This window comes from Chenopodium album, chromosome 24, assembly GCF_948465745.1.
Source record: "Chenopodium album chromosome 24, dcCheAlbu1.1, whole genome shotgun sequence".
Classification (NCBI taxonomy): Eukaryota; Viridiplantae; Streptophyta; class Magnoliopsida; order Caryophyllales; family Amaranthaceae; genus Chenopodium; species Chenopodium album.
In genome coordinates, this window is record NC_137857.1 from 21,060,374 (window position 1) to 21,132,462 (window position 72,089).

The following is a 72,089-nucleotide window of genomic DNA, read 5'->3' on the forward strand; positions in this document are numbered from 1 at the left end:
CAAACAAAGCTTTTTAAATCAAATGAATGTCAAATGCATTCAACAAAGCTAATTGAGTCAAACGAAAGACATTTACTTTCAAACAAAGCTTTTTGAATCAAATGAAAGTCATATGCATTCAACAAAGATTTTTGACTCAAATGAAAGTCAAAAACATTTAAACATAGCTTTTTGAATCAAATGAAAGTCTAATACATTCAATAAAGATAATTGAGTCAAATGAAAGTCAAACACATTCATGCAAAGCTTTTTGAATCAAATGAAAGTCAAATGCGTTCAACAAAGATAATTGAGTCAAAAGAAAGTCAAACACATTCAAATAAAACTTTGTGAATCAAATGAAAGTCAAATGCATTCAACAAAGCTAATTGAGTCAAATGAAAGTCAAACAAATTCAAACAAAACTTTTTAAATTAAACGAAATTCAAATGCATTCAACAATGCTTTATCACTCAAATGAAAGTCAAACATTCAAACAAAGCTTTTTGAATCAAATGAATGTCAAATGCATTCAACAAAGCTAATTGAGTCAAATGAAAGTCAAACACATTCAACAAAGCTTTTTGAATCAAATGAAAGTCAAATGCATTCAACAAAGCTAATTGAGTAACATGAAAGACAAACACATTCAAACAAAGCTTTTTGAATCAAATGAAACACAAACACATTCAAACAAAGCGTTTTGAATTAAATGAAAGTGAAATGCAATTAAAAAGCTAATTGAGTCAAATGAAAGTCTAACACATTCATATAAAGCTAATTGAGTCAAATGACAGTCAAACATATTCGAACAAAGCTTTTTAAATTAAACGAAATTCAAATGCATTCAAAAATGTTTTATGACTCAAATGACAGTAATAAACATTCAAACAAAGCTTTTTGAATCAAATGAATGCAAATGCATTCAAAAAAGCTAATTGAATCAAATAAAAGTCAAACACATTCAAACAAAGCTTTATGAATCAAATGATAGTCAAACACATTCAAACAAAGCTTTTTGAATTAAATGTAAGTGAAATGCAAATAACAAAGCTAATTGAGTCAATTGAAAGTCAAACACATTCATATAAATCTAATTGAGTCAAATGAAAGTAAACACATTCAAACAATGCTTTTTCAATCAAATGAAAGTCAAATGCATTCAACAAAGATAATTGAGTCAAATGAAAGTCAAACACATTCAAACAAAGCGTTTTCAATCAAATGAAAGTAAAATGCATTTAACAAAGCTAATTGAGTCAAACGAAAGTCAAACACATTCAAACAGTGCTTTTTGAGTCAAATGAAAGTCAAATGCATTCAACAAAGATATTTGAGTCAAATGACAGTCAAATACATTCATACAAACTTTTTGAATCAAATGAATGTCAAACACATTCAACAAAGCTTTTTAAATCAAATGAAAGTGAAATGCAATTCACAAAGCTAATTGAGTCAAATGAAAGTAAAACACATTCATAAAAAGCTAATTGAGTCAAATGAAAGTCAAATGCATTCTAAAAAGCTAATTGAGTCAAATAAAAGTCAAACACATTCAAACAAAGATTTTTGAGTCAAATGAAAGTCAAATGCATTCAACAATGCTAATTGAATAATATGAAAGTTAAACACATTCAAACAAAGCATTTTGAATCAATTGAATGTCAAATGACTTCAACTAAGATAATTGAGTCAAATGAAAGTCAAACACATTCAAACAAAGCTTTTTGAATCAATTGAAAGCCCAATGCATTCAACAAATCTTTTAGAGTCAAATGAAAGTCAAACACATTCTTACAAAGCTTTTTGAATCAAATGAAAGTCAAATGCATTCAATAAAGCTAATTGAGTCAAATGAAAGTCAAACACATTCAAATAAACATTTTTGAATCAAATCAAAGGCAAATGCATTTATCATAGTTAATTGAGTCAAATGAAAGTCAAACACATTCAAACAATTCTTTTTTAATCAAATAAAAGTCAAATGCATTCAACAAAGCTAATTGAGTAAAATGAAACTCAGACTCATTCAAACAAAGCTTATTAAATTAAAACAAAGTGTAATGCAATTAACAAAGCTAATTGAGTCAAATGAAAGTCAAACACATTCAAACAAAGGTTTTTGAATCAAATGAAAGTCAAATGCATTCAACAAAGCTAATTGAGTAACAAGAAAGACAAACACATTCAAACAAAGCTTTTTGAATCAAATGAAAGTCAAACACATTCAAACAAAGCTTTTTGAAATAAATGAAAGTGAACTGCAATTTAAAAGCTTATTGAGTCAAATGAAAGTCAAACACATTTATATAAAGCTAATTGAGTCAAATGAAAGTTAAACACCTTCAAACAAAGCTTTTTAAATTAAACGAAATTCAAATGCATTTAAAAATGTTTTATGACTCAAATGACGGTCAAACACATTCAAACAAAGCTTTTTAAATCAAATGAAAGTCTTACACATTCAAACAAACCTTTATGAATCAAATGAAAGTCAAACACATTCAAACAAAGCTTTTTGAATTAAATGAAAGTGAAATGCAATTAACAAAGCTAATTGAGTCAAATGAAAGTCAAACACATTCATATAAAGCTAATTGAGTCAAATGAAAGTCAATTGCATTCTATAAAGCTAATTGAGTCAAATGAAAGTTAAACACATTCAAACAATGCTTCTTGAATCAAATGAAAGTCAAATGCATTCAACAAAGACAATTGAGTCAAAAGAAACTCAAACACATTCAAACAAAGCGTTTTGAATCAAATGAAAGTAAAATGCATTCAACAAAGCTAATTAAGTCAAATGAAAGTCAAACTCATTCAAACAATGCTTTTTGAATCAAATGAAAGTCAAATGCATTCAACAAAGATATTTGAGTCAAATGAAAGTCAAATACATTCATACAAACTTTTTGAATCAAATGAATGTCAAACACATTCAGCAAAGCTTTTTAAATTAAATGAAAGTGAAATGCAATTCATAAAGCTAATTAAGTCAAATGGAAGTCAAACACATTCACAAAAAGCTAATTGAGTCAAATGAAAGTCAAATGCTGCTAATTGAGTCAAATGAAAGTCAAACACATTCAAACAAAGATTTTGAGTCAAATGAAAGTGAAATGCATTCAACAATGCTAATTGAGTCAAATAAAAGTTAAACTCATTCAAACAAAGCATTTTGAATCAATTGAAAGTCAAATGACTTCTAATAAGATAATTGAGTCAAATGAAAGTCAAACACATTTAAACAAAGCTTTTTGAATCAATTGAAAGTTAAATGCATTCAACAAATCTTTTTGACTCAAATGAAAGTCAAACACATTCAAACAAAGCTTTTTGAATCAAATGAAAGTCAAATGCATTCAACAAAGCTAACTGAGTCAAATGAAAGTCAAACACATTCAAAGAAAGCTTTTTAAATTAAAAGAAAGTAAAGTGCATTCAACAATGGTTTATAACTCAAATGAAAGTCAAACACATTCGAACAAAGCGTTTTGAATCAAATGAAAGTAAAATGCATTCAACAAAGCCAATTGAGTCAAATGAAAGTCAAACACATTCAAACAAAACTTTTTGAATCAAATGAAAGTCAAATGCATTCAACAAAGATATTTGAGTTAAATGACAGTCAAATACATTCATACAAACTTTTTGAATCAAATGAATGTCAAACACATTCAACAAAGCTTTTTAAATTAATTGAAAGTGAAATGCAATTCACAAAGCTAATTCAGTCAAATGAAAGTCAAACACATTTATAAAAAGCTAATTGAGTCAAATGAAAGTCAAATGCATTCTACAAATGTACTTGAGTTAAATGAAAGCCAAACACATTCAAACAAAGCTTTTTGAGTCAAGTAAAAGTCAAATGCATTCAACAAAGCTAATTGAGTGAAATGAAAGTCAAACACATTCAAACAAAGCATTTTGAATCAATTAAAAGTCAAATGCATTCAACAAAGATAATTGAGTCAAATGAAAGTCAAACACATTCAAACATAGCTTTTTGAATCAATTGAAAGTCTAATGCATTCAACAAAGCTTTTTGACTCTAATAAAAGTCAAACACATTCAAACAAAGCTTTTAGAATCAAATGAAAGTCAAATGCATTCAACAAAGTTAATAGAGTCAAATGAAAGTCAAAAACATTCAAATAAAGCTTTTTGAATCAAATGAAAGTCAAATGCATTCAATAAAGATAATCTTGTCAAATGAAAGTCAAACACATTCATACAAAGCTTTTTGAATCAAATGAAAGTAAAATAAATTCAACAAAGCTAATTGAGTCAAATGAAAGTCAAACACATTCAAATAATGCCTTTTGAATTAAAACATTGTGTAATGCAATTAACAAAGCTAATTGAGTCAGATGAAAGTCAAACACATTCGTAGAAAGCTAATTGAGTCAAATAACAGTCAAATGCATTCTACAAAGCTAATTGAGTCAAATGAAAGTCAAACATATTCAAACAAAGCTTTTTGAATCAATTGAAAGTCAAATGCATTCAACAAAGATTTTTGACTCAATTCAAAGTCAAACACATTCAAACAAAGCTTTCTGAATTAAATGAAAGTGAAATGCATTCAATAAAGCTAATTGAATTAAATGAAAGTCAAACACATACATACAAAGCTTTTTGAATCAAATGAAAGTCAAATGCGTTAAACAAAGATAATTGAGTCAAATGAAATTCAAACACATTCAAACAAAGATTTTTGAATCAAATGAAAGTAAAATGCATTCTACAAAGCTAATTGAGTCAAATGAATGTCAAACACACTCAAATAAAGGTTTTTAAATTAAACGAAAGTCAAGTGCATCTAACAAGTCTTTATGACTCAAATGAAAGTCAAACACATTCAAACAAAGCTTTTTGAATCAAATGAAAGTTAAATGCATTCAACAAAGCTAATTGAGTCAAATGAAAGTTAAACACATTCAAAAAAAGCTTTTTAAATTAAACGAAATTCAAAAGCATTCAACAAAGCTAATTGAGTCAAATGAAAGTCAAACACATTAAACAAAGCTTTTTGAATCAAATGAAACTCAAACACATTTAAACAAAGCTTTTTGAATTAAATGAAAGTGAAATGCAATTAACAAAGATAATTGAGTCAAATGAAAGTCAAACACATTCATACAAAGCTAATTGAGTTATATGAAAGTCAAATGCATTCTACAAAGCTAATTGAGTCCAATGAAAGTCAAAACTTATACAAACAATGCTCTTTGAATCTAATTAAAGTCAAATGCATTCAACAAAGCTAACTCAGTCAAATGAAAGACAAACACATTCAAACAAAGCTTTTTGTATCAAATGAAAGTTAAATGCATTCAACAAAGCTAATTGAGTCAAATGAAAGTCAAACACATTCAAACAATGCTTTTTGAATCAAATAAAAGTCAATTACATTCAACAAAGATAGTTGAGTCAAATGAAAGTACAACACAGTCATACAAAGCATTTTGAATCAAATGAATGTCAAACAAAGCATGTTTTAAGGTTTTAAGGTCTTGTAGAACCAAAATCAAGCAAATTCGGCCCAAAAGGGAAGAAGCGTTCCTATTTTCTACATGCTCTTTCTAATGAACTTATAAAGGCTTGAATCATGTCAAATATATGTATTTGTAACTGCCTAGGCGTAGAAATCACTAAGAATAAGCAATTTTTAAGGTTTTAAGGTCTGGTAGAACCGAAATCAAGTAAATTTGGGCAAAATGAGAAGAAGCGTTTCCATTTTCTACATGCTCTTTCTAATGATTTTTTCAAGGCTTGATCATGTCAAATATATGTATTTATAACTTTATAAGAAAATAAATCACAAAAATAAAGCATATCATAAGGTTTTAAGGTCTTATAGAGCCAAAATCAAGGAAATCCGGCCAAAATGGGAAGAAGAATTCCCATTTTCTACATGCTCTTTCTAATGAACTTGAAAAGGCTTGAGTCATGTCAAATATATGTATTCATAACTGCCTCACAAAATAAATCACAAAAACAAAGCAATTAATAAGGTTTTAAGGTCTTGTAGAACCAAAATCAAGCAAAATCGGGCAAAATAGTAAGAAGCATTCCCATTTTCTACATGCCCTTTCTAATGAAATTATAAATTCTTGAATTATGTCAAATATACATATTTATAACTGCCTAAGCAAATAAATAACAAAGTAAAAGCAAGTTATAAGGTTTTAAGGTCTTGTAGAACCAAAATCAAGCAAATTCGGGCAAAATGGGAAGAAACGTTCCCATTTTTTACATGCTCTTTCTAATGACCTTATAAATGCTTGGATCATATCAAATATATGTATTTATAACTCCATAAGAAAATATATCACAAAAACAAAGCAAGTTATGAGGTTTTAAGGTCTTGTAGAACGAAAATCAAGCAAATTCGGGCAAAATAGTAAGAAGCATTCCCAAATTCTACATGCTCTTTCTAATGAACTTATAATTGTTTGAATAATGTGAAATATATGTATATTTAAATGCATAAGCATAGAATTCAAAAAATAAAGCAAGCTATAAGGTTTTAAGGTCTTGTAGAACTGAAATCAAGCAAATTCGTGCAAAATAGTAAGAAGCATTCCCATTTTCTACATGCTCTTTTTAATAAACTTGAAAAGGCTTGATTCATGTCAAATATATGTATTTATAACTTCCTAATAAAATAAATCACAAAAACAAAGCAATTTATAAGGTTTTGTAGAACAAAAATCAAGCAAATTCGGGCAAAATAGTAAGAAGCCTTTCCATTTTCTACATGCTTTTTCTAATGAACATACAAATTATTGAATCATATCAAATATATGTATTTATAATTTTCTAAGCATATAAATCACAAAAACAAAGCAAGTTATAAGGTTTTGAGGTGTTATAGAACCAAAATCAAGCAAATTCAGGCAAAATGGGAAAAAGCGTACCCATTTTCAACATGCTCTTTCTAATGAACTTGAAAAGGATTGATTCACGTCAAATATATGTATATATAACTTCCGAACAAAAGAAATCACAAAAAGAAAGCAAGTTATAAGGTTTTAAGGTCTTGTAGGACCAAAATCAAGCATATTCGAGCAAAATAGTAAGAAGCATTCACATTTTCAACATGCTCTTTCTAATGAACTAAAAAAACTTGAATAAAGTTAAATATATGTATTTATAATTCCTAATCATAGAAATAACAAAAATAAAGTAAGTAATAAGTTTTTAAGGACTGGTAACACCGAAATTAAGCAAATTCGAGCAAAATAGGAAGAAGCACCCATTTTTTTCATGCTCTTTCTAATGAACTTGAAAAGGCTTGATTCATGTTAAATATATGTATTTATAACTTCCTAACAAAAGAAATCACAAAAAAAGGATGTTATAAGGTTTTAAGGTCATGTAGAACCTTAATAAACAAAATTCGGCCAAAATGGTAAAAAGCGTTCCCATTTTCTACATGCTCTTTCTAATGAACTTATAAAGGCTTGAATCATTTCAAATATATATATTAGTAACTGCCTAAGCATAGTAATCACTAAGACAAAGCAAGTTCTAAGGTTTTAAGGTCTTGTAGAACCGAAATCAAGCAAATTCGGGCAAAATGGGAAGAAGCATTCCCATTTTCTACATGCTCTTTCTAATGAACTTGACAAGGCTTGATTCATGTCAAATATATGTATTTATAACTTCCTAAGAAAATAAATCACAAAAACAAAGCATGTTATAAGGTTTTAAGGTCTTGTAGAAACAAAATCAAGCAAATTCGGCCCAAATGGGAAGAAGCGTTCCCATTTTCTACATGCTCTTTACAATGAACTTATAAAGGCTTGAATCATGTGAAATATATGCATTTGTAACTGCCTAAGCATAGAAATCACTAATACAAAGCAAGTTATAAGGTTTTAAGGTCTGGTAGAACCGAAATCAAGCAAATTCGGGCAAAATGAGAAGAAGCGTTACCATTTTCTACATGCTCTTTCTAATGAACTTGAAAAGGCTTGATTCATGTCAAATATATGTATTTATAACTTCCTAAGAAAATAAACCACAAAAATAAAGCATGTCATAAGGTTTTAAGGTCTTGTAGAGCCAAAATCAAGCAAATTCGGCCAAAATGGGAAGAAGCATTCCCATTTTCTACACACTCTTTCTAATGAGCTTAAAAAGACTTGATTCATGTCAAATATATGTATTCATAACTGTCTCAAAAAAGAAATCACAAAAACAAAGCAATTCATAAGGTTTTAAAGTCTTGTAGAACAAAAATCAAGCAAATTCACGCAAAATAGTAAGAAACATTCCCATTTTCTACATTCTGTTTCTAATGAAATTATAAATTCTTGAATCATGTCAAATATACATATTTATAACTGCCTAAGCAAATAAATAACAAAGAAAAAGAAAGTTATAAGGTTTTAAGGTCTTGTAGAGCCAAAATCAAGAAAATTCGGGCAAAATGGGAAGAAACGTTCCTATTTTCTACATGCTCTTTCTAATGAACTTATAAATACTTGGATCATGTCAAATATATGTATTTATAACTCCATAAGAAAATAAATAACAAAAACAAAGCAAGTTAAGAGGTTTTAAGATCTTGTAGAACCAAAATCAAGCAAATTCGGGCAAAATCGGAAAAAGCATTCCCAAATTCTACATGCTCTTTCTAATGAACTTATAATTGTTTGAATCATGTGAAATATATGTATTTATAAATGCATAAGCATAGAAATCACAAAAATAAAGCAAGTTATAAGGTTTTAAGGTGTTGTAGAACCAAAATCAAGCAAATTCGGGCAAAATCGGAAAAAGCGTACCCATTTTAAACATGCTCTTTCTAATGAACTCGAAAAGGCTTGATTCATGTCAAATATATGTCAGAAATCAAAAAAAACAATGCAAGTTATAAGGTTGTAAGGTCTTGTAGGACTAAAATCAAGTAAATTCGGGCAAAATGGTAAGAAGCATTCCCATTTTCTACATGCTCTTTCTAATGAACTTGAAAAGGCTTGATTCATGTAAAATATATGTGTTTATAACTTCCTAAGAAAATAAACCACAAAAATAAAGCATGTCATAAGGTTTTTAGGTCTTGTAGAGCCAAAATCAAGCAAATTCGGCCAAAATGGGAAGAAGCATTCCCATTTTCTACACACTCTTTGTAATGAGCTTGAAAAGGATTGATTCATGTCAAATATATGTATTCATAACTCTCTAAAAAAAGAAATCACAAAAACAAAGCAATTCATAAGGTTTTAAGGTCTTGTAGAACCAAAATGAAGCAAATTCAGGCAAAATAGTAAGAAGCAATCCCATTTTCTACATTCGCTTTCTAATGAAATTATAAATTCTTGAACCATGGCAATATACATATTTATAACTGCCTAAGCAAATATATAACAAAGCAAAAGAAAGTTATAAGGTTTTAAGGTCTTGTAGAACCAAAATCAAGAAAATTCGGGCAAAATGGGAAGAAACGTTCCCATTTTCTAGATGCTTTTTCTAATGAGCTTATAAATACTTGGATCATGTCAAATATATGTATTTATAACTCCATAAGAAAATAAATCACAAAAACAAAGCAAGTTATGAGGTTTTAAGATCTTGTAGAGCCTAAATCAAGCAAATTCGGGCAAAATAGTAAGAAGCATTCCCAAATTCTACATGCTCTTTCTAATGAACTTATAATTGTATGAATCATGTGAAATATATGGATTTATAAATGCATAAGCATAGAAATCACAAAAATAAAGCAAGTTATTAGGTTTTAAGGTCTTGTAGGACTAAAATCAAGCAAATTCGGGCAAAATGGTAAGAAGCATTCCCATTTTCTACATGCTCTTTCTAATGAACTAAAAAAAAAATTGAATAATGTTAAATGTATGTATTTATAATTCCTAATCATAGAAATAACAAAAACAAAGCAAGTTATAAGGTTTTAAGGACTGGTAGAACCGAAATCAAGCAAATTCGATCAAAATAGGAAGAAGCACCCATTTTTTACATGCTCTTTCTATTGAACTTGAAAAGGCTTTATTCATGTCAAATATATGTATTTGTAACTTCTTAACAACAGAAATCACAAAAACAAAGGATGTTATAAGGTTGAATAATGGGAAAAAGCGTTCCCATTTTCTACATGCTCTTTCTAATGAACTTATAAAGGTTGAATAATGTCAAATATATGTATTTGTAACTTCCTATGCATAGAAATCAATAAGACAAAGCAATTTATAAGGTTTTAAGGACTGGTAGAACCGAAATCAAGCAAATTCGGGCAAAATGAGAAGAATCGTTCCCATTTTCTACATGCTCTTTCTAATGAACTTGAAAAGCTTGATTCATGTCAAATATATGTATCAATAACTTCCTAAGAAAATAAATCACAAAAATAAAGCATGTCATAAGGTTTTAAGGTCTTGTAGTGCCAAAATCAAGCAAATTCGGCCAAAATGGGAAGAAGTATTCCCATTTTCTACATGCTCTTTCTAATGAACTTGAAAAGGCTTGATTCATGTCAAATATATGTATATATAACTTCCTAACAAAATAAATCACAAAAAAAAAGCATGTTATAAGGTTTTAAGGTCTTGTAGGACTAAAATCAAGCAAATTCGGGCAAAATGGTAAGAAGCATTTCCATTTTCTACATGCTCTTTCTAATGAACTAAAAACAACTTGAATAATGTTAAATGTATGTATTTATAATTCCTAATCATAGAAATGACAAAAACAAAGCAAGTTATAAGGTTTTAAGGACTGGTAGAACTGAAATTAAGCAAATTCGAGCAAAATAGGAAGAAGGACACATTTTTTACATGCTCTTTCTAATGAACTTGAAAAGGCTTGATTCATGTTAAATATATGTATTTATAACTTCCTAACAAAAGAAATCACAAAAAAAAGGATGTTATAAGGTTTTAAGGTCATGTAGAACCTAAATAAACCAAATTCGGCCCAAATTGTAAAAAGCGTTCCCATTTTCTACATGCTCTTTCTAATGAACTTATAAAGGGTTGAATCATTTCAAATATATTTATTAGTAACTGCCTAAGCATAGAAATCACTAAGACAAAGCAAGTTATAAGGATTTAAGTTCTAGTAGAACCGAAATCAAGCAAATTCAGGCAAAATCGGAAGAAGCGTTCACATTTTCTACATGCTCTTTCTAATGAACTTGAAAAGGCTTGATTCATGTCAAATATATTTATTTATAACTTCCCAAGAAAAGAAATCACAAAAACAAGGCATGTTATAAGGTTTTAAGGTCTTGTAGAAACAAAATTAAGCAAATTCGGCCCAAATGGGAAGATGCGTTCCCATTTTCTACATGCTCTTTATAATGAACTTATAAAGGCTTGAATCATGTGAAATATATGTATTTGTAACTGCCTAAGCATATAAATCACTATGACAAAGCAAGTTATAAGGTTTTAAGGTCTGGTAGAACCGAAATCAAGCAAATTCGGGCAAAATGAGAAGAAGCGTTACCATTTTCTACATGCTCTTTCTAATGAACTTGAAAAGGCTTGATTCATGTCAAATATAAGTATTTATAACTTGCTAAGAAAATAAATCACAAAAATAAAGCATGTCATAAGGTTTTAAGGTGTTGTAGAGCCAAAATCAAGCAAATTCGGCCAAAATGGGAAGAATCATTCCCATTTTCTACATACTCTTTCTAATGAGCTTGAAAAGGCTTGATTCATGTCAAATATATGTATTCACAACTGTCTCAAAAAAGAAATCACAAAAACAAAGCATTTCATAAGGTTTTAAGTTCTTGTAGAACCAAAATCAAGCAAATTCGGGCAAAATAGTAAGAAGCATTCCCATTTTCTACATTCGCTTTATAATGAAATTATAAATTATTGAATCATGTAAAATATACATATTTATAACTGCCTAAGCAAATAAATAACAAAGCACATATTTATAACTGCCTAAGCAAATAAATAACAAAGCAAAAGAAAGTTAAAAGGTTTTAAGGTCTTGTAGAATCAAAAATCAAGAAAACTCGGGCAAAATGGGAAGAAACGTTCCGATTTTCTACATGCTCTTTTTAATGAACTTATAAATTCTTGGATCATGTAAAATATATGTATTTATAACTCCATAAGAAAATAAATCACATAAACAAAGCAAGTTATGAGGTTTTAAGATCTTGTAGAACCTAAATCAAGCAAATTCGGGCAAAATAGTAAGAAGCATTCCCAAATTCTACATGCTCTTTCTAATGAACTTATAATTGTTTGAATCATGTGAAAGATATGTATTTATGAATACTTAAGCATAGAAATCACAAAAATAAAGCAAGTTATAAGGTTTTAAGGTCTTGTAGAACTAAAATCAAGCAAATTCGGGCAAAATAGTAAGAAGCATTCCCGTTTTCTACATGCTCTTTTTAATAAAATTAAAAAGGCTTGATTCATGTCAAATATATGTATTTTTAACTTCCTAACAAAACAAATCACAAAAAAAAAGCAAGTTATAAAGTTTTAAGGTCTTGTAAAAGCAAAATCAAGCAAATTCGGGCAAAATAATAAGAAGCCTTTCCATTTTCTACATGCTCTTTGGAATGAACTTATAAATTCTTGAATCATATCAAATATATGTATTTATTATTTTCTAAGCTTATAAATCACAAAAACAAAGCAAGTTATAAGGTTTTAAGGTGTTATAGAACCAAAATCAACTAAATTCGGGCAAAATCGGAAAAAGCGTACCCATTTTCAACATGCTCTTTCTAATGAACTCGAAAAGGCTTGATTTATGTCAAATATATGTGAGAAATCAAAAAAACAAAGCATGTTATAAGGTTTTAAGGTCTTGTAGGACTAAAATCAAGCAAATTCGGGCAAAGTGGTAAGAAGCATTCCCATTTTCTACATGTTCTTTCTAATGAACTAAAAAAAAACTTGAATAATGTTAAATGCATGTATTTATAATTACTAATCATAGTAATAATAAAAACAAAGCAAGTCATAATGTTTTAAGGACTGGTAGAACCCAAATCAAGCAAATTCGAGCAAAATAGGAAGAAGCACCCATTTTTTACATGCTCTTTCTAATGAACTTGAAAAGGCTTTATTCATGTCAAATATATGTATTTGTAACTTCTTAACAAAAGAAATCACAACAACAAAGGATGTTATAAGGTTTTCAGGTCTTGTAGAACCAAAATCGACCAAATTCGGCCCAAATGGGAAAAAACGTTCCCATTTTCTACATGCTCTTTCTAATGAACTTATAAAGGTTTAATAATGTCAAATATATGTATTTGTAACTTCTTATGCATAGAAATCACTAAGACAAAGCAAGTTATAAGATTTTAAGGACTGGTAGAACCGAAATCAAGCAAATTCGGGCAAAATGAGAAGAAGCGTTCCCATTTTCTACATGCTCTTTTTAATGAACTTGAAAAGCTTGATTCATGTAAAATATATGTATTAGTAACTTCCTAAGAAAATAAATCACAAAAATAAAGCATGTAATAAGGTTTTAAGGTCTTGTAGAGCCAAAATCAAGCAAATTCGGCCAAAATAGGAAGAAGTATTTCCCATTTTCTACATGCTCTTTCTAATGAACTTGAAAAGGTTTGATTCATGTCAAATATATGTATTTATAACTGCCTTAAAAAATAAATCTCAAAAACAAAGCAAGTTATAAGGTTTTAATGTCTTGTAGAAACAAAAACAAGCAAATTCAGGCAAAATAGTTTGAAGCATTCCCATTTTCTACATGTTGTTTCTAATGAACTAAAAAAAACTTGAATAATGTTAAATATATGTATTTATAATTCCTAATCCTAGAAATAACAAAAACAAAGCAAATTATAAGGTTTTAAGGATTGGTAGAACCAAAATCAAGCAAATTCGAGCAAAATAGGAAGAAGCACCCATTTTTCACATGCTCTTTCTAATGAACTTGAAAAGGCTTGGTTCATGTCAAATATATGTATTTATAACTTCCTAACAAAATAAATCACAAAAACAAAGGATGTTATGAGGCTTTAATGTCTTGTAGAACCAAAATCAACCAAATTCGGCCCAAATGGTAAAAAGTATATTTTCTACATGCTCTTTCTAATGAACTTGAAAAGGCTTGATTCATGTCAAATATATGTATATATAACTTCCTAACAAAATAAATCACAAAAACAAAGCAAGTTATAAGGTTTTAAGGTCTTGTAGGACTAAAATCAAGCAAATTCGGGCAAAATGGTAAGAAGCATTTCCATTTTCTACATGCTCTTTCTAATGAACTAAAAAAAACTTGAATAATGTTAAATGTATGTATTTATAATTCCTAATCATAGAAATGACAAAAACAAAGCAAGTTATAAGGTTTTAAGGTCTAGTAGAACCGAAATCAAGCAAATTCGGGCAAAATGGGATGAAGCCTTCCCATTTTCTTCATGCTCTTTCTAATGAACTTGAAAAGGCTTGATTCATGTCAAATATATTTATTTATAACTTCCTAAGAAAAGAAATCACAAAAACAAATCATGTTATAAGATTTAAAGCTCTGGTAGAACCAAAATCAAGCAAATTCGGGGAAAATGAGAAGAAGCGTTCCCATTTTCTACATGCTCTTTCTAATGAATTTGAAAAGGCTTGATTCATGTCAAATATATGTATTTATAAATTCCTAAGAAAATAAATCACAAAAACAAAGCATGTCATAAGGTTTTAAGGTCTTGTAAAGCCAAAATCAAGCAAATTCGATCATAATGGGAAGAAGCATTCCCATTTTCTACATGCTCTTTCTAATGAACTTGAAAAGGCTCGAGTCATGTGAAATATATGTATTCATAACTTCATCACAAAAGAAATCACAAAAACAAAGCAATTCATAAGGTTTTAAGGTCTTGTAGAACCAACATCAAGCAAATTCGGGCAAAATAGTAAGAAGTATTCCCATTTTTTACAACGCTTTTTGAACCAAATGAAAGTCAAATGCATTCAACAAAGATTATTAAGTCAAATGAAAGTCAAACTCATTCAAACAAAGCTTTTTAAATCAAACAAATTCAAATGCATTAAACAAAGATTTTTAACTCAAAAAAAAGTCAAACACATTCAAACAAAGCTTTTTAAATCAAATGAAAGTCAAATGCATTCAGCAAGGATAATTGAGTCAAATGAAAGTCAAACACAATCAAACAATGCTTTTTTAATCAAATGAAAGTAAAACACATTCAAGCAATGCTTTTTGAATCAAATGAAAGTCAAATGCATTCAATAAAGCTAATTGAGTCAAATGAAAGTCAAACACATTCAAACAAAGATTTTTGAATCAAATCAAAGTCAAATGCATTTATCATAGTTAATTGAGTCAAATGAAAGTCAAACACATTCAAACAATGCTTTTTTAATCAAATGAAAGTCAAATGCATTTAACAAAGCTAATTAAGTAAAATGAAAGTCACACTCATTCAACAAAGCTTTTTGAAACAAATGAAAGTCAAACGCATTCAAACAAAGCTTTAAAAACCAAGTGAAAGACAAACACATTCAAACAAAGCTGTTTGAATCAAATGAAAGTCAAATGCATTCAACAAAGCGAATTGAGTCAAATGAAAGTCTAAAACATTCTAACAATGCTTTTTGAATTAAATGAAAGTTAAATGCATTCAACAAAGATAATTGACTCAAATGAAAATCAAACACATTCATACAAAGCTTTTTGAATCAAATGAATGTCAAACACATTCAAACAAAGCTTTTTGAATCAAATGAAAGTTAAATTCATTTAACAAAGCTAATTGAGTCAAATGAAAGTCAAACACATTCAAACAAAGCTTTTTGAATCAAATGAAAGTCAAATGCATTCAACAAAGCCAATTGAGTTAATTGAAAGTCAAACACATTCAAACAAAGCTTTTTGCATCAAATAAAAGTAAAATGCATTCAACAAAGCTTATTGAGTCAAAAGAAAGTTAAACACATTCAAACAAAGCTTTTTGAATTAAATGAAAGTGAAATGCAATTAACAAAGCTTATTAAGTCAAATGAAAGTCAAACACATTCATTCAAATCTAATTGAGTCAAATGAAAGTCAAATGCATTCTACAAAGGTAATTGAGTCAAATGAAAGTCAAACACATTCAAAAAAACCTTTTTGAATCAAATGAAAGTCAAATGCATTCAACAAAACTAATTGAGTCAAATTAAAGTCAAACACATTTAAACAAAGCTTTTTAAATCAAATGAAAATCAAACGCATTCATCAAAGCTAATTGAATCAAATGAAAGTCAAACATTCAAATAAAGCTTTTTGAATCAAATGAAAGTCAAATGCATTCAGCAAAGTTAATTGAGTCAAATGAAAGTCAAACACATTCAAACAATACTTTTTTAATCAAATGAAAGTCAAATGCATTCAACAAAGCTAATTGAGTAAAATGAAAGTCAAACTCATTCAACAAAGCTTTTTGAACCAAATGAAAGTCAAACACATTCAAACATAGCTTTTGAAATCAAATGAAAGTCAAATGCATTTAACAAATCTAATTGAGTAAAATGAAAGTCAAACTCATTCAACAAAGCTTTTTGAACCAAATGAAAGTCAAACACATTCAAACAAAGCTTTTAAAATCAAATGAAATTCAAATGCATTCAACGAAGCTAATTGAGTCAAATGAAAGTCAAACACATTCATAAAAAGCTTTTTGAATCAATTGAAAGTCCAATGCATTCAACAAAGCTAATTGAGTCAAGTGAAATTCAAACTCATTCAACAAAGCTTTTTTTAATCAAATGAACGTCAAACAAATTAAAACAAAGCTTTTTGAATCAAATGAAAGTTAAATTCATTCAAAAAATTTAATTGAGTCAAATGAAAGTCAAACACATTCGAATAAAGCTTTTTGAAACAAATGAAAGTCAAATGCATTCAACAAAGCTAATTGAGTCAAATGGAAGTCAGACGCATTCAAATAATGCTTTTTGAATTAAATGAAAGTAATATGCATTCAACAAAGCTAGTTGAGTCAAAATAAAGTCAAACACATTCAAACTAAGCTTTTTGAATTAAATGAAAGTGAAATGCAATTAACAAAACTATTTGAGTCAAATGAGAGTCAAACACATTCATACGAAGCTTATTGAGTCAAATGAAAGTCAAACACATTCAAACAATGCTTTTTGAATCAAATGAAAGGCAAATGCATTTAACAAAGCTAATTGAGTCAAATGAAAGTCCAACACATTCAAATAAAGCTTTTTAAATAAAAGGAAAGTCAAATGGATTCAACAAAGCTAATTGAGTCAAATGAAAGTCAAACACATTCAAACAATGCTTTTTGAATAAAATGAAAGTAAAATGCATTCAACAAACCTAATTGAGTCAAATGAAAGTCAAACACATTCAAACGAAGCTTTTTGAATTGAATGAAAGTGAAATGCAATTAACAAAGCTAATTGAGTCAAATGAAAGTCAAACACATTCATACAAAGCCTTTTGAATCAAATGAAAGTCAAATGCATTCTACAAAGATAGTTGAGTCAAATGAAAGTCATACACATTCAAACAAAGCTTTTTGAATCAAATAAGAGCCAAATGCATTCAACAAACCTTTTTGACTCAAATGAAAGTCAAACACATTCAAACAAAGATTTTCGAATCAAATGAGAGTCAAATGCATTCAATAAAGATAATTAAGTAAAATTAAAGTCAAACTGATGGGAAGGAGAACGGTAGGTCGTTGGGCTACCACCCCACCCAATCAAACAAAATTTGTAACTTAACAAACCCCTATTTAGCGTAGTGGTAAGTCAAGGTCGAACCCAAAGGAATGGAGGTCGAATGCACAATGCCTAAGTCAAGCTATTTCGAAGTCAAGTAAAAGGGGTTTATGAAGGAAACTAGAGCTAGAGCTAAATGATGCAAGAACTTTTATGAAATCAATCTAAAGACACTAGGGCAATGGATCCACATGTAATTGTAATGGAAAATGGTAATTTGGGAGGTCAAACCGACTAAGTCAAGTGATATGAAGGAAGATCAACATGTATCCAAAAGAGCATACTAAGATAGTTCACCTAGAGGTCTAACTAGCGTCAACTACGCTAAACACTACCTAGGGAACGTCACAAAGCACCTCAATCGTGAAATTGCAAGTTACTAATCAATGGTCCGTATCATAGCAAGCTCACAATGCAATCTAGTGCAATAATCAAAGATGGCCAAACCTCAATTAATCACACACATGCACATGATTTATCAACCAAATTTAATCATATCATCAACTCCATCAATTATCCCCAAATTACTCTAATCCATTATTCAAACATGCTTCACCATTTCCCTAGCCAGGAAACTACTCACTAGCCATAGGAATCAAGATCAAAACTACAACAATCATCAATTTCATCATCAACATAATTGAAATCAAAGATTAAACCAACAATCAATCAAAATCAATCAAAATTCAATTAAACTACAATCAATCATCAATAACATGGAAAACAAATGAAATCAACTAGAATCAAACTTGTATTGAAATCAAGAAGAAGATCCTTACAAAACTTTGATCTAAAGATCAAATACAATGAGGAATTCTTGAGCAATCACCAAAAATCATGAGTTTCTCTCTCTAAAGTTCTTGAGTTTCTCTCTCTAAAATTCTCCCAAAACTAACTATCCAAAATCAATCTAAAAACTTCTTTCTAAAAATAGGTAGAAATAACTATATATACAAAGAGGAGGTCGGTATTGACGCCCAAAAATAGACCCTCGTAGGTGCGGGCGCATGGAGGAGAGAGAGTGGCGCGCACGGGAAACACTCCCAAATTGGTGCGCCCGCACGCACCAGGTGTGCGGCCGCACCCGACCAATGTGCGGCCGCACACTCCCTTGGTGCGCCCGCACCTGGCTGGGTCTTTCCCCCTTCTTCTCTTCGTCCTAGCTCAAGCGGTGCACACATCCTAGATGATGATGATGGAGGACAAAGTAGGCAGAAACTTTCTTGAATTTCTTGAAAAGTATAAGCCATAAGAAGGCATATACAAAGCCTTGAAGCTTGCCTCTTGGATCCACCCTTGACTTGAAGCTTCTTGCACCATCTCTAGGCATGAAAACAATGAAAGCTCATAAAGAGGAAACTCGGGAATTCTTGGACAATCAATTACCACCTACAAATAAATGATAAAAAGCAAGTAAAAGAGAAAAATAACAAGTAAACTAGAAAAGGCATGAAATAGAGAAACTAACTACAAAAAGCATAAAATGAAGAAAACAAGAATAAAACTAAGGAAAACTAAAGAAAAGAGAGATAAAATGAAATAGAAATCATCCAAAAAGGAACCAAATGAGTGCCATAAATGTCACTCATCACAAACACATTAAAAAAAGCTTTTTGTATCAAATGAAAGACAAATGCATTCAACAAAGATAATTGAGTCAAATGAAAGTCAAATGCATTTAACAAAGCTTTTGGACTCAAATGAAAGTCAAACACATTCAAACAAAGCTTTTTGAATCAAATGAAAGTCAATTGCATTTAACAAAGATAATTGAGTCAAATGAAAGCCAAACACATTCAAACAAAGCTTTTTGAATCAAATGAAAGTCAAATGCATTCAACAAAGATAATTGAGTCAAATGAAAGTCTAACACATTCAAACAAAGCTTTTTGAATCAAATGAAAGTCAAATGCATTCAACAAAGCTTTTTGACTCAAATGAAAGTCAAACACATTCAAACAAAGCTTTTTCAATCAAATGAGAGTCAAATGCATTCATAAAGATAATTGAGTCAAAAGAAAGTCAAACACATTCATACAAAGCTTTTTGAATCAAATGAAATTCAAATGCATTCAACAAAGATAATTAAGCCAAATGAAAGTCAAACACATTCAAACAATTTTTTTGAATCAAATGAAAGGCAAATGCATTCAACAAAGCTAATTAAGTTAAATGAAAGTCAAACATATTCAAACAAAGCTTTTCGAATCAAATGAAAGAAAAATGCATTCAACAAAGCTAATTGAGTCAAATAAAAATCAAACACATTCAAACAAAGCTTTTTTAATTAAATGAAAGTGAAATGCAATGAACAAAGCTAATTGAGTCAAAAGAAAGTCAAACACATCAAAACAAAGTTTTTTGAGTCAAATGAAAGTCAAATGCATTCAACAAAAGCTTTTTGACTCAAACGAAAGTCAAACATATTCAAGAAAAGCTTTTTCAATCAAATGAAAATCAAATGCATTCAATAAAGATGATTGGGTCAAATGAAAGTTAAACACATTCATACAAACATTTTTGAATAAAATGAAAGTCAAACGCATTCAACAAAGATAAATGAGTCAAATGAATGTCAAACACATTTAAACAAAGCTTTTTGAATCAAATGAAAGTCAAATGCATTCAACAAAGCTAATTGTATCAAATGAAAGTCAAACACATGCAAACAAAGCTTTTAGAATAAAATGAAAGTCAAATGCATTCAGCAAAGATAATTGAGTCAAATGAAAGTCAAACACATTCAAACAAAGGTTTTTGAATCAAATGAAAGTCAAATGCATTAAAAAAAGCTTTTTGACTCAAATGAAAGGCAAACATATTCAAACAAAGCGTTTTGAATCAAATGAAAGTTAAATGCATTCAATAAAGATAATTGAGTCAAATGAAAGTCAAACACATTCAAAAAAAGATTTTAGAATAAAATGAAAGTCAAATGCATTCAACAAAGATAATTGAGTCAAATGAAAGTCTAACACATTCAAACAAAGCTTTTTGAATCAAATGAAAGTCAAATGCATTCAAAAAAGTATTTTGACTCAAATGACAGTCAAACACATTCAAAAAATTCTTTTTGAATCAAATGAAAGTCAAATGCATTCAACAAAGATAATTGAGTCAAAAGAAAGTCAAACACATTCATACAAAGCTAATTGAGTCAAATGAAAATCAAATGCATTATACAAAGCTAATTGAGTCCAATGAAAGTCAAACACATTCAAACAATGCTTTTTGAATCAAATTAAAGTCAAATGCATTCAACAAAGCTAACTGAGTCAAATGAAAGTCAAACACATTCAAACAAAGCTTTTTGTATCAAATGAAAGTGAAATGCATTCAACAACGCTAATTGAGTCAAATGAAAGTCAAACACATTTAAACAATGCTTTTTGAATCAAATGAAAGTAGAACACATTCATACAAAGCTTTTTGAATCAAGTGAATGTCAAACAAAGCATGTTTTAAGGTCTTGTAGAACCAAAATCAAGCAATTTCAGCCCAAATGGGAAGAAGCGTTCCCATTTTCTACATGCTCTTTCTAATGAACTTATAAAGGCTTGTATCATGTCAAATATATGAATTTGTAGCTGCCTAAGCATAGAAATCACTAAGACAAAGCAAGTTATAAGGTTTTAAGGTCTGGTAGAACCGAAATCAAGCAAATTCGGGCAAAATGAGAAGAAGCGTTCCTATTTTCTACATGCTCTTTCTAATGAACTTGAAAATGCTTGATTCATGTCAAACATATGTATTTATAACTTCCTAAGAAAGTAAATCACAAAAAAAAAGCATGTTATAACGTTTTAAGGTCTTGTAGAGCCAAAATCAAGCAAATTTGGCCAAAATAGGAAGAACCATTCCCATTTTCTACATGCTCTTTCTAATGAGCTTGAAAAAGCTTGAGTCATGTCAAATATATAAAATCATAACTTCCTCAAAAAATAAATCACAAAAACAAAGCAATTCATAAGTTTTAAGGTCTTGTAGAACCAAAATCAAGCAAATTCGGGCAAAATAATAATAAGCATTCCCATCTTCTACATGCTCTTTCTAATGAAATTATAAATTCTTGAATCATGTCAAATATACATATTTATAATTGCCTAAGAAAATAAATTACAAAGCAAGAGCAAGTTATAAGGTCTTAAGGTCTTGTAGAACCAAAATCAAGCAAAGTTGGGCAAAATAGGAAAAAACGTTCCCATTTTCCACATGCTCTTTCTAATGAACTTATAAATTCTTGGATCATGTCAAATATATGTATTTATAAATCTATAAGAAAATAAATCACAAAAACAAAGCAAGTTATGAGGTTTTAAGGTCTTGTAGAACCAAAATCAAGCAAATTCGGGCAAAATAGTAATAAGCATTCCCAAATTCTACACGCTCTTTCTAATGAACTTATAATTGTTTGAATAATGTGAAATATATGTATTTATAAATGCATAAGCATAGAAATCACAAAAACAAAGCTAGTTATAAGGTTTTAAGATCTTGTAAAACTGAAATCAAGCAAATTCGGGTAAAATAGTAAGAAGCATTTCCTCTTTCTACATGCTCTTTTTAATAAACTTGAACAGGCTTGATTCATGTCAAATATATGTATTTATAACTTTCTAACAAAATAAATCACAAAAAAAAAGCAAGTTATAAGGTTTTAAGGTCTTGTAGAACAAAAATCAAGCAAATTCGGGCAAAATAGTAAGAAGCCTTTCCATTTTCTACATGCTCTTTCTAATGAACTTATAAATTCTTGAATCATATCAAATATATGGATTGATAATTTTATAAGCATATAAATCACAAAAACAAAGCAATTTATAAGGTTTTAAGGTGTTGTAGAACCAAAATCAAGCAAATTCGGGCAAAATGGGAAAAAGCGTACCCATTTTCAACAGGTTCTTTCTAATTAACTTGAAAAGACTTGATTTATGTCAAATATATGTGTTTATAACTGTCTAACAAAAGAAATCACAAAAACAAAGCAAGTTATAAAGTTTTAAGGTCTTGTAGAACCAAAATCTAGCAAATTCGGGCAAAATAGTAAGAAGCATTCCCATTTTCTACATGCTCTTTCTAATGAACTAAAAAAAACTTGAGTAATGTTAAATATATATGTATTTATAATTCCTAATCATAGAAATAACAAAAACAAAGCAAGTTTAAAGGTTTTAAGGACTGGTAGAACCGAAATCAAACAAATTCGAGCAAAATAGGAAGAAGCACCCATTTTTTACATGCTCTTTCTAATGAACTTGAAAAGGCTTGATTCATGTTAAATATATGTAATTATAACTTTCAAACAAAAGAAATCACAAAAACAAAGGATGTTATAACGTTTTAAGGTCTTGTAGAACCAAAATCAACCAAATTCAGCCCAAATGGTAAAAAGCGTTCCCATTTTCTACGTGCTCTTTCTAATGAACTTATAAAGGCTTGAATCATGTCAATTATATGTATTAGTAACTGCCTAAACATAGAAATCACTAAGACAAAGCAAGTAATAAGGTTTTAATGTCTAGTAGAACCGAAATCAAGCAAATTCGGGCAAAATGAGAAGAAGCATTCCCAATTTCTACATGCTCTTTCTAATGAACTTGAAAAGGCTTGATTCATGTCAAATATATGTATTTGTAACCTTCTAAGAAAGGAAATCACAAAAACAAAGCATGTTATAATGTTTTAAGGTCTTGTAGAACCAAAATCAAACAAATTCGGCCCAAATGGGAAGAAACGTTCCCATTTTCTACATGCTCTTTCTAATGAACTTATAAAGGCTTGAATCATGTCAAATATATGTATTTAGAGTTGCCTAACCATAGAAATCACTACGAAAAAGTAAGTTATAAGGTTTTAAGGTCTGGTAGAACCGAAATCAAGCAAAATTCGGGCAAAATGAGAAGAAGCGTTCCCATTCTACATGCTCTTTCTAATGAACTTGAAAAGGCTTGATTCATGTCAAACATATGTATTTATAACTTCCTAAGAAAATAAATCACAAAAAAAAAGTATGTCATAACGTTTTAAGGTCTTGTAGAGCCAAAATCAAGCAAATTTGGCCAAAATAGGAAGAACCATTCCCATTTTCTACATGCTCTTTCTAATGAGCTTGAAAAAGCTTGAGTCATGTCAAATATATAAATTCATAACTTCCTCACAAAATAAATCACAAAAACAAATCAATTCATAAGTTTTAAGGTCTTGTAGAACCAAAATCAAGCAAATTCGGGCAAAATAGTAATAAGCATTCCCATCTTCTACATGCTCTTTCTAATGAAATTATAAATTCTTGAATCATGTCAAATATACATATTTATAATTGCCTAAGCAAATAAATTACAAAGCAAGAGCAAGTTATAAGGTCATAAGGTCTTGTAGAACCAAAATCAAGCAAAGTTGGGCTAAATGGGAAAAAACGTTCCCATTTTCCACATGCTCTTTCTAATGAACTTATAAATGCTTGGATCATGTAAAATATATGTATTTATAAATATATAAGAAAATAAATCACAAAAACAAAGCAAGTTATGAGGTTTTAAGGTCTTGTAGAACCAAAATCAAGCAAATTCGGGCAAAATAGTAATAAGCATTCCCAAATTCTACATGCTCTTTCTAATAAACTTATAATTGTTTGAATCATGTGAAATATATGTATTTATAAATTCATAAGCATAGAAATCACAAAAACAAAGCAAGTTATAAGGTTTTAAAATCTTGTAAAACTGAAATCAAGCAAATTCGGGTAAAATAGTAAGAAGCATTTCCTCTTTCTACATGCTCTTTTTAATAAACTTGAAAAGGCTTGATTCATGTCAAATATATGTATTTATAACTTTCTAACAAAATAAATCACAAAAAAAAGCAAGTTATAAGGTTTTAAGGTCTTGTAGAACAAAAATCAAGCAAATTCGGGCAAAATAGTAAGAAGCCTTTCCATTTTCTACATTCTCTTTCTAATGAACTTATAAATTCTTGAATCATATCAAATATATGTATTTATAATTTTATAAGCATATAAATCACAAAAACAAAGCAAGTTATAAGGTTTTAAGGTGTTGTAGAACCAAAATCAAGCAAATTCGGGCAAAATGGGAAAATGCGTACCCATTTTCAACATGCTCTTTCTAATTAACTTGAAAAGACTTGATTTATGTCAAATATATGTGTTTATAACTGTCTAACAAAAGAAATCACAAAAACAAAGCAAGTTATAAAGTTTTAAGGTCTTGTAGAACCAAAATCAAGCAAATTCGGGCAAAATAGTAAGAAGCATTCCCATTTTCTACATGCTCTTTCTAATGAACTAAAAAAAACTTGAATAATGTTAAATATATGTATTTATAATTCCTAATCATAGAAATAACAAAAACAAAGCATGTTTTAAGGTTTTAAGGACTGGTAGAACCGAAATCAAACAAATTCGAGTAAAATAGGAAGAAGCACCCATTTTTTACATGCTCTTTCTAAGAACTTGAAAAGGCTTGATTCATGTCAAATATATGTATTTATAACTTTCAAACAAAAGAAATCACAAAAACAAAGGATGTTATAAGGTATTAAGGTCTTGTAGAACCAAAATCAACCAAATTCGGCACAAATGGTAAAAAGCGTTCCCATTTTCTACGTGCTCTTTCTAATGAACTTATAAAGGCTTGAATCATGTCAATTATATGTATTAGTAACTACCTAAACATAGAAATAACTAAGAAAAAGCAAGTTATAAGGTTTTAAGGTCTAGTAGAACCGAAATCAAGCAAATTCGGGCAAAATGAGAAGAAGCGTTCCCAATTTCTACATGCTCTTTCTAATGAACTTGAAAAGGCTTGATTCATGTCAAATATATGTATTTGTAACTTTCTAAGAAAATAAATCACAAAAACAAAGCATGTTATAATGTTTTAAGATCTTGTAGAACCAAAATCAAACAAATTTGGCCCAAATGGGAAGAAGCGTTCCCATTTTCTACATGCTCTTTCTAATGAACTTATAAATGCTTGAATCATGTCAAATATATGAATTTGTAGTTGCCTAACCATAGAAATCACTACGAAAAAGTAAGTTATAAGGTTTTAAGGTCTGGTAGAACCGAAATCAAGCAAATTCGGGCAAAATGAGAAGAAGTGTTCCCATTTTCTACATGATCTTTCTAATGAACTTGTAAAGGCTTGATTCATGTCAAATATATGTATTTATAGCTTCCTAAGAAAATAAATCACAAAAATAAAGCATGTTATAAGGTTTTAAGGTCTTGTAGAGCCAAAATCAAGCAAAGTCGACCAAAATGGGAAGAAGCATTCCCATTTTCTACATGCTCTTTCTAATGTACTTGAAAAGATTTGAGTCATGTCAAATATATGTATTCATAACTGTCTCACAAAAGAAATCACAAAAACAAAGCAATTCATAAGGTTTTAAGTTCTTGTAGAACCAAAATCAAGCAAATTCGGGCAAAATAGTAAGAAGCATTCCCATTTTCTACATGCTTTTTCAAATGAACTTGTAAAATAATATATATTATTTTATCGCCTTCATTTTATTGCTAAAAGTGATTGAACGATTATTAATTCCTTCTAATATTTCTTTTTGTGTAGAACAAGATGACTTGTTTTCGTTTTATTTATAACAACATATTATGTAAATTACTTGAATGACTCTTAATAAATTAGCAACAATTTATAACACAACTTATTTCTAATGGCAACAAATTAAAATGTGATGTCATTTTAGCAACAAATAGTAAAACAAGTGTCCCGAATAGCAACAACTAGAAATTTTGTTGCCAAAAATTTTGTAAAATGGCATTGCTAAATGACAACAAATATAAAATTTGTTGTCATCTTGCAACAATAATGACATGGCTAAAATCTAATAGGAACAATTCAAAAATTTTTGCCTCAATTTTTTCTAAATCGCTACAAATAAAAAATTAGTTGTCAGAATTTGTTGATATACGGAAACAAGACAAAATTTGATGAAATCGAGCAACAACTAAATGAAAGTCAAATGCATTCAACAAATATAATTGGGTCAAATAAAAGTCAAACACATTCAAACAAAGCCTTTTGAATCAAATGAAAGTTAAATGCATTCAACAAAGATAATTAAGTCAAATTAATGTCATACACATTCAAACAAAGCTTTTTGAATAAAATGAAAGTCAAATGCATTCAACAAACCTTTTTGACTCAAATGAAAGTGAAACCCATTCAAACAAAGCTTATTGAGTCAAATGAGAGTCAAATGCATTCAATAAAGATAATTGAGTAAAATGAAAGTCAAACACATTCAAAAAACGCTTTTTGAATAAAATGAAAGTCAAATGTATTAAACAAAGATAATTGAGTCAAAAGAAAGTCAAACACATTCAAACAAACCTTTTTGAATCAAATGAAAGTCAAATGCATTTAACAAAGCTTTTTGACTCAAATGAAAGTCAAACACATTCAAACAAAGCTTTTTGAATCAAATGAAAGTCAAATGCATTCAACAAAGATAATTGAGTCAAATGAAAGTCAAACACATTCAAACAAAGCTTTTTGAATCAAATGAATGTAAAATGCAACAACTAGTGAGACGGCTAATTTCTAATAAGAACAATTCAAAAATTTGTTGCCTCAATTTGTTTCTAAATCGCTACCAAAAAAAAATTAGTTGTCAAAATTTGTTGATATATGGAAACAAGACAAAATTTGATGAAATCTAGCAACAACTAGTAAGACAACTTGTTTTCAATAACAACAAAAAAGAGATATATTGAATTAAATGAAAGTAAAATACATTCAACAAAGGTAATTGGGTCAAATGAAAGTCAAACACATTCATACAAAGCTTTTTGAATCAAATAAAACTCAAATGCATTCAACAAAGTTAATTGAGTCAAATGAAAGTCAAGCACATTCAACAATGCTTTTTTGAACCAAATGAAAGTCAAGTGCATTCAACAAAGATTATTGAGTCAAATGAAAGTCAAACTCATTCAAACAAAGCTTTTTGAATCAAATAAAGTCAAATGCATTAAACAAAGATTTTTTTACACAAATAAAAGTCAAACACATTCAAACAAAGCTTTTTAAATCAAATGAAAGTCAAATGCATTCAACAAGGATAATTGAGTCAAATGAAAATCAAACACATTCATACAAAGCTTTTTGAATCAAATGAAAGTCAAATGCATTCAATAAAGGTAATTGAGTCAAATGAAAGTCAAACACATTCAAACAAAGCTTTTTGAATCAAATCAAAGTCAAATGCATTCATCATAGTTAATTGAGTCAAATGAAAGTCAAACACATTCAAACAATGCTTTTTTACTCAAATGAAAGTCAAATGCATTCAACAAAGCTAATTGAGTATAATGAAAGTCAAACTCATTCAACAAAGCTTTTTGAACCAAATGAAAGTCTAACACATTCAAATAAAGCTTTATCAAGTGAAAGTCAAATGCAATCAACGAAAATAATTGAGTCAAATGAAAGTCAAACACATTCATACAAAGCTTTTTGAATCAAATGAAAGTAAAATGCATTCAACAAAGGTAATTGAATCAAATGAAATTCAAACTCATTCAACAAAGCTTTTTTTAATCAAAAGAAATTCAAACACATTAAAACAAAGCTTTTTGAATCAAATAAAAGTTAAATTCATTTAACAAAGATAATTGAGTCAAATGAAAGTCAAACATTCAAATAAAGCGTTTTGAATCAAAGTAAAATGCTTTCAACAAAGTTAATTGAGTCAAATGAAAGTCAAACACATTCAAGCAATGCTTTTTTAATCAAATGAAAGTCAAATGCATTCAACAAAGCTAATTGAGTAAAATGAAAGTCAAACTCATTCAACAAAGCTTTTTTAACCAAATGAAAGTCAAACACATTCAAGCAGAGCTTTTAAAATCAAATGAAAGTCAAATGCAGTCAACAAAGCTAATTGAGTAAAATGAAAGTCAAACACATTAGAACAAAGCTTTTTGAATCAAATGAAAGTTAAATTCATTCAACAAAGCTAATTGAGTCAAATGAAAGTTAAACATTTCCCCGGCGCCGATTTAGGAGGCAGATGAACTTGTCACTCTGGCACCGACACTGGTCAATCCATCTTGTGGGTATATTCCCCGGAGTGATGCTGAAACTATTGCACTCTTTGCTGAGGCCATTTCTAGACCAGCTTCTTCGACTTCCAATAGAACAGTACCTAGGGTTTCTGGGTTTACTGCTCCATTGGATGCTGGGGTTGCTGATCAACGATCTGAACCAACTGAAACTGACTCTTATTCTATACCTCCCCCGGAACAAAACCCACAGAAAGATGGTGAAGATCGACCTAGTTCATTCTCTGGGAAGTTGACTGCTAAGGGAGCGCCCCTGTCTTATGTTGCCCCGATGGTTCAAGATGGGAAATAGGTGGCTCAACTGTAGGATTCTGAACTTATGCAAGGTAATAAGAAATGGTCTAATGCTTTAGTTTTCTATGTTGTTGGCTATTATCCTACTATTGCTGCCGTCCATTGTTTTATAGCACAACAATGGATTGATGTGAAAAAACCAGACATATTTTCGCATGATGATGGGTACTTTATTATTAATTGTTTCTCAGTTAGTGATAAGGATACTATTCTTTGCTCTGGTCCACATATGTTCATGGGAAAACCAGCAATCATTAAACCTTGGAGCTCTAAATTTGATTTTGGAGCTGAGATTTTGAGAACTGTTCCATTATGGGTTAAGTTCCCAAACTTACCTTTGAATTGCTGGGGTCCTGAAACTCTTAGTCGTATTGGAAGTTTGCTTGGTATTCCAATTTGTGCTGATGAGTGTACTACAAGACAACTAAGAGTCTCTTTTGCCAGAGTTCTGATAGAAATTGATGTTACCAAGCCCTTGCCTAAGTCTGTATTTGTGGAAAGCCCTTTGAAGGAAACTCTGGAACTTAAGGTAGTCTATGAATGGACCCCACCCTTCTGCTCTAAATGCAATAAAGTGGGCCATGACTGTTCTGTCACAATTCCAGCAGCTTCTAAGCAGTCAAAGACTGCAGCACCCAAGCAACCACTGACTGCAGCTCCTAAGCAGCCAGTGACTAAGCAGCAAGCCTGGGTTGCTAAAACTGTTGTTCCTGCTACTGTTCCTAATGCTGATTGCACAGTCCATGTGCAGTCTGTCATCACTCCAAGTGTCTCTACTACCTTAAATGAATCAGATGCAGGTTGGAGATTAGTTGGTAGAAAGACAAAGAGTCAGCATATTAGAGTTAATCAACCATCTGTTTCAAATGCTTTTGTGGCTTTAATTGAAGATGAATCAGAAGGTGCTGGTGGTTTTACTATCAATCCAATCGGGGGTGAGGTTAATCCCTCTTTGGCTACATGATTTTCTCTATATGGAATGTTAGGGGCCTGAATGACCCTAGCAAAGTTGCCTCTGTAAAGAGGCTTCTTTACTCTCATTCAGGTGTTGTTCTTGGAATTCTAGAAACAAAAGTAAAATTTAAGAATAGTAGTGGAGTTCAGAAGAAATTTGGCCCTTCCTGGACTTGGGTTTGTAACTATTGCTGCTCTCCTAAGGGCAGGATTTGGGTTGGCTGGAATGCTGACAAAGTTACAGTTAACATTGTGCAAATCCATGAGCAATTTATTCATTTTATTGTCTGCAATAAAGACTTATCTTCTCAGATTCAGCTCACCTTTGTCTATGGTTTGCACTCTATTCATGATAGACTTCCTCTTTGGGAAGGCATTAAACATATCTCTTTGCAGCAGATTCCTTGGTTATGTGTTGGTGATTTTAACTCTATTTTGCACTCTCAGGATAGACTTCATGGTAATATTGTTACTGAGTATGCAACTAGGGATTTTCAGAATTTTGTTGATGAGCTTGATCTTACTGAGATTAAGAGTAAAGGGGCTTTTTACTCTTGGTCAAATAAAGCTCATTCTGGTCCTAGGACCCTTACTAGAATTGATAGAGCCTTTGGTTACCAAAGCTGGCTTGATGTTTATGGGCATGTGGAGACTGCATGTGTACCTTGCCCCTTCCTTGTCTGATCATAGTCCTCTTCTTATTGATATCTGTCCTGCTCCTGCTGGAAAGGGGAGGCCATTTAGATTCATGAACTGTATTGCAAACCATCCTGAGTTCTTAGACACAGTTTCTCATTCTTGGAATACTAGTAGTGCTGGTGTTTGGCAGAAGCTTAAAGCTGTTAAAGCTGGTATCAAATCTCTTAATTGCAAGCATTTTGGTAATGTCTCTGAAAAGATTGATCAGGCTCATAATGATCTTTTGGACATTCAGAATTTGATTATTCAGAATCCAGATGACAGTTATCTTAATGCTAAAGAAGCTGATGCCATTGCAGTTGTTAAGCATTGGACTGATGTGCAAGAAAGCATTTTCAAGCAGAAATCCAAAATTAATTGGATTAAACTTGGAGATGGCAATTCTCACTACTTCTTTTCAGTGATGAAAACTAGACAGTCCAGGAACAGGATTGACTCTATTTTTGATTCTAGTCAGGTTTTGCTCAAGGATCCTGCTGCTATTGCAAATGAAATTATTGTCTTTTATAAGTCTCTTTTAGGGACCAAGGCTCCTTGTCTTCCTGCTGTTGATTTGGTCACTATGAGAAGAGGTAAGCAGCTTAGTTCTTTTTCTCAGCAGTTTCTTATTCAACCTGTTTCTCATTCTGAAATTGATGATGCTCTTAAGAGTATTGACAACTCTAAGGCCCCTGGTATTGATGGTTTTAATTCTTTCTTTTTTAAGAGAGTATGGCATGTTGTTAAAGGTGATATTTATGCTAGTGTCCTTGATTTCTTTGAGAGTGGGGTTTTGCAGAGGCAATGGAATTGCACTTCTATTACTTTGGTTCCTAAAGTTCCTAATGCTTCTCATGTTAAGGATTTTAGGCCCATTGCTTATTGCACTGTTGTTTATAAGCTTATTTCCAAGATTATTACTGCTAGACTTGCTTTTGTTATTGGAGATGTCATTGATGATGCTCAAGCAGGGTTCATTCTTGGGAAGCACATTGGTGATAATATTTGACGTGGGGAAAACTATGTCGTTGAACTAATCCTCCCTACGGTCAAACAAATTTATAATCACTCAACTACCTAAATACAAGTACAGAGGTAAGTCAAGGGTCGAACCACTAGGAACGGTTATGTTCAAGTATTTCTAATTAACGCCTAAGCTAGGTCGAAGTCCAAGGTGAAAGTTAACGCTATTCTACTTTCTAAATCAAGAACAAAACAAATGAAACACTAGGGAATGGGGATCAACATGCATTCATGATAACCAAGGTAATTAGGGAGTCAACCAATCCAAGCTATGCAAAGACAAATAGTAGGAGCAATTAGGGGCATTCAACTAATCATCCTCACACTCTCTAACATAGATTTCTCTAGTGCTAAACAATATGAAGAAACATAATCAAATACTCAACTAATTATGATCAAATCGATATCAAGTGGTCATGTCAATCAATTCAATCATGCAATCAATGCTAGCAATCATGGTTAGCTACTCCAATCAAACTTATGCAACATGCAAACCTCTATGAATCAATTTAATCACAACACAAGAACTACTCAAATTCCCAAATCAATCTCAATCTATCAATCACACATGTTTACCCAAACCCTAGCAAGTAAACTACTCAAGAAACATGATCAAATCTACTATCAACTAAAAGAATCAACAAAAATATCAAGAACAATTACTCTAATCAAACATCAAATATCAAAATCAAACCAAACAAACATCAAATTAAACAAAGCAATTAAATGAGATAGAGTTTAGAAATGCTCATTGATAATAGAGAAAATCTCAAACACAATTGTCACACTTGCATCTTCAATCTCTCAATCACCATTGAAATCTCTCACTTTCTCTCTCTAAAACTACTCCTAAAATAGCCTAATCTAGAGAGAGAAGCTCTCAACCTAAGAGAGAGAAAACTAAGCTAATTCAGAAAATAGAATAAAAGTTGGTTTCTAATTATCCCCAAAAATGGGTATTTAAACTAAGCTAAGAAAATAATAAAAGAAGGAAAATAAAATAAATAAACTAGGAAAAGGAAAATAGAAATTAAGAAAGGAAAAATAAGTTAAGAAAAGAAATAAGAAAGAGAGAAAATAAAATAAAAAGGAAAAGGAAAAGAAATAAATAAAAATAAAAGGAAAAGAAAAAGAAAATAAATCCCCAAAAATGAAAACAAATCAGACCATCTAACTCCCCTCTTTCTCCATTCGTGGCTGCTCTGAATTCCCATCATCACTGTCCATCAATCATCATCAACTCCAATCATCACCGCTCATCTTCATCATCTATCATCAAGCATCAATCAAGGCCGTTGGTCTCCTTTAAAAATCACGTGAGAAGCTTGTGATACGGCTCAAAATGAACCCAGAAAGCCGCGCCCTCTCCAGAGCCACCGCGTCCGCGGGAAGACCTCGGGACAACCGCGGCTACTTACTGCCTGATTTGTGACATCGAGCCCGCGTCCGCTACTCTCACACCCGCGTCCTCGGGGAATTTCAATTGAATTGGGGCTGATTTAGTGCGGTGAAAAAGGGTGGTTTGGCTTGATTTAATTGGCGAAGGAGGCAGCAGGTGGTGGCGGTTTTGGGTGGTCTTGTGACTGTGGTTGCTGCGAGATTTTGGTGGTTCTTTGCGGGTGTTTTACGGCTGGTGGTTGCTGCGGGAATGTGGGCTGCAAATTGTGGTGCAGGTGGTAACTGGTGTGGCGATGTGGGATGGTTGTGAGTCGAATTGGTTGCGGGTTGCGAGGGAGCTGGTGGCGTGTAATTGGAGGTGATTGGGTGCGGCTGGAGCAGGGGCAATTGGTGGTTTTTGCGGGAGCAGGGGAGCTGCGTGAGGATGGTTATTGCGGGATGATTGGTGGCGGATTTGGTGTTTGTTGGTGGTGGAGTGTGCGGTGGCAGCAGCTTCTTTGGTGTTGATGTTTGCGGGATTGAAAGTGGTGAAGGTGGCTGGTTGTGTTGCGTGGTGGTTGAGTGTGTGATGGTGGCTGGTTTGATGTTGCTGCAATTGTTTGTTGTTGCGTGAGTTGTGCGTGGCTGGGAGCAGGGGAGCTCGGTGTGGTGAAGGATAAGAAATGGTGGGGTGAAGGGTATAATGGCAGCAAGGGTGATGTGCAGAAAACTAGGAGGCAGCAACGCTTTATGAAAGTTGGCACTTGACTCTAACCCAAAAGTCGGACTTGCTTGACTTGAAACCGAAGGTCGAACTCACACCTACACACAATACGAGGAAAGGATCGGGACATAATAAAATAAAAAAAATAAATAAAATAAAAATAAATAAAGTAAAATAGAATATAAAGGAAATAAAACTAAAACTACGAATTAAGGAATAAAATAATGAAAAACACATAAAAACTAAACAAAACTCAAAATGAGTTATTAAAATGGAAATCCAAATAAAACTAAGAAAAATATAGGAAAATAAAGAAAGAAAATAGAGAAAAAGAACCTAAATCTTATTCTTTTGAGCGCCATAAATGACGCTCATCAATATTCTTCTTGCAACTGAGCTTATTAAGGGGTATAATCACAAATTTATTACTCCTAGGTGTATGATTAAAGTGGATTTGAAGAAAGCTTATGACTTAGTTGAATGGGATTTTCTTAAGACTGTTCTTCATGAACTTGGCTTTCCCCAGATTTTTGTTGCTTGGATCTGGAAATGTGTCACTTCTGTCTCATACCTTATTCTTATTAATGATGTTCCTGCTCCTCTTTTTGAAGCAAGGAAAGGTCTGAGACAAGGTGACCCTATGCCCCCCTTTCTTTTTGCTATTGCTATGGAATACTTATCCAGATGTCTCTATGAGCTTAGCTTGAACCCTGATTTCAATTTTCACCCTAGATGTGAAAAGCTTTGCCTAACTCATATGATGTTTGCTGATGATTTGCTTATGTTCTCTAGAGCTGACAGTGAGTCTGTTAAGCTTCTTTTTCATGCTTTCTCTAAGTTTTCTAAAGCTTCAGGCCTTTCTGCTAACCATGATAAGAGTGAAGTCTACTTTGGTGGTGTTTCTGCTGATATTCAGGCTGAGCTTAGAGATCTTTTGGGGGTCTCCCAAGGTTCTATTCCTTTCAAGTATCTTGGAGTGCCTCTTTCTTCTAAGAAGCTTACTATCTCTCAATGTAAGCCTCTAGTTGAAAAGGTTACTGCAAGAATTCAAGGGTGGATGGCTAGACACCTTTCTTATGCTGGGAGGCTTCAGTTAATTAAGAGTGTTCTCTTTGGTATTCAAACATACTGGGCTCAATTTTCATTTTGCCTAAGAAGATTCTGAAGGAGATTGAAGCTAGATTCAGGTGCTTCCTTTGGACTGGCTCCTCAGCTCCTGCTAGGAAGTCTTTGGTTGCTTGGAATAGTGTTTGCCTTCCTAAAGTTTGTGGTGGCTGGAATCTTATTTCTCTCCCTAAATGGAACAAGGCTGCTATCATAAAGCTTCTTTGGGATATTGCTCACAAAGCTGATAACTTATGGGTTAAATGGGTTCATATTTACTATTTCAAGCATAAAAATTGCTGGACTGCCCCTATCCCTGCTAAATGCTCTTGGTTCTTAAAGAAAATTCTGAGTTGTAGAGATGTGGTGAATGATCTAGGGGGGTGGGATGGCTTTATTCAAGGCAACAAAATGAAGATCAAAAAAGTCTATGTTGCTTTGAGACCTCAGGCTGCTAAGATGACTTGGAAAAGGGTGGTTTGTAACAATTTTGCTTCCCCTAAAAGTATTTTCATACTTTGGTTGGCTATTTAGAATAGACTTGTCACTAAGGACAGGTTATTGCAATGGCATATCTCTTGTGACCCTAGATGCTTCTTTTGCTTGAAAGAGAATGGGAGTGTCCAACATCTGTTCTTTAACTGTGAGTTTTCTAGTCTGATTTGGAGTAGATTATTGAGCTTTTTTAATATTCTTAAACCTGCCCAGAGATTTAATGAGGAAGTCGAGTGGATCTTGAAGTTCTGCATGAAGTCTGATGCTAAAAGTCAGCTGCTGATTGTTATTTTTACTGAGGTTGTTTATAGCATCTGGACTCAGAGAAATGCTGTGCTGTTCACTGGAAGCTGTAAAACTGCTGCTAGTGTTGTGAGAGATATTATCTTCATTGCAGCTTGTAAATGTCCTGAAGCCAACAAGAAATTTCTAACTATTTGAGTGTTGTTCTGGTTTTTATTGTTGTATGGCCTATTCTTTGTTGTTGTTCTTTTTCTGGCCTAGTTTGTATTTGCTCTGTCTGTGCTGCTGTGTTTGTGGCACCCTTCCTGGAAGGTGGATACAGGGACAGTTAGTACAGTTAAAGTAGGCATCTTGTTCTCTCAGGAACCCTTCCTAGAAGGTGGCCTGGGTTTGCTTGCTGCCCTTAGAATTTGTTGTTGGTTAGGTTGTGTTGTTTGGCCCTCTTTTTGGGTCTTCTGTAGTTTGGGTTGGTTTCAACTTAACTTTTCTGTAAGTTGTAACTGCTGTTCTTTTGGTAATAAAATTCTTCTCACTTACCAAAAAAAAAAAAAGTTAAACATTCAAATAAAGCTTTTTGAATCAAATGAAAGTCAAATGCATTCAACAAAGTTAATTGAGTCAAATGAAAGTCAAACACATTCAAGCAATGCTTTTTTAATCAAATGAAAGTCAAATGCATTCTACAAAGCTAATTGAGTAAAATGAAAGTCAAACTCATTAAACAAAGCTTTTTGAACCAAATGAAAATCAAACACATTCAAACAAAGCTTTTAAGATCAAATGAAAGCCAAATGCATTCAACGAAGCTATTTAAGTCAAATGAAAGTCAAACACATTCATACAAAGCTTTTTGAATCAATTGAAAGTCCAATGCATTCAAGAAAGCTAATTGAGTCAAATGAAATTCAAACTCATTCAACAAAGCTTTTTTTTAATCAAATGAAAGTCAAACACATTAAAACAAAGCTATGTGAATCAAATGAAAGTTAAATTCATTCAACTAATTTAATTAAGTCAAATGAAAGTCAAACACATTCAAATAAAGCTTTTTGAATCAAATGAAAGTCAAATGCATTCAACAAAGCTAATTGAGTCAAATGAAAGTCAAACACATTCAAACAATTCTTTATGAATCAAATAAATGTCAAACGAAAGTCAAACACATTCATACAAGCTTTTTCAATCAAATGAATGTCAAACACATTCAAACAAAGCTTTTTGAACCAAATGAAAGTCCAATGCATTCAACAAAGCTAATTGAGTCAAATGAAATTCAAACTCATTCAACAATCCTTTTTTTAATAAAATGAAAGTCAAACACGATAAAACAAAGCTTTTTGAATCAAATGAAAGTCAAATTCATTCAACAAAGCTAATTGAGTCAACTGAAAGTCAAACACATTCAAACAAAGCTTTTCGAATCAAATGAAAGTCAAATGCATTCAACAAAGTTATTTGAGTTAATTGAAAGTCAAACTCATTCAAACAAAGCTTCAAACAAAGCTTTTTGAATCAATTGAAAGTCAAATGCTTTCAACAAAGCTTTTTGACTCAAATGAAAGTCAAACACATTCAAACAAAGCTTTTTGAATCAAGTGAAAGTCAAATGTATTTAACAAAGTTAAATGAGTCAAATGAAAGTCAAACAATTCATATAAAGCCTTTTGAATCAATTGAAAGTCCAATGCATTCAAGAAAGCTAATTGAGTCAAATGAAAGTCAAACTCATTTAACAAAGCTTTTTTTTAATCAAATGAAAGTCAAACACATTAAAACAAAGCTATGTGAATCAAATGAAAGTTAAATTCATTCAACTAATTTAATTGAGTCAAATGAAAGTCAAACACATTCAAATAAAGCTTTTTGAATCAAATGAAAGTCAAATGCATTCAACAAAGCTAATTGAGTCAAATGAAAGTCAAACACATTCAAACAATTCTTTATGAATCAAATAAATGTCAAACGAAAGTCAAACACATTCATACAAGCTTTTTCAATCAAATGAATGTCAAACACATTCAAACAAAGCTTTTTGAACCAAATGAAAGTCCAATGCATTCAACAAAGCTAATTGAGTCAAATGAAATTCAAACTCATTCAACAATCCTTTTTTTAATAAAATGAAAGTCAAACACGATAAAACAAAGCTTTTTGAATCAAATGAAAGTCAAATTCATTCAACAAAGCTAATTGAGTCAACTGAAAGTCAAACACATTCAAACAAAGCTTTTCGAATCAAATGAAAGTCAAATGTATTCAACAAAGTTATTTGAGTTAATTGAAAGTCAAACACATTCAAACAAAGCTTTTTGCATCAAATGAAAGTATAATGCATTCAACAAAGCTTATTGAGTCAAATGAAAGTCAAACACATTCAGACAAAGCTTTTTGAATTAAATGAATGTGAAATGCAATTAAAAAAGCTTATTAAGTCAAATGAAAGTCAAACACATTCATACAAATCTAATTGAGTCAAATGAAAGTCAAATGCATTCTACAAAACTAATTGAGTCAAATGAAAGTCAAACACATTCTAACAAAGCTTTTTGAGTCAAATGAAAGTCAAATGCATTCAACAAAGCTAATAGAGTCAAATTAAAGTCAAACACATTCAGACAAAGCTTTTTAAATCAAATGAAAATCAAATGCATTCATCAAAGCTAATTAAATCAAATGAAAGCCAAAAATTCAAATAAAGCTTTTTGATTCAAATGAAAGTCAAATGCTTTCAACAAAGTTAATTGAGTCAAACGAAAGTCAAACACATTCAAACAATGCTCTTTTAATCAAATGATAGTCAAATGCATCCAACAAAGCTAATTGAGTAAAATGAAAGTCAAATTTATTCATTAAAGCTTTTTGAACCAAACGAAAGTCAAAAACATTCAAACAAAGCTTTTAAAATCAAATGAAAATCAAATGCATTCAACCAATCTAATTGAGTAAAATGAAAGTCAAATTCATTCAACAAAGCTTTTTGAACAAAATGAAAGTCAAACACATTCAAACAAAGCTTTGAAAATTAAATGAAAGTCAAATTCATTCAACGAAGCTTATTGAGTCAACTGAAAGTAAAACACATTCATATAAAGCTTTTTGAATCAATTGAAAGTCCAATGCATTCAACAAAGCTAATTGAGTCAAATGAAATTCAAACTCATTCAACAAAACTTTTTTTAATCAAATGAAAGTCAAACACATTAAAACAAAGCTTTTTGAATCAAATCAAAGTTAAATTCATTAAACAAATTTAATTGAGTCAAATGAAAGTCAAACACATTCAAATAAAGCTTTTTGAATCAAATGAAATTCAAATGCATTCGACAAAGATAATTGAGTAAAATGAAAGTCAAACACATTCAAACAATGCTTTTTGAATAAAATGAAAGTGAAATGCAATTAAAAAACTATATGAGTCAAATGAAAGTCAAATACATTCATACAAAGCTAATTGAGTCAAATGAAAGTCAAATGCATTCTGCAAAGCTAATTGAGTCAAATGAAAATCAAACACATTCAAACAATTCTTTTTGAATCAAATGAAAGTCTAATGCATTCAACAAAGATAGTTAAGTCAAATGAAAGTCAAACACGTTTATACAAATCTTTTTGAATCAAATGAATGTCAAACACATTCAAACAAAGTTTTTTGAACCAAATGAAAGTCAAATGCATTCAACAAAGAAAATTGAGTCAAATGAAAGTCCAACACATTAAAACAAAGCTTTTTGAGTCAAATGAAAGTCAAATGCATTCAACAAAGCTTTTTGACTCAAATGAAAGTCAAACACATTCAAACAAAGCTTTTTAAATCAAATGAAAGTCAAATGCATTCAATAAATGTAATTGAGTCAAATGAAAGTTAAAAACATTCATACAAAGCTTTTTGAATCAAATAAAAGTCTAATTAATTCAACAAAGCTAATTGAGTCAAATAAAAGTCAAACACATTTAAACAAAGCTTTTGGAATCAAATGAAAGTGAAATGGATTAACCAAAGATAATTGTTTCAAATGAAAGTCAAACACATTCAAACAAAGCTGTTTGAATCAAATGAAAGTCAAATGCATTCAACAAATATAATTGAGTCAAATAAAAGTCAAACACATTCAAACAAAGCTTTTTGAATCAAATGAAAGTCAAATGAATTTAACAAAGCTTTTTGACTCAAATAAAACTTAAACACATTCAAACAAAGCTTTTTGAATCAAATGAAAGTAAAATGCATCCAACAAAGATAATTGAGTCAAATGAAAGTCAAACACATTCAAACAAAGCTTTTTGAATCAAATGAAAGTCAATTGCATTCAACAAAGATAATTGAGTTAAATGAAAGTTAAACACATTTAAACAAAGCTTTTTGAATGAAATAAAAGTTAAATGCATTCAACAAAGCTTTTTGACTCAAATGAAAGTCAAACACATTCAAACAAAGCTTTTTGAATCAAATGAAAGTAAAATGCATTTAAACAAGCTAATTGAGTCAAATGAAAGTCAAACACATTCAAACAAAGCTTTTTGTAGTAAATGAAAGTGAAATGCAATGAACAAAGCTAATTGAGTCAAATGAAAGACAAACACATTAAAACAAAGTTTTTTTAGTCAAATGAAAGTCAAATGCATTCAACAAAGCTTTTTGACTCAAATGAAAGTCAAACACATTCAAACAAAGCTTTTTGAATCAAATGAAAGTCAAATTCATTCAATAAAGATGATTGGGTCAAATGAAAGTCAAACACATTCAAACAAAGCTTTTTGAATAAAATGAAAGTCAAACGCATTCAACAAAGATAAATGAGTCAAATGAAAGTCAAACACATTTAAACAAAGCTTTTTGAATCAAATGAACGTCAAATGCATTCAACTAAGTTAATTGTATCAAATGAAAGTCAAACACATTCTAACAAAGCTTTTAGAATCAAATGAAAGTTAAATGAATTCAACAAATATAATTAAGTCAAATGAAAGTCTAACACATTCGAACAAAGCGTTTTGAATCAAATGAAAGTCAAATGCATTCAATAAAGATAATTTAGTCAAATGAAAGTCAAACACATTCCTACAAAGCTTTTTGAATCAAATGAAAGTCAAACGCATTCAACAAAGATAATTGAGTCAAATGAAAGTCAAACACATTCAAACAAAGCTTTTTGAATTAAATGAAAGTCAAATACATTCAACAAAGCTAATTGAGTTAAATGAAAGTCAAACACATTCAAACAAAGCTTTTAGAATAAAATGAAAGTGAAATGCAATTAACAAAACTAATTGAGTCAATTGAAAATCAAACACATTCATAAAAAGCTATTTGAATCAAATGAAAGTCAAATGCATTCAACAAAGATAATTGAGTCAAATGAAAGTCTTACACATTCGATCAAATCTTTTTGAATCAAATTAACAAAGCTAATTGAGTCAAATGAAACACATTCATAAAAAGCTAATTAAGTTAAATGAAATCCATATGCACTGTACAAAGCTAATTGAATTAAATGAAAGTCAAACACATTCAAACACAGCTTTTTGAATCTAAGGAAAGTTAAATGCATTCAACAAAGCTAATTGAGTCAAATGAAAGTCAAACACATTCAAACAAAGCTTTTTGAATCAAAAGAAAGTCAAATGCATTCAACAAAGATTTTTGACTCAAATGAATGTCAAACACATTGAAAAAAAGCCTTTTGAATCAAATAAAAGTCAAATTCATTCAATAAAGATAATTGAGTCAAGTGAAAGTCAAACACTTACATACTAAGCTTTTTGAATCAAATGAATGTCAAATGCGTTTAACAAAGATAATTGAGTCAAATGAAAGTCAAACACATTCAAACAAAGCTTTTTGAATCTAATGAAAGTCAAATGCATTCAACAAAGCTAATTGAGTCAAATGAAAGTCAAACACATTCAAACAAAGCTTTTTAAATTAAACGAAACTCAAGTGCATTCAACAATTCTTTATGAGTCAAATGAAAGTCAAACACATTCAAACAATACTTTTTGAATCAAATGAAAGTCAAATGTATTCAAAAAAGGTAAATGAGACAAACGAAAGTCAAACACATTCAAACAAAGCTTTTTTAATAAAATGAAAGTGTAATGCAATTAACAAAGTTAATTGAGTCAAATGAAAGTCAAAGGCATACATACAAAGCTAATTTAGTCAAATGAAAGTCAAATACATGCTAGAAAGCAAATTGAAAACAATGAAAGTCAAACACGTTCAAACAATGCTTTTTGAATGAAATTAAAGTCAAATGCATTCAACAAAGCTAATTGAGTCAAATGAAAGTCAAACACGTTCAAACAAAGTTTTTTGTTTCAAATGAAAGTAAAATGCATTCAACAAATCTAATTGAGTTAAATGAAAGTCAAACACATTTAAACAATGCTTTTTGAATCAAATGGAAGTCAAATGCATTCAACAAAGATAATTGAGTCAAATGAAAGTAAAACACATTCATACAAAGCTTTTGGAATCAAATGAATGTGAAACACATTAAAAAAAGCTTTTTAAATTAAATGAAAGTGAAACATAATTCACAAAGCTAATTGAGTCAAATGAAAGTAAAACACATTCATACAAAGCTAATTAAGTCTAATGAAAGTCAAATGCATTCTACAAAGCTAATTCAGTCAAACGAAAGTCAAACACATTCTAACAAAGCTTTTTGAGTCAAATGAAAGTCAAATGCATTTAACAAAGCTAATTGAGTCAATGAAAGTCAAACACATTCAAACAAGGCTTTTGAATCAATTGATAGTCAAACGCATTCAACAAAGCATTTTTACTCAAATGAAAGTAAAATACATTCAAACATAGCTTTTTGAAGCAAATGAAAGTCAAATGTATTCAACAAAGTTAATTGAGTCAAATTAAAGTCAAACACATTCATAAAAAGCTAATTGAGTCAAATGAAAGTCAAATGCATTCTACAAAGGTAATTGAGTCAAATGAAAGCCAAATACATTCAAACAAAGCTTTTTGAGTCAAATGAAAGTCAAATGCATTCAACAAAGCTAATTGAATGAAATGAAAGACAAACACATTCAAACAAACCATTTTGAATCAATTAATAGTCAAATGCATTCAACAAAGATAATTGAGTCAAATGAAAGTCAAACACATTCAAACAAAGCTTTTTGAATCAATTGAAAGTCAAATGCTTTCAACAAAGATTTTTGACTCAAATGAAAGTCAAACACATTCAAACAAAGCTTTTTGAATCAAGTGAAAGTCAAATGTATTCAACAAAGTTAAATGAGTCAAATGAAAGTCAAACACATTCATACAATGCTTTTTGAATCAATTGAAAGACAAATGCATTCAACAAAGCTAATTGAGTAAAATGAAAGTCAAACACATTTAAACAAAACTTTATGAATCAAATGAAAGTCAAATGCATTCAACAAAGATAATTGATTCAAATGAAAGTGAAACACATTCAAACAAAGCTTTTTTAATCAAATGAAAGTCAAATGCATTCAACAAAGATAATTGAGTCAAATGAAAGTCAAACACATTCAAACAAAGCTTTTTGAATCAAATGAAAGTCAAATGCATTCAATAAAGATAATCTAGTCAAATGAAAGTCAAACACATTCATACAATGCTTTTTGAATCAATTGAAAGACAAATGCATTTAACAAAGCTTTTTGGATAAAATGAAAGTCAAACACATTCAAAAATGCTTTTTAAATTAAAGGAAAGTGAATTGCAATTTGATTTGGGTAAAAATACCCTAGGCCAGTTGGCCCTATCAGAGTCCGCCACGTGTCGCTGGAAGGGGCGCCACTTTGGACCTCCTAGTGAACGACACGTGGCAGACAGATAAAAGGACCTGGGATTGGCGGCTTTCAGGCCCAAATCAGAGGTCTGCAAAAAGCTGCCTGATATTCCCTAGGGCACGAAACCCTAGGAAGTGCACACTTTTCTAGGAGCCTATAAATAGGAGACAACCTCCTCATTTATGAAGGGATTGAATACGTATTACACACCTGCATACCTTACGAGGAATATTTAGTGATAACCTATCATTGTCAGAACTGTCACTCTCAATAGAACAGTACACCCGAGCTCGAAATCCGAGGAGATAACCTTTTGATTCCGCACCTTACTCTTCGGACCTTTACTAACTTAGGCTTCGGAGGCGGACCACCGACCATTTGGTGCTCCGTTGTTTTACAGGTACAAGCGTCCAAGTGAGCATCCAGTGTTAGTGTTGTAACTCTCCCGAGGGACACAAAAAATCACGAAACATCTAGCGCCGTCTGTGGGGAGATTACCTCTAAGATGGCCTCTTTGGAAACTGTACCAATTCCTGAAACCAATCGGCCTCCGGAAACCAATCGGCCTCCGGAGACCAGACAGCCACCAGAGACCAATCGGTCCTTGGAAGAAGTGTTAGTCCAATCGTACCATGACCTAGGTGACGACGCTGACGTCGAAACCTATACTGCCAAAGATGGGTCTCTCATCTCCAGGCGCATCCGCAGCGAGGAAAAGCGGGAGCGCCCTCACTCTCAGAATGTTCCGAGCAAACCAGCCGAACATTCAAAGAAGACGGTTGATCCTACCCAGGCAGAGGGATCTGCCCCAGTAACCAGAGATGAGCTCATGAAGCTTGTGAGCAGTCTCCGAGGTGAGATTTAACAACTCACCAACAAGAAGCCGGCTACTCCTGAAAAGGAGCAGTCGGCCAAGAAGTCAGCCCAGGTGGGCAAGCACAAATCGGTCAGGGACCGACAGCCGACTCCTTATCCTGCCCCTAAGGAGAAGGCTTGGCCTCAGTTTGACCTTACCAGACTTCGTTTCCCAGAAACGGGTACAAGAAAAGCCATTTGGCATGTTCGGCCGGATGGTAGCAAGAAAACATTCTCCAACGCTCGACATTACATTGAGAAGAAGAGGAATGAGCTTTCAGAGTCGGCCTCAACGTCGACTTATCATGATAGCTTCCAGACTACCTCCTTGAGGTATTCACAATCTGTGCATGAAACTCCAGCAAGCAGCCCTCGGGTTCAAGTTAGACCTCATGTAATTCAGTCGGCTCTATACATGGCTTAACCATTGTACTAGGCGACTGCTCAACCTTACATTCAACCTGCCTTCTTTGGAGGGCAGGCGACATGCGGCTATCAGCCCATGGACTGGCAGCTTAGGCTGCAACACCTTGGAGATCAACCCTCTGCTTTCTCTAAGGAAATAACCGACGCCGAACAGCCGGCCAAGGTTAAAAATGTGTTGGTTGGGGCCTACGATGGGACCACCAACCCTGAAGACCACCTGCTAGCATACACCCACCTCATGTATTTACAAGGGTTGGATGATGCCGCATGGTGTTTTGGGTGTTTTTGTCCCTTGGGAGAGTTACAACTCAAAGACTGGTCCTGCTGGCTCTGTACCTGCAAAAACAACGGAGACACCGGTTGGGTGGTGCTCCGCCTCCAACGCTCAAGTTAGTAACTTGAAGGAGGGTAAAAAGTACAGAAATTTAGGTGGGGATCTGCTTGGATTCCAAGCTCAAGAGTTCTCTGATGAGAGAGAAAGTAGGATGTAATAAATGATAGTAAATTTCTGAATGTCCCCTAATTTGGGGGAATATCTCCCTATTTATAGGGTCATTGGGAAAAGTACCCCTTCCTAGGTCAAAATGACCTAGGACTGATGGGCTACGCCGCCAAATAGCGGATTTTGGGGAATTGGGCTCTTGAAGGCCGCAATTCTATGAGAATATCTGGAGAGGCCACGTGTCAGCTGGAGATTGGCCAAGGATGACCTGCCAGCCTCTGACACGTGACACTTCCTCATTGGTCCACTTGTCTAAGGTAAAAATTCCCTAAACATTTGCCCCTCACAGGTGGCACGTGGCAGGCCACGTGGCGCCTGTGACACGTGTCAGCCCGTGAGATGTGAATAGTTAAAACGGCTATATTTTGACGGAGGTGACTGGGATTTGCACCGTTTCACCCCCTATAAATAGGGATTTACCCCCCTCTCTCCTCTTCACTTTTACATTTTGATTGACTTTTTAGAGAGAGAAAAAGAGTTTTCTAGAGAGAGGTGCTCTGATCCCGGTTGCGTTTAAGCAAGTTCTAGATTTCCGTGTGCTCTTTCAAAGTCACCCGGTCACCGGTTACTCTTTGCCGTTTTCAGATTTTCAGAACTCAAAGCAAGGTAACTTATCCGTTTCCTTCTTTAAGTTTTCTTCTTTTTTCTTTTTCTTTAGCCTGTATACACTCGTTTCCGGCAGTATACATTGATTTTTCAAAAATAAAATGAACTCTCCATTTGCACACACGGCACTGCCTAGGACGCTCAGCCGGTCACCAGGGACGGCTGAGTCTAGAATCGGGCGTGCCCTGTCTGGAGTTTCTGGAGTGCTTTGCTCATCTCTGGCTTCTTCTCTCTCCGTGTCTGTGCAGGACACAATGGCTAGAACAAAAGAAACGGCTACCAAGCCCAGCAGGCGGCGCACTAGGGAAGTGCCCGCAAGTGAAGTTGTGAGGGAGGAGGACTACGAGGCGGCTGAGCAAAGTAACTCAGTTGAGGACACCCTGTCTACCTCCAGCAATAGCGATTTAAGGGGAGACGGTGAAGAGACCGCCTCCTCTCCAGACCAACCAAATAACTCAGCCGAGAAGGTTGCTGAAGAGTCAGAGGAATCCGGCTCTGACGGAGAGGACCTTGCTGAGGCTTATCGCCAAACAGCAAAGAAAGAAATAAATCCGGATCCTAAGAAAACCAGGATGAAGCCAGGAGACATAGCTCTTCTGGAAAGTGGCTTTGAGGCCTTCAAACAACAACACCCATTCGGGGAAGATTGGGATATCATCGTCCCTCCGCCTGACAATGCAGACAACTACTTCGTCTGCTATGAGGCGGTAATAGAAGCCGGCCTCCGCTTTCCCCTTCACAGAGGCATCCGGAAGATCCTGAAGGGGTATGACATGGGAGTGTGGCAATTGACGCCTAACTCTTGGGTCAATATCCTGAGCTATATCGCCGCCTACAAGCTCCAGGACATTGAGCCCAGCTTCACTACATTCGCCCATATGCACTACCTTAAGAGTGCCCCAGGCGGATACGGAGCGTGGTACTGAAGTGTGTCATAAATGGCACACATTTGATAAGCATTTAGGTCCTTTTTATCCTCTTTTCATAGCTTTCTTGCTCAATAAATGCTCGATTTTATGCTTTCTCTCTCTTTTCTACCTTTCTATGGTTTTCTAGTATTTTCTCCTTTATTTCTTATATTTTCGTTATTTTAGTTGTTTTCTCTTTACTTTAGATTTTATAGGTTTAGTTTTATTTATTTTAGTTTATTTTATTTTATTTTCATTTCATTTTCTTTACTTTATTTTATTTTCATTTTATTATATTTTTCTTTCCTTTATTATTTTCATTTTCATTTTATTTCTTTTACTTTTATTTGTTAGTTTTAGTTTTATTTTACTTTATTTCTCGGTTTTTATGTGTGTTTTGTAGGTGTTTGTTCCAAGTCCAAGTTGAGGTGCTCACAAGAGTTAGCTACTGCATAGTTGAACCTTCATCACCATCATGGTGATCATGGTGATGGTGATTAAAGCAACCAGGAACTCCTCCAACTCCCCTGTTCCCGCACTCCTCGCAACAACAACAATTCCGCAACTCCCTGCTTTCCCCTGCTCCTCACTTCAAGCAATTGCAGCAGCTCCGCAGCTACCTCTCGCAACAACAACAACCACCAGCAGCGCGACCTTGCTTCACCCAGACCACCACCTCCAATTACACACCACCACTCAACCACCACGGCAACCAACAGGGCAGCAGCACCCACCTGCAATTAACGCCAAATCACCTCCAATCTAACCACCAAATGCAGCCTCCCCTGCTGCCCTTTTACCTCCTCAAAACAGCCCCTGCTTCCCGCAATTTCAGCCACCAATTGCCTCCATTTGTGCCACCAGCCACTTCACGCAACTCCCTCGAAACAACCCCTAGCAGCACCGCACATTACCTCCAGCAACAAATCGCCACCGCAGCTCCGCCTTCGATTCGAACCTCAGTAGGTGCGGGCGCACACTCTTCTACTGCGGTCGCACTCAGCTGGGTTCGAATTGAGGCTTTGATTGATGACCGAACCTGATGATGATAAGCAGCCCTGATGTTGCGATTTGGAGCTTGATGCGTGAGAAGCAGGGGATCATTTCCCCTCAAGTTGCAGCAAGAAACCGACTCTTTTCCTTTTTATTTCTTTGATTTTGTTTTCCTTTTTATTTTCTTTTTAATTTTCTTTTCCAATTTCTTTTTATTAATTTATTTTCTTTTCTTTTCTTTCCTTTTCTTTTCCTTTTATTTTATTTTATTTTCTCTTTTATTTCCTTTTATCCTTGTATATACAAATACCCATTTTTGGGTAGAGAGGGAAACAATTAAACAATTAGAATTAGAATTAGATCATTTTCTTAGCTTAGTTGAGAGCTTCTCTCTCTAGTTTAGGGTTAATTTTAGGAGTAGATTTTAGAGAGAGAAAGTGAGGAATTTCAATGGTGATTGAGAGATTGAAGATTCAAATGTGACAATTGTATTGGAGATCTACTCTATCATCAAAGAGCATTTCTAACTCTATCTCATTTATTGCTTTGTTTAATATTCATTGTTTGGATTGTTGATTTTGATTGGATTTTGATGAATTGATGATTGATTTTGGTTATTCATGTTTGTATTGGTAGAATTGATGATAATGTTTGAGTAGTTGTTTGGTTAGGGATTTGGTGAAGCTTATGATGTAATGAATTGATGTAAATTGGGGATAATTGATGGAGTTGATGATGTGATTAAACTTGGTTGATTGATCATGTGCATGTGTGTGATTAATTAGAGAGTAGCTAACTTTGATTATTGCACTAGATTGCATTGTAAGTTCACATTGATACGGACCATTGATTTGTGCCTTGCATTTACACGATTGAGGTGTCTTGTGATGTTTCCTAGCTAGAGTTTATCGTAGTTGACGCTAATTAGACCTCTAGGAGAATAGCTTGACATGCTCTTTTGGTTGCATGATTGATTTTCCCTCACATTGCTTGACTTAGTCGACTTTCCATTCCAATTTGCATTGTTCATTGCTATTATAAGTGAATCCTAATCCTTAGCTCTTATATTTGTTTGGTTTCTTCGTTTTAGTAGTTGTTAGAGTCACCTTTTATCTCTTGTCTTCGACCTAGCATAGGCATATAATTGGAAGCACTTAGGCATTACCGTTCCTTTGGGTTCGACCCTTGACTTACCTCTATACTTGTATTTAGGTTTGTTGAGTGTTTATAAATTTTTTTTGGCTTAGGGAGAATTAGCCCAACGACCTAGTTTTCCCCACGTCAGGTACACAATTTCCACGCTCCTAGAATATTTGATGACTTTGGATAAGGTGTCCAAGTGGGGAGGTTGGAAAGAAAAGTGGTACCTGCCCTCCTCCCCTCTATTGAGAATGAACAAGGTTCTCCGGCACTACAACAAAGAGCCGGCTTTGGTGGGCCAGAAGTGTGTACGCCCAGTTCTCACTACCAAAGCCCGGGAGCAAATAATAAAGCCGAAGTTCTTCAAGACAACAACTAAGCCCTTGCGGGATGGGACTCACATAGTTGTTCCAAAAAACTGGAAGAAGGTTGGTCTTCAAAATTGAGGAATGGGGGGATGAAATTGCAATCAAGGGAGGTGGGTGGGGATATGGACTCTTCAATTGGTTTTTCAACACTCAAAACCTCTTGGTTCTCATCACCCTCAAACATCCAATCTCCCATGGAGACTACTTCATCCTTCTCATCCTCACTCTCTCTCCTCACAACTTCTCCACGCTTCAAAAATTGCAATGTCCCATCCTTCTTAACTTGAATTAATGTTTCCTCAAAATTAAGAGAGGTCAACCATTTTAGTTTCTCTTCAACTCCATGTAAAGGGTCAATGGAACAAAATTCAAGTTGGGAAGGAGGTTCAAAATGCAAACTCTCTTTTGGAACATCCATCTCTACACCCTTTTCCTCACTCATAGGCTCTCTAATGTCCTCCTCACACACCTTATGCCTCCCAAAACAATCATCATCATCTTCTTCCACATCTACCAAAGTAGTAGAAACTTCATTCACATTCAATATTAATGACAATTGATTCTCCATCTCCTCATTCTTTCTAAAAACAACCTCATTGTTCTCTTCCAACTTTTTCAACAATTCCATTTGGCTTCTTAAAATCTCCAAATGTCTCATCTCATTTGGTTCCAAATTAGAATTCATCTCCAATTTTCTCAAAGAACCACCAATTTGATTATAAGAAGACACAATGTTAGGCTCCAAGGTTTTCAAAGGTGAAGAGAGTTGAGGAGCATAATGAGGAAAAGAATTATGAGCAAGCATGTGATGAGGATCAACACTAGAGATATGAGTGGCATGATTAATATGGGGGATGGGGGCACAAGAAGGCATGCAAGATTCATTATTCATGGAACATGGACCATAACAATCATCAAAAGAAGCATTTGAACAACCATGACCACGATTATAACTATCTCTAGCAAACCATACATAAAAATCCCAAGCATCATCAATTGACAATGCCTGAAATCTACCATTAAACATGCTTTCAACAATGTCTCTAGTTTGCTTAGTCAAATTATGATAACAAATTTCACAAGCCTCCCAAAGATCATAACCATGGTAACTAATGAAGTCCTCTAATCTATTAAAGTACACCCCAAATGGCTCATTCTCAAATTGAGGAAACGAGGTATTTTCCATTTTTATACAAAACAAGCAAAAAAAATCAAATAAAGAAAAGTATACACAAAGACCTAGACTCAAGCAATCAAAAACACTCAAACATAGACACCGTTCCCCGGCAACGGCGCCATTTTGACGTGGGAAAACTAGGTCGTTGGGCTAATTCTCCCTAAGCCAAACAAAATTTATAAACACTCAACAAACCTAAATACAAGTATAGAGGTAAGTCAAGGGTCGAACCCAAAGGAACGGTCATGTCTAAATGCTTTCAATTATGTGCCTAAGCTAGGTCGAAGACAAGGGGTAAAAGATGACTCTAACAACTACTAAAACGAGGAAACCAAACAAATATAAGAGCTAGGGATTAGGATTCACTTATAATAGCAATGAACAATGCAAATTGGAATGGAAAGTCGACTAAGTCAAGCAATGTGAAGGAAGATCAAACATGAAACCAAAAGAGCATATCAAGCTATTCTCCTAGAGGTCTAACTAGCGTCAACTACGATAAACTCTAGCTAGGAAACATCATAAGACAACTCAATCGTGTAAATGCAAGTCACAAATCAATGGTCCGTATCAATGTGAACTTACAATGCAATCTAGTGCAATAATCAAAGTTAGCTACTCTCTAATTAATCACACACATGCACATGATCAATTAACCAAGTTTAATCACATCATCAACTCCATCAATTATCCCCAATTTACATCAATTCATTACATTATAAGCTTCACCAAATCCCTAACCAAACAACTACTCAAACATTATAATCAATTCTACCAATACAAACATGAATATCCAAAATCAATCATCAAATCATAAAATTCCAATCAAATCAACAATCCAAACAATGAATATTAAACAAAGCAATAAATGAGATAGAGTTTAGAAATGCTCTTTGATAATAGAGTAGATCTCCAATACAATTGTCACCATTGGATCTTCAATCTCTCAATCACCATTGAAATTCCTCACTTTCTCTCTCTAAAATCTACTCCTAAAATTAACCCTAAACTAGAGAGAGAAGCTCTCAACTAAGCTAGGAAAATGATCTAATTGTAATTCTAATCTAATTCTACTTGTTTCTCTCTCTACCCAAAAATGGGTATTTATAAATACAAGAGTAAAAGAAAATAAAAGGGAAAATAAAATAAAATAAAAGGAAAAGAAAAGGAAAGAAAAGAAAAGAAAAGAAAAGAAAAGAAAAGAAAGACAAATAATTAAGAAAATTAAAAGGAAAATAAAAGAAAACTTAAAGCAAAAAGAAATCAAAAATAAAAAGAAATAAAAGGGAAACGGAAATGCTGCTTCAACTCATCAAGGGAATTATCTCCTACTTCGCACCATCCTCAAGCACGCAGCTCATCATCTCAAATCACACACCATCACAGCCACACATCAACATCAATCAACGGCTCAAGTAAAACCAAGCTGGGTTCGGCCGCATTCGTTGAATGTGCGCCCGCACCCGCTGAGGTTCAAAGGAACTCCATTGCGGTGGTTCAATAGGAGAAGCTGTTGGGGCTGGGAGATGCTTCAAGGGCGGCGCAATTGGTGGTTGTGGCTGGAGGTATGGAGGCTTGAGGTTGCGGTTGGTTGGTGGCGGAATTGGAGGTCAATTGGTTGCGGGATTGCAATTGTGGCTGCGTGTGTGGTGGTGGAAATTGGGTGAGGTAGAAGGTGGAAATGGTGGCTGATGTTTGAGGGTAGCAGGTGGCGGTTAGGCGGTGGTTGAATTGGTGTTAATTGCGGTTGCTGCTGGTGGTGTTTGTGGGCAGCAGGGGCTGCTTGTGCGGCTGCGGGAATTATTGCTGCTGCTGGATAGTGGTGCGGCAGAGCAGGGGCTAGTTGGTGGTTAAATTGGTGGCGTTGCGGTGGCGGTTAATTGTTGGTGTTAGTTTGCGGTGGTGTTGCTGCTGTTGGGTGGTGGTTGCGTGTGTGTTGTGTGTTGCGTGTGTGGAGGCTGGCAGAATTAAGGAGCAGGGGAATTGTTGCTGTTGGAGTTGATGTTGCTGTTTAATTGAGGAGCAGGGGAAGCTAGGAAGAAGTTCCTGGCAGCTTTCAACACCATCACCATCATCACCATGATGGTGATGAAGGTTCAACTATGCAGTAGCTAGAACCAATTTGGACTTGAACCAACACCTACAAAACACACGTAAAACCGAGAAATAAAACAAAGAGAAATAAAACTAAAACCGACAAATAAAAGTAAAAGAAATAAAATGAAAATGAAAATAATAAAGGAAGGAAAAATATAATAAAATGAAAATAAAATAAAGTAAAGAAAATGAAATGAAAATAAAATAAAATAAACTAAAATAAAATAAAACTAAATCTATAAAATCTAAAATAAAGAGAAAACAACTAAAATAACGAAAATAAAAGAAATAAAGGAGAAAATACTAGAAAACCATAGAAAGGTAGAAAAGAGAGAGAAAGCATAAAACCGAGCATTTATTGAGCAAGAAAGCAATGAAAAGAGGACAAAAAGGACCTAAATGCTCATCAAATGTGTGCCATTTATGACACACATCAAATACCCCCAAGCTTACCTTTTGCTCGTCCTCGAGCAAAACAAAACCAAGGGAGTGAAAATGACGAGCTTATTAAAACAAACTAAACAAGAGACGAGATGAGAATATACACTAACTCACTGTCGTAGGAATCACGGTTGTTTTTAGCTACAACAAGCCCTTTAAACCCCAAAGTCCCCTATGAGGACGAGTGAGGTCTCGTAAGGGTATCCTAAGAGTTTGACCCATAACTCTCATAATAATACAAACAAGGCAAAGCATGAAAAAGAAAACAAAATACAAGAAAAGCAAACAAATGTTCATGAAAGGACTTTTTGCAAATGTACAAGCACAAGTGGATGCAAATCTTTCTAAATAAGTAAGGGAGTGCACGTTTCAAGATACCCAAGGTTGATTGAAACATAAATATGCTAAGCATAGGAACTAGCTTTCACAATTCACTTTCATCCCAAACGATCTTACCGCGTTCTTCCTAATAGCTTCAAATCGACCTCTAATGAGCATCCCAATGATTCCACGAAGGAACCGGAAAAAGAGAATTTTTAGGCTACTCGACATCTTGACTTTTGCATCCCCTCTCCCTATTCCTAAAACTCACATTCCTCTCCACCGAAGAATGACTCAACCATTTAGGTCAAAAGGTCTTTCCCCAAGGTTGTAACGTAAGGCAATAAGGGTGAAGGTAGGCTAAAAATTTAAAATTTGGTGGTTTTCCTAAAAGTGAAGCAAAGAACGGCCAATTCTTAGAATCACAATCAAGTAGTCACCAAACAAAAACAAACTAACACCTCCAAGCTTATTCAAAGCTATAAATCACAAACATATACACAAAAAGCGTGAGAACGCTTCCCCCCAAGCTTAAATGGAGCAGTGTCCTCAATGCTCAAAAAGGGAGAAAACTCACATCAAAATATTTTTGGATTTTTTCATTTTTCACTTTTTTTCTTTTTTTTTTTACTTTCAAAAATGCTTTGTCCTCGCCTTTTTTACTTTGGACGGCTTTTTCGACTTTGCACTTATTTGTCCATGCCTTTTATAATATAGGACGGCTTTTACTCATAATCATTTGCCATTATTCACAAAGAAGATAAAACACAATCTTGCTTTCATAAGAACCAAACATTCCAACTTCTCCACCACAAACTTCATCAAGTATGATCAATTGCTTCACAAAAACCAAGAAAAGAAAGAAAATGAAACAAAAGGCCAAAGATCTAAAGATGTGGCTTGAAAAGAAGGTATAAGGCTCAAATGGTTGCAAGAAGGCAAATGTAAACCCAAAAATAAAGAAAATGAATAAAAACTATCCTAAAAATGAAAAATACCACCCCGAAAAAGGTGCCTTTGTCCTCCCTAAATGGTTCGGTCTCGGATTCAAGATCTATGAGTCAAGTTTCAAGATTAGGTTTGCAAGAAGTCAAGGATCCATGCCGCTCATACAAGTATAGGCAGAAGGCTTGAAAAACAAAGAACTCACACGGATGTAGCAAAAGCTCACTATTGGCGTCAAATCGACTATAGGAAGCAACTACCAAACATGCCACAATCAAGTAGAATCCGGCTTCAAGTTCCCACTAGTTCTAACCAACTACCTTAGCATGCTTTATCCTAGAATCAACCAAGCGTACTCTCAAACCGTGCACACCATTACCATTTAGGAAGAAAAGCATTCAATTCCACAAGTCCAAATGTTATTATGTCCAAAGCAAGAACAAAACAAAACACATTGCAAATTTTCCTTGATAGAAAAAAAAATCTTTTTGGAGTTTTTCAAAATATAAGAAACATGGAAAAGTATATACAAAGGTGCATAACACATAAGAATCAACATTCCACCAAACATGATAGAATACCCTCCCCCAAGCTTGAATGAGACAATACACTCAAACATAAATCATATAATCCATGGGAGGGGAAAACAAGGAGATTAATCCAACAAACCAACATATGTCCAACAAGTCATCATCCACTAGAGAAAGAGCAAGGAAAGATATTACCGGATATTAGGTGGGTGTAAATACCCGCAAATGACCCAATTTAATCCTTTCAAAGCTAATTTCTCAAGAATTAAACCTTGTCTCCATGTGCTCGCAAAGATAGGAGTCAACCTTCCTTGATTCTTGATCCAAATCGAAGCACCAAAGTATATCAAGTCATGTACCTAGCAAAAGGCACACAAAAATTTCCATGAGAGAAAAATTTATTCTAAAAAGAAAAGGAAAATCTAATCTAAAACACGGGTTACTTCCCGAGAAAGGCTTGCTTAAGGTCCAATCTTGACCGCTCTAGTAAAATAATATTGCAACGATCGCAAGAGCTTGTCAAATGCACTACTACACATTTCATATGAGAGCAAGTATGCACATGACAAAAATAAGGCATGCAACAAGCATAGTGCACACCTATGGGGTTGAGAAGAAATATGCCAAGAAGAAGAAGGAGAGAAGGGAAAAACAAGAATATAAGAAAAAGGAAGAGAAATTAAAGAAAAAGAAGAAGGCATACTTTTCCCAACAAAATATTTTTGGTTGAAAATTCCACCATCATCCTCAAAAGTCATCAAATGAGGCACTTGAGGGACTAAAGGCTTTTCAAGAGAAGGGGATATGAGAAAAGAAGGTAATGACATGGGGTAAGAGGGAACAAGATCAAGCTTTCTTGAAAATGAGGTGTAAGGTGAAGTAATAGGAATTGGTTGCTCACTTACACCACTATCCATTGAAACACAAGCTCTCTCATCCAATGAACTCACATCCAAAGGGTTCTCCTCCAACTCATCATCATTCAAATCAAGCTCATTCTCAATCACATCCTCCTCACAAACTTCACATTCTAAGAGAGCTCTCAAAAGCTTCAAATCACGATCAAGGTTCAAAGGAAGCTCATCAAAGGGTTGAGGGTCAAACTTGGGAGGTAGCTCAAAATAATCATGAGAAGTACAATCTCCCTCTAAAAAGGCCTCATCCATCTCAATGGTGGAAAATGTAGAAGAGAAAGGGTCATCAAAGGCGAAAGAGGTGGGCAATGGTTGAAAATTTAAGATAGGAGTTGGAGATTCAACCTCACCAAACACTTCACTCTCATCTTCATAATCATCTAAAGTAGGTACCTCCTCAACCTTATCACATGGAACCTCTTCTTCATCAAAATCATCTAAGCTCAAGGCCTCACCCTCAAAGAAACCATGGTCATCATGCAAAGGAGATGGGGTGGAAGAAGGTTGGTCTTCAAAATTGAGGAATGGGGGGATGAAATTGCAATCAAGGGAGGTGGGTGGGGATATGGACTCTTCAATTGGTTTTTCAACACTCAAAACCTCTTGGTTCTCATCACCCTCAAACATCCAATCTCCCATGGAGACTACTTCATCTTTCTCATCCTCACTCTCTCTCCTCACAACTTCTCCACGCTTCAAAAATTGCAATGTCCCATCCTTCTTAACTTGAATTAATGTTTCCTCAAAATTAAGAGAAGTCAACCATTTTAGTTTCTCTTCAACTCCATGTAAAGGGTCAATGGAACAAAATTCAAGTTGGGAAGGAGGTTCAAAATGCAAACTCTCTTTTGGAACATCCATCTCTACACCCTTTTCCTCACTCATAGGCTCTCTAATGTCCTCCTCACACACCTTAGGCCTCCCAAAACAATCATCATCATCTTCTTCCACATCTACCAAAGTAGTAGAAACTTCATTCACATTCAATATTAATGACAATTGATTCTCCATCTCCTCATTCTTTCTAAAAACAACCTCATTGCTCTCTTCCAACTTTTTCAACAATTCCATTTGGCTTCTTAAAATCTCCAAATGTCTCATCTCATTTGGTTCCAAATTAGAATTCATCTCCAATTTTCTCAAAGAACCACCAATTTGATTATAAGAAGACTCAATGTTAGGCTCCAAGGTTTTCAAAGGTGAAGAGAGTTGAGGAGCATAATGAGGAAAAGAATTATGAGCAAGCATGTGATGAGGATCAACACTAGAGATATGAGTGGCATCATTAATATGGGGGATGGGGGCACAAGAAGGCATGCAAGATTCATTATTCATGGAACATGGACCATAACAATCATCAAAAGAAGCATTTGAACAATCATGACCACGATTATAACTATCTCTAGCAAACCATACATAAAAATCCCAAGCATCATCAATTGACAATGCCCGAAATCTACCATTAAACATGCTTTCAACAATGTCTCTAGTTTGCTTAGTCAAATTATGATAACAAATCTCACAAGCCTCCCAAAGATCATAACCATGGTAACTAATGAAGTCCTCTAATCTATTAAAGTACACCCCAAATGGCTCATTCTCAAATTGAGGAAACGAGGTATTTTCCATTTTTATACAAAACAAACAAAAAAAAAATCAAATAAAAGAAAAGTATACACAAAGACCTAGACTCAAGCAATCAAAAACACTCAAACATAGACACCGTTCCCCGGCAACGGCGCCATTTTGACGTGGGAAAACTAGGTCGTTGGGCTAATTCTCCCTAAGCCAAACAAAATTTATAAACACTCAACAAACCTAAATACAAGTATAGAGGTAAGTCAAGGGTCGAACCCAAAGGAACGGTCATGTCTAAATGCTTTCAATTATGTGCCTAAGCTAGGTCGAAGACAAGGGGTAAAAGATGACTCTAACAACTACTAAAACGAGGAAACCAAACAAATATAAGAGCTAGGGATTAGGATTCACTTATAATAGCAATGAACAATGCAAATTGGAATGGAAAGTCGACTAAGTCAAGCAATGTGAAGGAAGATCAAACATGAAACCAAAAGAGCATATCAAGCTATTCTCCTAGAGGTCTAACTAGCGTCAACTACGATAAACTCTAGCTAGGAAACATCATAAGACAACTCAATCGTGTAAATGCAAGTCACAAATCAATGGTCCGTATCAATGTGAACTTACAATGCAATCTAGTGCAATAATCAAAGTTAGCTACTCTCTAATTAATCACACACATGCACATGATCAATTAACCAAGTTTAATCACATCATCAACTCCATCAATTATCCCCAATTTACATCAATTCATTACATTATAAGCTTCACCAAATCCCTAACCAAACAACTACTCAAACATTATAATCAATTCTACCAATACAAACATGAATATCCAAAATCAATCATCAAATCATAAAATTCCAATCAAATCAACAATCCAAACAATGAATATTAAACAAAGCAATAAATGAGATAGAGTTTAGAAATGCTCTTTGATAATAGAGTAGATCTCCAATACAATTGTCACCATTGGATCTTCAATCTCTCAATCACCATTGAAATTCCTCACTTTCTCTCTCTAAAATCTACTCCTAAAATTAACCCTAAACTAGAGAGAGAAGCTCTCAACTAAGCTAGGAAAATGATCTAATTGTAATTCTAATCTAATTCTACTTGTTTCTCTCTCTACCCAAAAATGGGTATTTATAAATACAAGAGTAAAAGAAAATAAAAGGGAAAAGAAAATAAAATAAAAGGAAAAGAAAAGGAAAGAAAAGAAAACAAAAGAAAAGAAAGTAAAATAATTAAGAAAATTGAAAGGAAAATAAAGGAAAACTTAAAGCAAAAAGAAATCAAAAATAAAAAGAAATAAAAAGGAAACGGAAATGCTGCTTCAACTCATCAAGGGAATTATCTCCTACTTCGCACCATCCTCAAGCACGCAGCTCATCATCTCAAATTACACACCATCACAGCCACGCATCAACATCAATCAACGGCTCAAGTAAAACCAAGCTGGGTGCGGCCGCATTCGTTGAATGTGCGCCCGCACCCGCTGAGGTTCGAAGGAACTCCATTGCGGTGGTTCAATAGGAGAAGCTGTTGGGGCTGGGAGATGCTTCAAGGGCGGCGCAATTGGTGGTTGTGGCTGGAGGTATGGAGGCTTGAGGTTGCGGTTGGTTGGTGGCGGAATTGGAGGTCAATTGGTTGCGGGATTGCAATTGTGGCTGCGTGTGTGGTGGTGGAAATTGCGTGACGTAGAAGGTGGAAATGGTGGCTGATGTTTGAGGGTAGCAGGTGGCGGTTAGGCGGTGGTTGAATTGGTGTTAATTGCGGTTGCTGCTGGTGGTGTTTGTGGGCAGCAGGGGCTGCTTGTGCGGCTGCGGGAATTATTGCTGCTGCTGGATAGTGGTGCGGCAGAGCAGGGGCTAGTTGGTGGTTGAATTGGTGGCGTTGCGGTGGCGGTTAATTGCTGGTGTTTGCGGTGGTATTGCTGCTGTTGGGTGGTGGCTGCGTGTGTGTTGTGTGTTGCGTGTGTGGAGGCTGGCAGAATTAAGGAGCAGGGGAATTGTTGCTGTTGGAGTTGATGTTGCTGTTGAATTGAGGAGCAGGGGAAGCTAGGAAGAAGTTCCTGGCAGCTTTCAACACCATCACCATCATCACCATGATGGTGATGAAGGTTCAACTATGCAGTAGCTAGAACCTATTTGGACTTGAACCAACACCTACAAAACACACATAAAATCGAGAAATAAAACAAAGAGAAATAAAACTGAAACCGACAAATAAAAGTAAAAGAAATAAAATGAAAATGAAAATAATAAAGGAAGGAAAAATATAATAAAATGAAAATAAAATAAAGTAAAGAAAATGAAATGAAAATAAAATAAAATAAACTAAAATAAAATAAAACTAAATCTATAAAATCTAAAATAAAGAGAAAACAACTAAAATAACGAAAATAAAAGAAATAAAGGAGAAAATACTAGAAAACCATAAAAAGGTAGAAAAGAGAGAGAAAGCATAAAACCGAGCATTTATTGAGCAAGAAAGCAATGAAAAGAGGAGAAAAAGGACCTAAATGCTCATCAAATGTGTGCCATTTATGACACACATCAGGGTGGCTAACGTTCTGTTATTAAAAAAGCCGAATGGAACTTGGCGGATGTGTGTTGACTACACCGACCTGAACAGAGCATGTCTGAAGGATAGTTATCCATTGCCAAAGATCGACAGTCTGGTCGATTCAATAGCCGGACATGCCCAGATGAGTTTTATGGACGCCTATTCAGGCTTTCATCATATTCCCCTGTGGAAAAAAGATCAAGAAAAGACGGCATTCGTCACTGATCAGGGGTTGTTCTGTTATACTGTAATGCCGTTTGGTTTGAAGAATGCGCCTGCTACTTTCCAACGAATGATTAATACGTTCTTCATAAATCAAATTGGGAGGAATGTAGAAGCATACATTGATGACATGATAGTCAAATCCAAACAACAAGCGGATCACCTTGCTGATCTCCGAGAAACATTCGCCACACTCAGGCGGCACAAGGTCATACTAAATCCAAAAAAGTGTGTCTTTGGTGTTGAGTCCGGGAAGTTTCTCGGATTCCTGATTGACCAAAGGGGAATAGGGGCCAACCTTGAGAAAATACAGGCGGTCATTGACGTACAGTCGCCCCGCACTGTGAATGAAGTACAAAAGCTTACAGGTTGTCTGGCGGCCCTAGGGTGATTCCTCAGTCGGTCAGGCGACAATTGTCTCTACTTCTTCCAGGCAATCAGGAAGAAGACCAACTTTGAATGGGGAGATGATGCAGAGGCGGCCTTTCAAAAGTTAAAAACTCATGCCCTCAGCGCCGTTCTTTTAGCTGTAAGAGATGGCACCCAGCTCCCGGTCTATTTCATCAGCCATGTTCTCAGGAACGCCGAGCTTCGGTACACCATTGTTAAAAAATTTGGACTCGCTTTTTAAATGGCCATCAATAAGTTGAAACCTTATTTCTTGGCACATGCGGTAATGGTTTATACTGACCAACCGATCAAGCGGCCACTGACAACCTTGGAGTCTTCTGGACGAATGCTCAAATGGGCGATTGAAATGCAAGGATTGGAAATCACTTACGAACCAAGGAAAGCAATAAAGGGGCAATCATTCGCCGACTTTATTGTGGAAATGACAAGGCCGGTTGCTCCGGATGATACTAGTCAGGTTTGGAAAGTGTATGTGGACGGGAGCTCCACTGCGAACGGCTGTGGTGCGGGAATTATCTGTCAGTCTCCTGAAGGAGACAAATATGAATATGCATTACGGTTCAAGTTCCAAGTCTTTAACAATGAGGCCGAGTATGAAGCCCTGCTTGCTGGCATTCGGTACTGTAAGGCAGCAGGGGCAAAGAAGATTGACGCCTGCTCGGACTCACAACTGGTCGTACTCCAAGTCAATGGGACGTACGAGGCCACTCATCCGGCCATGATAAAATACTTGCAGAAGGTCAAGGATGAAGTTGGGACACTTGAAGAATTTAATCTAAGTCAATTGCCCAGGTCTTCAAACAATCAGGCGGATGCTTTGTCCAAGCTGGCATCATCCGCCTCCTGTGAAACGCCTCGGTCAGTCTTTTGGGAGGTCATGGAAAAAAGAAGTATATCTGAAGAAGACCCCATTGGCATTCTTGACCGAAGCTCAACCTGGATGGACAGCATCCGGGCCTATCTTGTAGACGGCACGCTCCCTGACACACCACAGGAGGCGGCTGTTCTGAAAAAACGAGCGGCTAACTTCGTGTTACGACAAGGAGAACTCTTCAAGGCTGGTTTTCTGAAACCCTTGTTGAAATGTGTTACCCTTGAGAAGGGTAAAGAAGTCCTCGAAGAGTTGCATTCGGGATTCTGCGCCTCCCATATAGGTGGCAGATCCCTCGCAGCCAAGGCCAGGTGGCTTTATTTATGGCCAACATTGGAGTCGGATGCAATGGAAATGGTGAAAAAATGTGACAAGTATCAAAAATTTGGAAAACTCATCCATCTTCCGGCTACAGATCTGACGGCCATCCACAGCCCAATACCCTTTGCCAAATGGGGCATGGACATTCTGGGGCCATATACAGCTGCACCAGGCGGCAAGCGCTACATAATGGTGGCTGTGGATTACTTTACCAAGTGGGTAGAGGCATAGGCGGTCAAAAACATCAAGACAAAAGATGTCATTTCCTTCATCTAGAGGAATATAATCACTCGTTTCGGGGTGTCCATGTCTATGGTTTTTGACAATGATCCTCAATTTGAAACACCTCAACTCAAGACTTGGCTGGGAGACCAAGGGGTCTCAAGCTTCTTTGCATCAGTCGGCCGGCCTCAAGCAAACGGCTAGGTCGAAGCCTTCAACAAGTTAATCTCAGACGGGATTAAAAAGAAGATTGAACGGGCTGGTGGCCTTTGGGTGGATGAATTACCACACGTCCTCTGGTCCATCAGAACGACTGATAAAGGGGCGACTGGAGAAACCCCATTCCTTATGGTGTATGGAGCAGAAGCTGTCCTGCCCATAGAGCACTATGAGCGAACTCTTCGAATCATGTTGTATGATGAAGAGGCGAACTGGGAGGCCATGCGCCTAGCATTGGACTCACTACAAGAGCGTAGGGGCAATGCTGCCTTGCGCCATGAGATATACCGTTTGAGAATGACTCGGGCTTACAACAAAAGAGTACACAAGCGTCCTCTTAAAGTAGGGGACTTTGTGTTACGGAAAATGGAGGCAGTCGGTAAGGCGAAGGAGCAGGGAAAGCTAACCCCAAATTGGGAAGGCCCCTACCGAATCTATGATGAAGTAAGAGACGACACCTACCGCCTGGAAGAACCAGACGGTAGGCAGCTTCCTAGAACTTGAAATAGTACTACTTCTAAGTACGAATGTAAATACCTCAATCTTGTTATCTCAAATTTTGTTAATGAGAATATGCCTTCAATTTCCAACTTGTCTTTTTATTTAAAGTTTTTCAGCGTCGCCTGTACAAAATAAAGACGACCAATACGTTTGGAAAGCGTCTGTCCCAACAGCAGATGCCCCAATCCCTCTAAAGGAGCCGATTGTTTTAGAACAGTCGTTCCTACAAAATTCATTAAGTTGATACCAAAATTTGACGAATATTTACTTAAACATTTAAGAGGCCTAAGGCCAGATAAAATCATGATGAGGCCCATGGCGGGATATTAATAAACAAAAAGAGACCGAGTGGTCACAGTCTGCTCCAACATGAGTATGACCGTCTGCTCCAACATGAGTCAGATAACCGACGACGTCCATTCGGGCGAATTCGTCGAGGAGAAGCATCTCCCGTTTGGGTGGAACATTGCTCTACGAATATATCAAGCGGCCCTACCGAATGCTAAGGCAGCATTCTCAGTCGTTTGTTTTAATCGAAAGTGAAATCTAAAAGGCCTGAATTTTCTATATGTTCTAGCACAGTTCATAAATGGCACTGTTTCATAAGTAGAGGATAAGCGAGGCATTAAGCCGGATGCGCCTGTTTTTTCTCAGGGGCAAAACAGGCGGAACATTCTTGTTAATATACGAGTTAAGTTAACTACTTAGCAATTATTGAGGCTTTTGGCCGGATGACGCCTGATTTTTGCCTATGGGGCAACACAGCCGGACAATTATTTTTAAAGAAAATTGGCTAAGTTATAAACTTAGCATTTTATCTCAAAGAGGCCTATGGCGGGCGCGCCTGTTTTTGCTTATGGGGCAAAACAGGCGGAGGTTTTCCCTTAGCAAATTTGCTAAGTTAGAAACTTGAGTTTAGTTCGAGCCAATGGCCGAATGAACGCTTTTATTTGCCAATTCTGGATGGACGTCTGCCGCGTGGTTTGGGGCAATCACCATAGTGATTGATTGACATAGAAACCATGAATACTCTTCTAAGTATCAATAATTTCTAAGTAAATCAATCCAATAAACCAAAACCACTCGACATCCGTCCAGGGGCAAGAACTTTCGCATGGTATACAGGTTATAATACTTAGCCAAAAACATGCAAAAAATTTGAAAAATTCAAAGGACAATAATGTAGATAAACTTCAGCCAAATGGCCGAATGATTCAAATTAAAAAAGACCAATCGCCATCAGACGATTGGTTAAGATTGTTATCTGGAAAAGCCAGAGAGATTGTCAAATTACCCGACCCCACGGTCGGTAAAAAAGCAGAAATACTCGGCACGTAGGTAGGAAAAGAAAAGTACTTGGCCATTCGGCCGCAAAAAAAGAAAATAAAAAAGCTTAAGTGATCAGGGGAGAGTCTCTTCATTGGTAGCCGGCCTGTTGTCCTTCGGCTGCTCTTCATCTTTTTTCTCTCGCTCCTCCTCTTGATCTTCCTCCTCACCAGAGGACGACAACCCAGAAGAGTCGGACCCAGAGCTTTCCTCGGCCTCAGCCTCAGCCTTAGCAGCATTCTCCATCTCTTCGAGAAGGCGGTTCTCGAACGCTTTGCTGGCTTCATCAAACTTGGATGTTCAAGTCTAATAATCCGAGTCCGGCTGCACAGCCGCCCAAGTGTCCCGCATGATGGAGTAATAATCACTCATCATCTGCTTGACAAGAGTCTCTCTCTCTTGCTCAGCAACGGACTCAAACTTGGCCTTCAGCTGGTGCTCCTTGTTGTTGAGGCGCTGCTCCAGGCGGCCCACCCTCTACTTGGCTCTCTCGGCCTCTTCCTTGGCATCTTGAAGAGGCTCGAGCTTCTCCTTAAGAGTTTTGACCTCTTTCTTAAGGGAAGTGATGTGCAGGCGGATGAGTCCAGGTCCTTCTTCACCTGCAGGTTGGCTTCCGCTTGCGAATACATCATATCAAGCGTTAGAAATTGATTCTGAGCAATATCAAACTGAGCTCTATCCAAGGCGGACTCGGCCTGAGCCTTAGCGGCTGTTACCTCTTTGGACTTGTCCTTGAGGGGTTGCTTGAGCCCTTGGACGCGCAACATGGCCTACAAAAAGAAGCCGAATGGTTAAAACCAGGCGGATAAAGACTTGAGAAAAAAAAAAGTGAAAAAATTGCTTAATTCTAAACTCATACCTTGCAGAGGTTCCCCAGGATTTTATCTAAGTCTAGGGTGCCGACTCCCCTGACAGACGCCTTGTCGTCAGGATCAACCGCCTTCAACATGGACTTGGCCATTTGGATAACAGTCGGCCTCTGCACAGGGACTGAAAAGAGAAGAAAGTTAGAAAAATACTCAAGTACATGTAATTTGAAGAATAAGAAAGGAGAATGGTTTTTACCGTCGTCCTCTTCTTCCTCCTCCTTCTTCTTCCCTAGAAACCTCTTCTCACCTGCTGAGCCGACATCAGTGGTAGGTTGCTTCAAGCCACCTTTCGATGTCCTCTAGACATCCGGCTTGCTGATCTCCCTATCAGCTTCGTGAGCAGAGGCGTCTGGGCCTCTCTTGGGCTTATGAGCCACGTGCTTCCGGCCGCCCTTGCCGGATGCGCTCACATCACCCGCCCTAGTCTTTTGGAGCTTATGGTCGGATGGTTTTTAGGGGGATTTGGTGGAGGTACCCTACATCAACACAAGATAAAAACAAGTCAGAAAACATTCGGACAAATCCAGCCTTAGTCAGAAAATGCTAAGAATAAAATCCTCACCCTGGGGGTACCGACTGGTCGCTGCTCATCCACCTTAGTGCTGGTGGTGGCCTCCGTCTTGTTAAGGACGGTTGATCTGTATCTGGCAGCAGACACACCCGGCTTCCTAGAGGCCGAGAGCTTCTCCATTGCTTTGTCTGCAAAAAAGAACAAGTGTTAGAATCATCTAACAAGTATAGAAAAGCAAAATGAAATTGCATGATTAAACAGATGGCCGACTACCTCTCGGCATCTCGGTGCTTAGCCCACGGGCGGCTAAGAACGTCCCCTCCTCAAACCACTTGTACAAGGGGAGATAACATTGAGGGGTGACTTCCTTGTCCCCCTCATCATTCGTCTTCACGGACACGGTGAACAAACCCGCGTCCATGATCTCCTCCCTTACCCGCCTAGGGAGAGGCGGCAGTGCACTCCTGCCTGCTAGGAGAGGTGGATTCTTGTTCCACCTGTTGAACTTTTTGTTCAGGCGGCTGTCGGCGGATTTGCCTATGTAGAACTTAGTTCTCCAGTCTTTCCACTTGTTTTCTTTGCCAACAGCCATCATGTACCCCTTGCAAGTGGTCAAGGTGTACCAACCCTCACCACCCCTAGCAGGCGCCCTGCTAAGATAATGCATGTGGGCGAACGCTTCAAAGCTCGCCTCCACCTGTAGCATCTCGCAGGCGGCAACGTACCCCAGAATGTTGATCCAGGAATTGGGTACAAGTTGCCAGATACCCAGTTGGTATCCATCCAAGATCTTCTCCACGGCCGGATGGAGAGGGAAACGGAGGCCAGCCTGGAAGGCCGCCTCATAACAACCAAATGCTCGGTCTTCATAGCTGGCCAGGCTCGGCCAGGTGATGGTGTCGTCCTTATTAGGGACGCACAGAGTATAACCATGGCCTAGGACGACCTTGCGCCTAAAACTAGCATGGCCGTTTTCCATGGAGCTCCGCCTGCTTGACAGAACGTGATGATAGTAGGGGGCTTTCTCCAAGCGCCTGGAAGCGCTCAGCTCGGCCCAAGATTCCCCCCTCTCCACTGCCAGGGACTCCCTGGCAGAATCTATTTTGGTCCTTGCCTCCTCTGAAGTAATGGAGGCATTCTCTGAAGAAGATGACGAGGCCGACTCGTCATTAGAGCTCTCATCAGAGCTAGGGGACCGCCAATTGGTGCCAGCAGGGTCCTCCCCTAGACTCTCTTCCGGCGCCTGTCTAGAAGGCCCGGGTGCATATGTTTCATCTGCCTTCCCCAGTATTTCATCACTGGGAGTTCCACTTGTAGTGGGCGAATGGTAGTAGGGGGGTAGGAGGAAGATAAGAAGGGCTATCAGGGTGCTCCGACACCTCACTTCAAGGCGCCCTTATTGAGCCGTCTGAATATACAGTCGACCCGTCCAAATGGTAAAAGGTTCCATTAGAGTTATATTTTCTTGCTGTTCCCGTCCAAATGGTAGAAGGTTCCATTGGAGTTATATTTTCTTGCTGTTCTTTTTGTTCTGGCCATAGTGTCCTGCATAGATACGGAAACGGTCGGATTCGGAGAAGTTCGCAAAGCAGAGTCTTTGGCCAAGCAGTCGGCACTGCTAGTTCTAGATTCAGCCGTCACCGGTGACCGGTTGATCACTATCCTATGCTGTGCCGCATGCGATTGGGAAACCATTTTTTCTAAAACACAGAAAAAATGAAAAGTAAATGAAAAAACAAGCGTTACCTTTAGAATACAGGTGAAAGACGCTTGGTAGGTTGTAGAGCGGTCGGACAGCTGATCGAGTGTCGGATGCGTAAGAGATTAAAACACTTAGGGAATTTTGAGATTTTTAAAGTGAAAAAGTATAAGATTCTCCAAAGATTCGCAAAGGTGTGAATCTAGGGGGGGGGGGGTAGAACTTACTATTTATAGAAGGGTTAAAAACCCTAATTTTTCCCTCCACAGTAATTTTTTGAATCCGACCACTCGGATACTGACACCTGTCACAGGCAACACGTGGCAAGCGCGTGCTACCTGTGAGGGGCAAATGATTTGGGTAAAAATACCCTAGGCTAGTTGTCCCAATCAGAGTCCGCCACGTGTCGCTGGAAGGGCGCCACTTTGGACCTCCCAGGGAGCGACACGTGCCAGACAGATAAAAGGACCTGGGATTGGCGGCTTTCAGGCCCAAATCCCGAGGTCTGCAAAAAGCTGCGTGATATTCCCTAGGGCACGAAACCCTAGGGAGTGCACACTTTTCTTGGAGCCTATAAATAGAAGACAACCTCCTCATTTATGAAGGGATTGAATACGTATTACACACCTGCACACCTTACGAGGAATATTCAGTGATTACCAATCATTCGCTCTCAAGAGAACAGTACACCCGAGCTCGGAATCCGAGCAGATAACCTTTTCATTCCGCACCTTACTCTTCGGACCTTACCAACTTAGGCTTCGGAGGCGGACAACCGACCATTCGGTGCTCCGTTGTTTTGCAGGTACAGGCGTCCAAATGAGCATCTAATCTTAGTGTTGTAACTCTCCCGAGGGACACAAAAAACCCCGAAACACAATTTACAAAGCTAATTGAGACAAATGAAAGTCAAACACATTCATAAAAAGCTTATTGAGTCAAATGAAAGTCAAATGCATTCTGCAAAGGTAATTGAGCCAAATGAAAGCCAAACACATTCAAACAAAGCTTTTTGAGTCAAATGAAAGTCAAATGCAATCAACAAAGCTAATAGAGTCAAATGAAAGTCAAACACATTCATAAAAAGCTAATTGAGTCAAATGAAAGTCAAATGCATTCTACAAAGCTAATTGAGTTAAATGAAAGTTAATCACATTCAAACAAAGCTTTTTGAATCAAATGAAAGTCAAATGCTGACGTGGGAAAATTAGGTCGTTGGACAAATCCTCCTAAGCCAAACAAAATTTATAAACACTCAACAAACCTAAATACAAGTATAGAGGTGAGTCAAGGGTCGAACCCAAAGGAACGGTAATGTCTAAGTGTTTCCAATTATGTGCCTAAGCTAGGTCGAAGACTAAGGGTAAAAGAAGACACTAACAACTACTAAGACAAGGAAACCAAACAAGTAAAATGCTAGGGATTAGGATCCACTTATAATAGTAATGAACAATGCAAATTGGTTTAGGAAGTTGACTAAGTCAAGCAATGTGAGGGAAGATCAATTATGCAACCAAAAGAGCATATTCTCCTAGAGGTCTAACTAGCGTCAACTACGATAAACTCTAACTAGGAAACATCACAAGACACCTCAATCGTGTAAATGCAAGCCACAAATCAATGGTCCGTATCAATGTGAACTTACAATGCAATCTAGTGTGAATAACTAGGGTGATCAAGCCTAAATAAAACACACACATGCACATAATCAATTAACTAATTTAATCACATCATCAACTCCATCAAAATCCCCAATTTACATTAATCCATTACATAATACAAGCTTCACCAAATCCCTAACCAAACAACTACTCTAACAACATCATCAATTCAACCAACAACTAAGGAAATCAACAATCAACAATCAAAATCAAACAATCCAAACATGAATACTAAACAAAACAATAAATGAGATAGAGTTTAGAAATGCTCATTGATAATAGAGTAGATCTCCAACACAATTGTCACCGTTGGATCTTCAATCTCTCAATCACCATTGAAATTCTTTACTTTCTCTCTCTAAAATCTACTCCTAAAACTAAACCCTAGATCTAGAGAGAGAAGCTCTCAACTAAGCCAAGAATATGATCTAATTCTATTATGAAACTTCTTACAAAAATAGAAGGAAATAGCTATATATACAAAGGAGAGGTCAGAAATGTCGCCCAAAAATAGACCAACGCCGGTGCGGTCGAACGTAGGAGAGAGAAAGGCGCGCACGGGAAACACCTAGAAAGGTGCGCCCGCACGCACCTGATGTGTGGCCGCACTCGACATATGTGCAGCCGCACACTCCCCTTGTACGCCCGCACCAAACTGGGTAAGTCTCCTCTCTTATCTTCATCCTAGCTCATGGGGTGCTCACACCTTAGGTGATGGTGATGGAGGACAAGGTAGGCAGCAACTTCCTTGGTATTCTTGAAGAACATAAGCCATGAAAAGAGCATAACCAAGGTCTTGAAGCTTGCTCCTCGGATCCCCCTTGACTTGAAACTCTTTGCACAAGCATAAGGCATGAAAAGCAATGAAAAACCATGGAGAGGAAGCTCGGGAATTCTTGGACAATCAATCACAACCTACAAACAAAGGAGAAAAAGCAAATAAAAGGGAAAAATAACAAGTAAACTAGAAAATGCACAAAATAGAGAAACTAACTATGAAAAGCATAAAAATGAAGAAATTAAGAATAAAACTAAGGAAAACTAAAGAAAAGAGTAATAAAATGAAATGAAATTCATCCAAAAAGAGATCAAATGAGTGCCATAAATGTCACTCATCAAATTCCCCCAAGCTAAACTTTTGCTCGTCCTCGAGCAAAACAAAGCAAGAAAGATCAAGGTTGAAAAATTTATTGAAAATGAAAAAGAAAGACTCAAGATAAGAATATACACTAAGACTCACTGTCGTAGGAATCACGGTTGTTTTTAACTACAACAAGCCCTTTAAACCCCAAAGTCGCCTATGAGGACGAGTGAGGTCTCGTAAGGGTATCCTAAGAGTTTGACCCATAACTCTCATAGTAATACAAACAAGGCAAAGCATGAAAAAGAAAACAAAATACATGAAAGGCAAACGAATGTTGATGAAAGGACTTTTGCAAATGTACAAGCACAAGTGGATGCAAATCTTTCTAAACAAGTAAAGGAGTGCACGTTCCAAGATACCCAAGGTTGATTGAAACATAAATATGCTAAGCATAGGAACTAGCTTTCAAAATCCACTTTCATCCCAAACGATCTTACTGCGTTCTTCCTCATAGCTTCAAATCGACCTCCAATGAGCATCTCAATGATTCCACGAAGGAACCCGAAAAAGAGAATTTTTAGGCTACTCGACATCTTGACTTTTGCATCCCCTCTCCCTATTTCTAAAACTCACATTCCTCTCCACCGATGTATGACTTAACCATTTAGGTCAAAAGGTCTTTCCCCAAGGTTGTAACGTTAAGGCAAAAGGGTGAAGGTAGGTTAAAATTTAAAATTTGGTGGTTTTCCTAATAGTGAAGCAAAGAGGGCGCCTTTCTTTAGAAACACAATCAAGTAATCACCAAACAAAAACAAAATAACACCCCCAAGCTTATTTAAAGCTATAAATCACAAACATATACACAAAAAGCGTGAGAACGCTTCCCCCCCAAGCTTAAATGGAGCATTGTCCTCAATGCTCAAAAAGGGAGAAAACTCACATCAAAATATTTTTGAATTTTTCATTTTTTCACTTTTTTTATTTTTTTTTATTTTTTTTTATTTTAATAGTGCTTTGTCCTCGCCTCTTTTAACTTTGGACGGCTTTTTCAACTTTTGCACTTATTTGTCCATGCCTTTTACAATGAAGGATGGCTTTTACTCATACTCATTTGCCATTATTCACAAAGAATTCATAACACAATCTTATTTTCATTAGAACCAAACATTACAACTTCTCCACCACAAACTCCATCAAGAATGATCAATTGCTTCACAAAAACCATGAAAAGAAAGAAAACGAAACAAAAGGCCAAAGATCTAAAGATGTGTCTTGAAAAGAAGGTATAAGGCTCAAATGGTTGCAAGATGGAAAATGTAAACCCAAAAATAAAGAATGGAACACACTATTCTAAAAATGAAAAATACCACCCCGAAAATATGCCTTTGTCCTCCCTAAATGGTTCGGTCTCGGATTCAAGATCTATGAGTTAAGTTTCAAGATTAGGTTTGCAAGAAGTCAAGGATCCATGCCGCTCAAACAAGTAAGGTAGAAGGCTTGAAAAACATAGAACTCACATGGTTGTAGCAAAAACTCACTATTGGCGTCAAATCGACTATAGGAAGCAACTACCAAACATGCCACAAACAAGTAGAATCCGGTTTCAAGTTCCCACTAGTTCTAACCAACTACCTTAGCATGCTTTATCCTAGAATCAACCAAGCGTAATCTCAAACCGTGCACACCGTTACCATTTAAGAAGAAAAGCATTCAATTATACAAGTCCAAATGTTATTATGTCCAAAGTAAGAACAAAACAAAACACATTGCAAATTTGCCTTGATAAAAACAAAAATCTTTTTGGAGTTTTCAAAATATAAGAAACATGGAAAAGCATATACAAAGGTGCATAGCATATATGGATCAACATCCCACCAAACATGATAGAATACCCTCCCCAAGCTTGAATGAGACAATACACTCAAATCATAAATCATATAATCCATGGGAGGGGAAAACAAGGAGATCAATCCAACAAACCAACATGTGTCCAACATGGCATCATCCACTGGAGAAAGAGCAAGGAAAGATATTACCAGATTTTAGGTGGGTGTAAATACCCGCAAATGACCCAATTAAACCTTTCATAGCTAATTTCTCATGAATTGAACCTTGTTTCCATGTGCTAGCAAAAATAGGAGTCAACCTTCCTTGATTCTTGATCCAAATCGAAGCACCAAAGTATATCAAGTCATGTACCTAGCAAAAGGCACACAAAAATTTCCATGAGAGAAAAATCTATTCTAAAAACAAAAGAAAATCTAATCTAAAACACGGGTTACTTCCCGAGAAAGGCTTGCTTAAGGTT

At 35.0% G+C, this 72,089-nt stretch overlaps 1 protein-coding gene across 1 annotated transcript; it reads left to right on the plus strand.

Moving 5' to 3' along the window:
• The first annotated feature begins 29,134 nt into the window (after window positions 1-29,134).
• LOC145610644 (uncharacterized) lies at window positions 29,135-30,073 on the plus strand. Its single transcript, XM_081665950.1, has one exon. It carries the CDS (start codon window positions 29,135-29,137, stop codon window positions 30,071-30,073), a length of 939 nt encoding a protein of 312 aa, XP_081522076.1.
• Window positions 30,074-72,089: the final 42,016 nt, after the last annotated feature.

Bases quoted from the DNA above. Each gene is read 5' to 3' on its own strand.
- LOC145610644 (XM_081665950.1), top strand. From the start codon at position 29,135: ATGCAAGGTAATAAGAAATGGTCTAATGCTTTAGTTTTCTATGTTGTT.